General features: G+C 39.5%; 1 protein-coding gene across 1 annotated transcript; it reads right to left on the reverse strand.

The window, feature by feature from the left end:
* Positions 1–203: 203 nt before the first annotated feature.
* LOC121191012 lies at positions 204–28,740 on the reverse strand. The gene is made up of 7 exons (XM_041052056.1): positions 28,690–28,740; positions 27,794–27,830; positions 24,049–25,046; positions 23,682–23,840; positions 23,247–23,339; positions 22,976–23,102; positions 204–292 (listed from the first exon to the last, which is right to left on the reverse strand). The coding sequence occupies exons 3-7, from the start codon at positions 25,030–25,032 to the stop codon at positions 204–206; spliced, it is 1,452 nt and encodes a 483-aa protein (XP_040907990.1). The 5' UTR covers positions 25,033–25,046; positions 27,794–27,830; positions 28,690–28,740.
* Positions 28,741–63,025: the final 34,285 nt, after the last annotated feature.

Genomic DNA, 63,025 nt, shown 5'->3' on the forward strand with positions numbered 1-63,025 from the left:
GAATACTAATGTTAAATCACGTAAAGACAAACAAAAACACATTTAATGGTGGAAATAGCAGAAACAGACAGTTATATTGACAGTAGGATGAAATTTTCTCAGTGGAGCTATTGACAGCTGCTGCAACACTAATGAGTCATCACTGGAAAGCCTGATGTAAACAAGTCAACAATAATCTAAACGATAAACACGTTAAACACTCCTCAGTCTGGATTCTCCCTGGGGTGAATCTGACCCAGACTTGGCACAGACTTCTCATTGTCTTTAAGATCCAACAAAAGCTCATTGGATTCTTGAAGAAGAAAGAGAGGGAGAAATAGAATGAATAATTTATTGTAATAAACGAAAATAAATCTTTGCTTTATTTTATTGCTGAACCTTTTGTAGAAAAAGACACTTCATTAAGTTACTGTTTAATAGGCACATCCATCTAAATCATACATGTGCCTTAATGGCAGAGTACTGTTATTTATATTTGATAAGGAGCGTTTAAATCCCCAGAGTCACTGACCAGTGCTGAATGTGGCAATGTGGCATTTAAATCAAATGCTCACCGCTCTACCTGCTGTTTAGGTGAGATTATTAAAATTTAAGCATCGGTGCTGCCAAGAATTCCTTTTCATCTGACAGGAAAAAAAGAAATGATTGTGAGATATAAGAAGATTTCTTACCAGTGATCATGAGGCATGTGTGTGGGTGGGGGATACAAGTGTTTCAAGTTTGACAGCTTTTCAGTACATTATTGCCAAATACTTCTCCTCATATCTCTTTTAATAGAATTATGTCATAGACATTATGTTAGAAATTTGCTTCCATAGTTTCTTTCACTTCAGAAGTTAACTTTGGCAAGAGCCACGTAAAGCAAAAAAACAATAGCTGACTTATTGAAAGTCAGTGCTATTTCTAGCAGTGTACTTGAACAGAATTGGTCTTATTTTATTCAGAAATCTGATAAACAGAATAGAACAAGCCAAAGTAAACAAGAGAAATTAAGACTTTTATTTTGGTAGATTATAGACCTTTAATTCATTTTGCCAGATGAGTTTCAAATGAAATGTTGGTACTGCCTGGAAAAAATTTAATGTAGGAAGTGTAAATTCTTTGTGACACACACAACTTGTAGGGAGATGTTTGGGGCGCAGACAGATTTGTATCTTGGTTTCCAAGTGCGGTTAATTTTAAGCAACAAAAGCACTTTAGTTAAGGTTAGGGAAAGATTGTGTGTATGTGGTTAAATTGAAATAAAGTTAACTTTTTCTGTATTGGGCTTCAACTCGGTTTGGACTTTCTCGATGTTTAATAACCAGAACCACAGTCTTTCCCTAACCTAACAAACCAAATGAAATAGCTTGTCACAGAACAATTTGCAGATATGTTCTGTATTTTGTGATTGGTGACTGTACTTGGACACAGTGTTGCTTTGACCTGAATCCTGACATTAGCATGCCAACAAGCTCACACAGACAGTGGTCTTTGAGGTATTTAATTCTGGACCAGTGTAGGGGCCTGACAGACCTACATTGCACATTCCTAGAGCCATGACACTTGCATGGCTAAAACCATAATTCTGTTAACAGAAACAGAAACACCATAGAGTGGAACCCCTGACTATTATTTTAAACCAGGTCAACTAGACCTCTCTATGTCTTTAATTTTCTCTTTCTCTCGTGATGATTTATTTTCCTCATTATTCAAATAAACCGACTTTAGTGACGTCTGGCATTGTCATCTCACTCTTTCTTCCCTGAGAGCACAGTTTTTTGTTTTAGTTTAAATTCTTCTGATTTAGAATTATTTTTTAGGTTGATTACTTGATTGCATTGTTAATGCGTGGTACAATGATTGCAATTAGAGCTCCAACTTGAATATAAGAGGGCCTGTGATTGAGGGGTTTTAAGTGCCATCATCTGCCCACTATTATCAAAACTATGACTACATTAATATATTATCTCAAGATACTAAACTATATTCTAGGTAATTTTTTTCTGTCCCAATTTTTTTGTTTTTCTGTTTGTTAGAAATACATGAATACAGCATTGTCACACTTCTCACTTGTCATGCCCCATATCGGGTTGTCAGTTTTATATCAATTGTGCGTGCTACCTAGAAATAGATCACACCTTTTACCACACTGCTGTTGTCTTCATTAGAGACCATGTAGCAAAATGTAGACTGACCTAAGTCACAGAGAGATCATGTCTCATCATGCCAGTTTCTAATTTAGTCATGCAATGATTTAATTACGTCATGATCCTGAGAATCCCTTTTTTGGTAATCATTATGAGATAATTAAACAGTTATCAGGAAAAAAAATCTAATATATCCTGAAACTAAGATAATCAATTTGTGATTATGAGATAACAGGGATAAAAAAATAATATACTAATCATGGCCACTCTTTCTGCAGTAAAAATGTGTGACAGCAAATGTTTCAGAGTGATGTTCCTCATATCAACTGCCTTGCCAGTGTTTTAATTTTAGTGTAGTCTGCTATTAGAATTTGATAGAGGCAGAGCTTTTATACTCCAGTTATTCTCAATAGTTAAAAACTGAAAGTCCAGAGGATGTAGCAGGTCCACATATTTACTATCCCTGACAATCAATAGCAGACTGAGCTTAGAGTAATTGTAATGGAGAGTCTGCCTGATACTGTATTTAATGTTCCCCTTCCAGAGAAAATTACCAGTGAAATGTTACTTCACAGCCATCTCATTGATTAATTAATTTTAAATTAATTTACATCATATGATTGAGTTTATAAGTTGAACAAATAAACTATAAAACTTCAAATTCAGGTCTGGAGGCAGGGACAGTTTCCATTTCTCACCATAACAGGATCACTGCAGTGTAACATTGAATGATTTCTCCTACATTTCCCCCAAATTATTTCCTGTCTGTCCACGATTTATTGCAACACACCAGAAAGATCACATTCCAGCTCGATCTTCATCAGACCTGACCTGACATCGATTCAGTTTGGATCCAATATTTGTCAGTATTTTTCTCCAAGTATATACTGGGAATGGCACGTACACAAATAGTGCAGTATAATGATTCATGCTAAGCCCAGTTCTGACAGTTCCGACACTGGATGAATCATGTATGTTTCTGTCTTTACATATCCACTTGCAGATTTTTTCCTTTCCAGAACCAAAAATGCAAAAGCAAAGAATGGATTTAGCTGTGGATTTGTCTTTCTCTAATGTAAACTACTAACATTGTCTTTGCCAAACACATCAGTGTGTTTCTCCTTCTCAAAGACTTTTCTCATGTAGAAGTTAAATATATTGTTTGATGTGACTTACAAGCTAGCGTAAATCTAAAGTAAACTTTTGCCTTGCTTGTCCAAGTATTGTATGATGTGGTTTCACGGGAAATATCTCATCTGTTATTCGTATGTATGTTTCCTTACCATACTATGTTGTATGGTGTCAGGGATGACTAGCTTTACCCTGCAATATGAAAACTGACGCTCCTGTTTTTCCAGGTCTTCTACATGGATCATTAGAATGGTAATGATTCACTGTAAGTTTTAGCCTTTAGTTGTTTTTGTATCATCACATGGCTGTGAGTTAGCATAATATCATGTTTGCTGCCATCAGATGAATATTTAAGACCACTAGGGACATTGGTGGGGCCCTGTGGGGTTTTCTTGTAAAAACACAAACAATGTGTTTACATTAAGTGTTAATTGCCCTAACATTGATTAGCAATAGTTACTGCTGATAACACCCACTAACAACTGTCATTTTGTCATTTCACCCGGCAACTTATCGTTCACTGGCTCGTATGAGAGGTGGCTTTTTCTCTGCTTGAAATCAAATTATTATTGTTTGATTATTATTACTATTACTGGTAAATCACTGTTGTGTTATGTGCAAATTGTTTTGTTAATTCGTCTTTAACTATCTCCACCCTCTCTCCTCCATCATTTCTCTCTCTCTTTTGTCACTTACTGATTACCACCGCAGGTGCTATAAATGATCCCGATGCTCTTTAAAATGAAAAGAGTGAAATCTGTCAGATTGGTTTCTTAATTTACCTTCAGGCTGTTGCAGACTAAATACATTATGATACAACTCTGACCCTGATAGCAGCTACTTAGAAATGTGAACGTTTTGTACATAAATGCAGCTCATAATAAACAGCTTTTCAATGAGGGTCGACAGTATTCATACATACCTGTCCTTACTGCATAAAAACATCCTCAATGTCACCAAGCCAGTTTTTATGTAAGTGTAAGACTTTTTTCAGTCTGCTCAGTTGAATTTAAAAAAATGGCAAAATATATATCTTGCACTGCTTGTAGATAGACTAAAAGAATGCACATAATATACAATTAAATATGATAATCATATTTATCTGAAGTCTGACTTTGATCACATTTGTCTAATTAACTCATGAACGTACTTTAACCAGCAGCGGTTAACTGCAGTATTCAAATGTGATGCAAGGGTTAAATTAAACTGCAGTGAATTTACATTATATTTACAGAAAACAGTTGGGGCTTGTTTAAGTGATTAATTTTAAAAAATGCCACAGAGAAAGAGGCATTATCGTTGCATTCATGTGGAGCCCGCGCTTCATTATTGTCTTCTTAATATTCTGAATAGTTCAACAAGTCCACGTACCTGAAAGGATGCCGTGCTCAGAGGCAAATTAACACTTTGGAAATTTTTACACATTCTGAATAACAAACTTCTGTTCAAACTGTTAATTATTCCAACATGTACCTGCTAAATGTATTCCCAGTCTGGCGAAGGCAAAGCCAGGTTTTTGCAGGAATTGATCTGTGCAGGTTTTGCAGAATGCTTGTCCATCAGCATGCTGTAATTCAGAAAATGGGAGATATTTAAATTGTGCAGAATACTCATTATGGTGTTTTCTGAGGTGTCTGAAATGCATTGTTGATTAGTATTCTCAAAAAAAAAGGTGCTGATAAAGTGTTTATAGAGCATTGGCTCTCCATAACACAGTACCTGATAACAAGATTTCATAGAATACAGTAAGTAGAGAAACAGTCTCCAAAATTTGCAAAGGTTTTTAAAATAAAAGATTTCTGTTAAATCTGTTTTTGCATCTATTCTGCAAGTCCATAATTGTTTGCTGCAATAATTATATATTATTTTACAAGATCACAGGCTGTCTAGCAGCAGGTTAATTTCATAACAGTGACCATGTACAAATGCACAGCAAATTATGTTTGGCCTCTGGGCTGATTGGAGGGTTACTGCAGCAGGAGAAAAAAGGCTCAAAGGAATTGTGGAATTCACCCAAAAACAAATGTTAGATAACAATTTACAGTTTAGACACTTTATCTTTTGTGTAGCTGAAATATGTGCACAGTGCAGTGTTACAAGAAAGTGTAATAACATTTTTTTGAGATGGGCACATAAGACACCTTTTCCCATATCACTTTTTTCTGTGAGTCAGATTATGAAAACAGTTTCTTAAAACAGTTTCTTCTGGCCTCTTGGAATAAGCTACTGTACACTGACACATTATCACCATACAAAGTTCTGATGGCAAATATGTTAGCAAATCATCGCCAATGTACACACAATTTGGTGCTGTGCAGGTAGCATACAGTGGGATTAATAGAACTTTATCACTGAAAACAGCTGGAAAAAAGGGTTGACAGGACTGGTGAGACTGAATCAGAACAGTAAAGTTGCAGGCCAACTAAATTCTATGACAACAGAATCTGTATTACATGACATTAGCGTGATTTGTGTATTTTTATCTCTTCATTTCAGAGATAGATTTTTTTCTATATCTTTATATTTTTCTCTCTCTATCTTTATATATAATATATTTTCTATATATTATGTTATATGCATAGAGCCTGGTAGATGAAGCACCTTAATACTTACTAATTACTTAATACTTGTGGATTTTCATGAAGACTCTCTTGCCTTTGCTGAAACACAGGTGCATGAAATGAAGCTTGTAGGTGATAATTTAGTGACTTTGGTTCTTGTGGTGAGATGACTATTTTTTTTAAAGTGTTTTATAAACTGTCTGAGCTCCCATGAAGAAGAGTTCTCCCTTTAGTATTTCTCTTCCAGTTCTGTGGAGAAGGCATTTTTAGTCTGGAACAACTGTAACGTGTCTGTAAGTCTGAAAGTGTCTGTGAAGTGTCTGAACATCTTTTGCTCTTGAAATGATAAAAGATGTGCAACTGGCCATATAATCATACTAATTCATGAATATAATATTATGATGGGGTGCAGTGGGCAGTAGGTGTATACAAGGGATAAAAATGTGAATTCATAGTGGTCTAATCTGTGTTTCAGATCCCATTTTATGTACCACGCTCTCTTTTAGGAAAGTTTTAGTTTTTTCTTTTAGGAAGTTATGGCCCAACACCCTAAAATATTATTCCACATCATGACCTGAAAAGGGAAGGGAACAGCATTGAAATACGCAACAGAAAGCCAAAGGTCAGAGGTAGCAGTTTTGTGTTCCCATAGATTCTATGTGCTGTATTGAGCCTGTCTGCTTAACTTGCTTCGTCTTTCTTTTCACACATCTTCTTCACACTCTCTGGTGCACAACAGGCACTATCTTTCAACCTTAAACCATCAAGGTCATCGCAAGCGGCTATAAACGAGGAAAGCCAGTTTTATCAGGATTGCAACAAACAGGTTTTCATTCCCAAACATAATTCAGAAGCTAAAAGCTGCAGCACTGTGCTCAGTAATTCACGTTCTGTTTATGACGTTGAGTTTGCTGCCCTTAAGGTATGTTATATCAACTTGCCTGACAGAAATAACTTGAGTTTATCAAACTGAGGTGACTTGTTCATGTCCCAGCTTGCACATAAAAGAGTCATGGGGTGTTACAGTAGGCGATAACTGTCTCTGTTTTTCTCTCTGCATTTCACTCTCTCTCGCTCTGTCTCTGTGAGTGGGCACTCTTATTTGATGGAAACACGCACTTTTGGCTCAGCAGTGCACACAGAGAGATTCCCCGGTTTTCACAGGTACAGCTGGGCCCTGGGGGAATCAGCCCAGCCTTTAGACGAGCTGAATGCAACTCTCAGCTACTTCTCCTTTTCTCTCAGCTGGATATCTATAGCTGATTCACCTTGTTGAGAGCGTAGGGCACAGAAAGAGATGGAAGAGGAGTAAGATGGATATAGAGGATACTTTGTCAACCAGTCAACCTGTATGAGGTACACAAAGAGCCAAAAGAAAGAGGTGGTTGAAAAACACAGAAGGGCAGACAGAGAAAGGATGAAGGGAATAAAAAGGAGGAATGAATTAATCTGAGAGATGAACCTGCTCTATTAATAGGACAGGTGACCATGCTGGTCACTGCCAATCAGTGCCTGTAAATCCTAGCCCTTACTATTCAACTTGAGGTGTGCCGTCTCTACCTGCCTCCTCCTTTGTAGACAGATGGTCAGCAAAACCAATTAACCTTTCTTCTCCTCTCAGTCTCACACATGCACCAGCATCCACTGCTCCATTCAGACCTGCCCCTGGGGGAAGAGGCTGGCACAACCTGAGCTTTTCATCGAGAAAAGACCGGCACCAAAGTGAATGGTGAGCATGAATTACAGAGAGGTGAGTTAAGTTGCACCATGTCCTCCAGAGTTACTGGCATCCTTGAGAAAGATGAAGCCAAACAACCATGAACAAGAGCCAACACATATAATAAGCAGCACTTTCTGTTGTGTTGTGTATAATAACACTGAGTTGAGAACTGGATTAAAGATTGTCTATCGTGTCCTCAAGAGTTGTTTTGAGGCAAGCAGTAGAGAAATAGATTTGGAGTACAGTATAAGAAAACAGTTCCCTCAAACTTAAATGACCATGATAGAACAGAAATACTCTAATATTCTCCTCTAATGAGAATTGTTTCATACACTGTGCAAGGAAGCTGTGAAACTGTAAACAAGTCTACAGTAAGAAAATATCTGGCAGGCTCGTTGTGGATTAGTCAAATAAACCATGAAGGATAAACAACACAAGTAATGAGCAGGTGATTTTTTCCACCCGAGAATATTTGTTTATGGAATTGCACACAAAAAATAAGGTCTCTCTAAAGTGATACATTTTAATCCCGGAGAGAGATATGTGAAATAATTATTTGGGTAGCTGCACTCTGAATTTAGTTCCCCCTATTTATTTTTAGCCCAATTTCACTTGCGTTCAACATGACGGCTCATAAGTTGTATCTTGGTGGAGACTGAGATTCGATATGATGTTCTCAGTCATGTCGTTAGATTCTCATGCTGTGATTAACTGTTAATATTCCTTTAGAAACCTTGTGCTTACTGCTCCAGTCATGGTGAAAAAAATCTGTGCACCTTAAAGCCAGTTCAAATTAAACTTTCATGAGGAGCAGCCTTGAAACTGGTGAATGCTGTGTAGTGGAAGACACTTTAAGTGAGGCTATTTCTGCTTCCCGCTACTGCTGTGCTGGAGGTATAGTAATTTTGTGAGACATCAAAAGAAGATATAAGTTACAATTAAAGACACAGGGTTTTTTGTGCTGCGCTTATTGGAATTATAACAACAAATCAAAGACACAAATGAGCTCAAAGGGTGAGAATTTGGAGGTGATCATGGATGTTAAAATGAAGAGGTCAGGGTCTGTGTGTACATAAACTGGAGATGCACCATCTTCCTTCTCATTCTTGTATATATTTCTGGAGCAATAACTGAAGAAAAAACTTCCAATCCAGTCTTTTCTGCCAGAGGCATCTGATGGGGCAATTCACACTGCTGCAACAGTTTACTGCTCATTGTAAATCATTGATCTGATCTTTTTTTTTTTTTGTTGTCACACTAGTGTTGTCTGTCTGTCTGTCTGCTTGCCTATTTGTCTGTCCAGCAGACAGCCCTTTCCCAAACAGCTGCTGGCTGGATTGCTGGCTGGATCACCATGAAATTTGATTCAGATATCCCAGTGACTTTGGTCTGACTTTCCTTCTAGCTCCACAAGCACATCGAACTTTTCAGTTGTCCAGTCAAATATCTGAGCATCTACTACCTAACGTCTAGTGCCACTGTGCACTTTGTGTTTTATGCTAATTACCAAATATTACATGCCAACAGGCTGAACTAAGATGCTGAACATGGTAAACATAATACCTGCCAATCATCAGCTTGCTAACATTGTCACTGTGAGAATGTTAGCATGTTGATTTTTTCCAAGGTAGAGATTTGATCTTGCATGTACTAAGGTCATGTATAAACAGAATTGATATTATTTTTTCTACCTTCTTTATTTCATTATTTAGGTCTTATTTTCCTAGTATCTCTGTATTACATGGAATCTGTGATCAAGGCCACCAAGGCTCAGACTACTGAGCTTCTTTCTGCTGCCAGACAAATGTAAATGTAAATGCATGTTGGTGCACTTGTTTTATGAAAACTGCTGCTTTTCAGGGATCACTTGAGACATTTTTTCAACAAAAAATGAATGAGGGATGAGTGTCAGAACTCTTTTGTCTCCGGTGCATTGGGGAGAACAAGGACTTTGTCCTGGTTAATTGATGCTGACACGTTATGAGACAGCTACACAAGACGGGATTGACACAATAAATGTAGGACAAATCCTAACAGTTGCAGACAGGCGCAGTAGTGTTGACATTTGAGAATTGAAAGTTAAGTTGAAAAATTTCCCTAATGAAATGTCATGGCATGTTTGAGCCCTATCTGTGTGTACAATATGTTGTAGGGCACATAGAGCTCTCTCTCTGTCTCTCTCTTTCCCCGCTCTCTCTTTTATTGTTCCTCTCTTCCCGTGTCTCTCTGTGTACTGAAATGAAGGGACAGACATGAGAGATGGTGACTGGCACAGGTGAGTATTGTTTGTTGGCAGATGGAGAAAGTTGAAAAGGGAGATAACAGCGTAAGCTTAATGTATTTTTCTGTCGCTGACTTTATCAGGCATGCACACACACACTTTTGAGGCCGTCACTATACGCACTCACACTCTTGCCAACACTGTGACACTGACACCCACATCTCCCAAGTTTTTTTTTTTTTTGACGCCAACACCAATACACAAACACACACACAGAGGCACAGGAATGAGAGTGTGAATGAGACTGAGATGAGAGGATACTATAGTGTAGCACCTGTCAGCAGCTGATAAAAGGTCTCTATGGGTTACCAAATGTCAGCAACAAAGGTAAGCCAGCAGTTAGATGATGAGCAAAACTGAAAGGAACATACGTAGAATCCCTGTATTATGTGTTTAATATGAGCTTGAGCCTAGTTCAGATGACTGACATGTTTCCATGGTATAACATATAAACCCCCATTTAATTTATGAGACCTGTAGTTTCCAAGAAGATGACGTTAACAGCAGATGGTATGTGTCACCATCCATACACTGAGGCATCATCAAAACCCTTTACTAACAACATATAATTAAACAAGAAAAAAAAAATGGAGAAGTACAGAAATTACTTTTTAAATGATATAATAATTAAATGTGTTTTAGATAAACACATTTTTTAATGGCTTGATAAAAGTATAATAGCATTTATAATATTAAAAAAATAAACACAAAGTAAAATGTACAGTGAAAAACTGTAGTGGACATAAAAGAGCTGACACTCAGGCTTCTCTAAATTGTGTTTTTCACTGGTTCTTTTCGATCTTTGCTTTAAGATCATTATTTAACCCTTAAATGCTGTGTATATCAGTTAGCTTCCCTTATGTTGGACACTGGCCCAAGGCACACTAGACTGATATGTGATACTAACTTCCCAGATAAAAATATTGTTTTTCCATTACAAAGATGAGCTGAAACCAGACAGATACAGTTAGAAAGGAAGTGCACGATGTTAAGGAAAGTAGACCATGGTAAGGATGTTTACAGTGACTGATCGTAAACTACTGAAGATGCAATGTTGATTGATAATTTGATATCACGGTTCAAGAGTGTGCCTCACTCTGTGCTTGCTCCTCCATGACTAAGACAGATGGTAGAAAGGATTGATGGAATATAAAATGAAATTAATAAACAAATAATTAAATTAAATGAAGCTAATGAATATCTCTTAGAAAGCCCCAGTTATGCCAGTCAGCCCTGTAATTCTACACTGTCACCTAGAAATTACATTTATATACAACAAATTTGCGAGAGCATACACGTTTTGAAGGAAAAGTATTACAGATTGTATACCCCTGGAGAGACAGCCCCACTTTTGTGCACAAGCCTGAAAATAATGTACACAAAGTAAAAAGGTTACTGTTCTACAACTCCTTTGATTACAGTCATAACCCAGATCTCCGACGGACAAAAAATTATTGAATGGAATCTGCAAAATCAGCTTTATGTTGATGATACTGTAATGTACTTATCTAATCACCTGCTCTATCATTTGGTCTTACTTAAGTAGTTAAATGTTACTTTTTCATTATAAGCATTATGGCAGCTCTTACTTGCATATTTAAATGCATTTACATATGTCTGGAACTGAAGAAGTGCTCTTAGTCATCCAGGAAGAGCTCCTTTTTTCCCCTGCCCAACCAGCCTGACTGCCCTTGGGAAAAACACTTACCTTCAGAAATCTGTAAATGCTCATGGTAGCTGTCTGACGAATGTCTCCACCAGGACACTGCTAAAAATGCTTCTCTTCATCTCCTCTTCATCAAACCTTTCCACCTAATAACCTAACCTAATAAATACACGAATAAAATCCCACTTACAATACTCCTCAACTCCCAGTGATGTTCAGTAAGCTCTTTCATTGATCACATGCAACTCTGTTTCCCTTTTTCATTCACAAAGTGCTACTGAAATGAATATTTGGACATAAACCTATTCAGACAGATTATTTGTGATGATTGAGAAAGTAATTTTGTGTGAAATGTAGCAATATATGGTCCATTTCACTCTCTCCGACAGATGAATGCTTATTTTTTGCCTCTAAAAGAGGTGTGAGTGCAGGTGTGAGAAGATGGATGCTGCGTGCGCATTCTTATGCTGTGTTCTTATGCTGTGTCACACACTGGTTGACAAACACAACTCTTAGTCTGATACACATACACACACACAGGTGCACACAGACACACGCGTCTGCCATTATCAGACACTGTGTCACAGTTGCTGTGCAGGGAGAGACAGAGGAATCATTTGATAGAGTTTCAGACAATGTGCAGTGTCTGCTTCTCCATTCTTTTTCAATATGCTCGCTCAACCTTGGCAGCAGCCAACAGCTTTTCTTTGGCAAACCCGCATCCGAGAGCAGGACTGCCTATCTCCACTCTCTGCCCTGGCTTCCTGGAATAGCTTGATTGATATGGCTCTGTGTGTGTGTGTGTGTGTGTGTGTGTCTATATGCATGTGTGCATCAGAGACGGAAAGAACGAAAGTATTGTTTGGTGCATCTGCCAAAAAGATTTTGTTTTTAGACCTGTTTGCTTGTTTGTCTGTTAGTTTGCAGGATATCTCAAAAATTACATAACATAGTTTAGTCTCAGATCCTCAGTAACCTTTAGTAAATAATTGAACCATGTGCCAAAGAAAAGTTTTTGTTGTGGACCGTGCCACCGTGATGTGTATGCTCAAAACTTGCAAAATTGATTTTTCCCTGGATTCCTCTGTTCATCCTGTGCCTTTCAGTGTAGGCCAAGCCAATTTCTGCCAAAATAGATATTTACTGATTGGTTGTGGTCCAAAAGCCACAGCCAGGTGGGTGTGGTTATCACGTGTGCAGCAAGTAAACAAAATATTGCATGTGCCAAGAGCATGGTAAACAATACAGTAAATACACATACATATCTAATATGTGTGTGTGTGTGTGTGTGTGTGTGTGTGTGTGTGTGTGTGTGTGTGTGTGTGTGTGTGTGTGTGTGTGTGTATGTATAATGGAGAGAGAGAACGATAAAGCAATGACACAGAAATATATCTGTGCTGTTCTTGTGCTGCTGTGAGGATTTTTGCCTCTGTGTGAACTCTATTGTGACTGAGTGAGAGAAAGTGCCTATATATAAAATTTGTGTATATATGTTAGAGAAAAGAATGAGCATCCACATTTGCTCATCATGAACGTGTCTTGCTGAGTTGTGTGTATTTAATCGCTGTGTGTTTGTGTGCAGCTAAGTGTGTGAAAGAGGGAGTGATAGTGATAGTGAGAGAGATGGAGACACTCAACATTTTTCCTTTTTTCACCCAAAGAAAGGCGTGTAGCGCCTGGAAACATCCATTAGTGTGCTATCTCAACATTTCCACCATTAAATCCCTGCGGGCAGGAGAAGAGGTGTTTCCAGAGTGGAATGGCCAGAGCAAACCAATATATCCAGCCTGGAAAATCTATAGTTGGTGTATGAACAAATCCAACTAGCCAGAAATTTTACCTGAAATCAGGCCTCTCTGGCAGCAGGTGAAGTTTTACCTTGCTTTCAGACACGAGAGTTCAGATATCGTTTGTGTATCAAAACACACAACAAGAAGCTCTTTTTCCTTTCCAAAATAAGATCAGAATCAGAATCAGAATAACTTTATTAATCCCCGCAGGGAAATTTTTACTGTTACTTAACTCCCAGTTGAAAATGAAGAAAAGAGGAAAATTGCACATAGTGTGTGGTAAGAGAAAAAAAAAAACAATTCTAGAATAAATAAGTGAAGTGAAAACAAAATAAAAGTGTAGTATAATGAAAATCAAATAAAAATATTACAATAACTCCAATATCAAACAGAACAATATATACAAATAATATAAAAATAGAAAAAAAAGATACCTGCTATACAAATACCTGCTGTCTGAAAAATGGTGACATCTTCACTGTCACAAAACAAGTTAAACCTTTTATAAAATAGTAGCTTTTTACTTGAAATTATGATCTGTGTTTCTGGTACCAGTTTCTGGTAATCTTTCTGGATCAATAAGCCAAATGGGGAATTTAAAGTCTCATCATGGCAGTAAATCCTCAGGAAATTGGAAAAACAATCTACAAAATATCAACAAAAACACAATCAATCCATCCTCCATTTAGAGAATGTCAAGTTATTAGGAAAGATTAACTTAATTTGCTTACAATATTCAGTCCCACTGAAGATACAATTTCAATTAAAACCTAAAGATGCAATCCACAACAAAACATCAACGTGAATTTAAAGTTATATCACCAGTGACTCTGTCAGAGTTTTGCAGCTTTGACATCAGTGTGTCTATTTCATGACACTTGCCAGAGTTTGTGTAAAATGTTATGTAATGAAAATTTGGTTACATTTAAGTATTCATCACTTCAACAGACTTTACTTGCGCCAGTTTCCTCTATGACTGAACAGCTGCAGGTGTAAAGCATGTATAAACTACACACTTCATCTTTATGTGAATTCTCACTTTTGTTGTGAAAATGAATGCTAAATACACAGAGGGACTTTTCCTCATAAATAATCATATCACATCTAAATGAACATTTATGGATACCTTCTCGGTTATTTTATTTAGGACAATTTTGCTTTTTGAGATGATTTAGAAAAACATTGTCTGATTAAGTCAGCTATTTGAACCTGTTGTCCTGTAAATGGTTTCTGTCCTGGACATGTTTTTGGTGTTCCCTTCTGGAACAAAGCTAGAGACAGGCGCAGCTCCAATAATGGCAGCAATGTGTTAATTGCTTTGGGAGATTCCAGCAGCAGCCTTGATGTTCCTTTGGTGTGCTTGCTTTTTAGTTCACAGTTTTACATCAAATTGCTCTCTTTTAGCTTTTACACATGGTTCTCTGGGAAGATTTAATGGCGCTCACCTGCTCTGGGATCTCCTTCCATATGTCATGTTTTAGTGAGGGCACAGTTCCACTGTTGAGTAGAAGACATCTTGTCTAGCTTAACTGAATTTGAATAGGGTGTTTACTACTACTACTACAACTACTTCTTCTTCTACTATTACTGCTACTACTACTACTACTACTAATAATAATAATAATAATAATAATAATAATAATAATCGATTCCCATCCCTAAACACCACTCACAAATTCTTCAGAGGACACAGTGCACATACTGACCTTTTCCTTTCATTCCCACCTTTCTCCTCCCTCTCTTACTCCCCCTCACATGTTCACTCTGTCTGGCTTGCTCATTAATTCTCCAGCTGTATCCTGCTGTCTCAATCTCTCACTTTCCCTCTCACACACACTCGGACTTGTCTCATTTTTGTTCACTTGCTTTCTCTGTCTCCTGTGTTCGTTTCTACCTCTTCCCTCAAACACACACACACACACATAGACTTTATTCTCTCTACCCTCTCATACCCCTTCCTTTTTTTTTTTTTAAAACCCCATTTCAATCCCTCACTGTTGCCCCAGCACTCAGTGAGGGGCTGGTGTGACTGACACTCAGCTATGGTGGTCATCTTAACAACTGTTTGTCTCCAGTGACCTCTGAATGGGGTGAAGCTGTCCATCCAATCTCTCCCTCTTTTTCTTTCTCTATGGGGCCAATTTAGCTCCTTACCACTAGACTCACCAAAACTGTGTGGCAGGCGGCTGGAGACGAGAGCGTGAGCGTATGAGATGATCATTATCACCCAAGCTGCTAAACCAGACCTGACCAGGTATTTTACCTGTTGTTTCAGACCTAACTGTGGGGGAATATGTGTTTATGCATGTTCTAACCTGAGCAAAAAAAATTATCACTTTTCCCAGGGCTTTATAAATCTACATAAACACAGAGAGATGTATGGAAAAAAAAAGGAGTGTAATTGTTAGATCTAAGATTCAAATTTCTGTGTTAAAACTTTAATGCCATACCCTTTAATATGACTGGGATTGTTTCATTTATTTCAAATATGTGATTTTTATAACTGAAAGGTTTTGACATCCTCAAGTTTAATAATGATACATCATCAACTTCATTGAACCAAAACAATCTACTGTTCAGTCTGTGTGACTTCTGTTTTATTTGTTGTAAAGCAGCATCATATCTTATTAATCTGAAGGGAAATGCAGCAATGATTTTATTTTTTCTGGCTTGATTTGAAACATACTAACCTATATGGTTGTAACCTGTATAATTTAAGAACTTGCCAAATGTTTATTGTGTTTAGGTCTCCCTACAGTCAGTGTTGCTGGCTGTTAGTACTCCACTGTAGTCAAAGTATGTTCAAAGCAGTAGCTTGAAGATATTGATCTGCTCAGCTGGATCTTATAAAGTTAAGTTCAGGCAACTTACACCAACAAATATCAAGCATCAATCACTGAGCCAAACAGCAAATCCACACATTGCTAATTGCGCAGTCTGCTTCTGCCAGTCTTGATTTGATAGACTGTCACTTACTCAGCCACACACAGATACGTGCTCCTGTCCATGCATATACCCTGTACAGAATGTGTTTATCTAGACATGCATAATCAAACGTATGCAGGCAGGATTACAACATCTGTTCATAATACATTTATGTGTGTGTAGGAGAGAAAACCTTGTTCACCTACATATGTGGCAGCTCTGCATTGTCGCTGTGCCTTGTTTGTGTGTTTGTGCGAAAGTGCAGAGAGAGTGAGAGAGAGAGAGTGACAGACACAAAGACAGACTGAGAGACTGAGGGAAAGAAGGATAAAAAGAAAAGTGGAGAAATGTAAGAAGCGAAAGTGGTTTGTGCACAGGGTTAAGGTTGATAATGATCATGTTCTTATCTCTGCCCCACCGTGTCGTGAGCCCCAAGCCTCAAAAAGAGCAGCAGCACGAGGCAACAAGCTTCTCCGGCCTCCCTGTGATGGAGGGAAATATACAACCACCGTCACTGGGATTGTGTTTCTACAGGTCACAGCACTCTGTGACCTTCAGCCCATGGATTGTCAACACAAAGCTTCATTGGCCTGACATGCACAGCCACTCACACACACACACACACGCACACACACGCACACACGCACACGCACGCACACACGCACACACACACACACACACATCCTCCCTTGCATGCCCCTTGCACTTTTTGGCGATACGGCGATATCAGCCATCACCAACTCCTGCCGTCTCTATGGTTTTAGAAAAAAATAACTTGGTTCTAAAAACCTATTGGTAGGAACACATCAGGCAGAGAGAAAGGAAGCAGACAAACACCGAAATGATCAAATGATATGATCCTGGTCAAAATGTTATTCCATACAAGGCAGAGTGAATTGTTGTATTTGAAGATTAACTCAATTCTCATTGAGATTTAACTTCACCATATAGTGTAAAAATACTGAAAACCAGTTCCATAACAAGAAGCTCACTCAAAAATCATTAATCTTCAAATGAAATTAAAAGTAGCCAACCCAAATCAGCCAACAATCAAATAAATGCAGGAAATTAATATTACAATTAATCATCTGGCTTATCCGAGATATTAAGCCTTGATGGCCAAATTAATCAAAAGTACACCAATGGATTTCTGCAGGTGAACTGGCTGACAGTGCTGCAGGAGTACAACCACACACAAGCACATACTGTAAAAGCACAGGTGGAGAGTAGTTGCATGCTTTACTCAAAACATCTGAATTTTAGGCAAAGCACAGACACGTTTATGTAAGCTGATATTTTGCTTTATATTTCATTTTAAGGGATGGCGGACTTGTGACACTTGTGTTTTAATACTTAACTCTCTTACATGGTTTACAACTAAAATTATTAATTAGCTTGAGAAAATGCTTTTGGATTCATAAGCCAGTCAACATATCTGTTTCCCTGTCACCTGGAAATAATGATAAAAAGCGAACTCCGTTCACTTCATCTTGTTTGTTACTTGTTTTGCTAAATGCATCTCAAGCATTTATTAGTATCTTCTCCTTGCACAGTACTGTTATGAAGGTGCTGTGCAGTCTGCAGTCAATCATATACCGGTGAACTTGTGTGGGGAAATTTCCCATGTGGAGCAGGTCTTGGACGAGCTCCGTGCCGCTGGTCATTCACACACAAAAACTCAGAGTGAAGAAAAGCTGCAATTATCCACAACAAACCTGTCGAGAAGATTTATGGCACACTGCTCGATGTTGGGAGTTAAGATTTAAAGTTTTGGCTTAAGACTTGTGTGCACCTTAAACACACAAACACCCCGGAAATAGTAAAGTACAGTAACACATACACAGTGCTATACATTCACATGTACCCACACTCAAACACGTGTCAGTTCTACCAAGTCTGAATCAGCCATTTTAACAAACGAGGACTGGCCAAATTGTTCTTGCTTTTCAAATCTGTCCTCGTTGTCAAGGTCCAAAGCTCAAATTGGTTCTCACAAAGATGTTACAAAGTACATGTGCACACAGACAGTTGTGTCACTAGGCATGTGAGTATATAACATTAGGTAACATTGTTTGGAGGTTTACCCCATCCTTAACCATTATCTCATGTCAACTGGACAGCACAATATACAACATATAAAACAGGATATGAGGGATCATTTGGAAGCGAATCTGCTCTGGATTCAGGAGTCTTTTTGTGACATTTCACTTGATTCCTCACCTGAAGAATAAATGTCACCAGCTATGGCTCACCAAGAAAACCAGCTTGTAGAGGTCCAGATATTTTTAAACCTTAGCAATGGGTTTTTCTTCCTCATCCATTGTGACAGGTACAAGACCACAGGAGAAAACATACCTGACAGGAGAAGAAGTCAAGGTACAGTAGCCAGGATGGGCCTAGCAGGGGACGGAAAAAAAATCTTTTTGTGAAGGGTTGACTGCTGTTGATGGTGGAATAGAGTCCTGTTGTTAGGTTTTACATACAAAATTAATGGAGTGACTGTTTTAATGTGCATTACCATACATTACCAGTCTGTTTTGCACCCCAAATGCAAAATCATCTGAAAACCATTTTAACATAAATACTAAAAATTAAAAAAAATGTCGATGATGAGAGCTGAGTCCCCACAATGTGACAAGGTCAGCTGATTTTTGTCTGTTCAGTACAATGTGATGAATAAATAACACAAACACAAGCCATCATCATTTCTGTCCTTGTCTAAGCACTGAAATTACATTATAGAGAGGTTTACAAAACAGGGTTATAGGGGTTATTAATTTTTTTTTGTTGCATTTGTCTCTTTCTCTATTTTTTCCTCAAAGCTTCGTTTCTAATCTTTTCTTCTTTGTACATTGTATAGACCTAACTTTAACCCAAAGTCTGCTGGACCCACCTGTGGTCCAGGTGGGTCTCACAAAACATAGTTCAAACCCTCAAAACTCTATTTAGATATGTAGTTATGATTACAAAGTTTTTCAAAGATACCAGCTGGGTCTGGAAAAGGCAACACCTGCCTCATGCAACATGTACTTTAAAAATGAATTGTAACTGTAACCACACTGGCTATTAGGATTGGTGGGGGAAGACTTTATTAGCCTGATTCCAGACCTTTGAATCACTGCCCACATCTCAGAGTTGAGAGTTGACGGACACAATGATATGTCACTCACTCACTCGGCTAACATGAACACGTCTAGCTGAATGAATGAAGTGAACCAAAATGGTAGTTTATACTGTCTAGTGTTAAATGTCTGAGGTCAGATTTTAATAAATCAAACCTAAACCTTCTTCTGAATCCTGATGTTTAACTATACAGGCTCTGAAGAACCCGCACCCAACTTTCCTGTTCCTGAGAGATTCAGGTTTTGTGATAGATGAATCTGATTCAAACTCTCCTTTCTCTCGTTTCTTTTCTTTTCTGTTCTTTTCTCCCTCCCTGTCTGTTGCTGATGAAAGAGCACCTTCAGACTGCCCACAAAAGATCCTATTTGTTGTCCCTGTTTCGCAGTGTGAGCCGTCTTTGTTTGAAAGTGGTCTTTCCATCAGGACAGTACAAAAGACTCTTTTACAATGTGGTAAAGGAAGAAGACGGAGGTTTAAGGGGAAAGAGAAGAAAAAGTGCCAAAGAGAAACCGACAGAGGTGAAGAAAGAAAAAGTGAGAGAAAGGAAGGGATAAAAATGCTAGAGGCAAGACTGGGGCCCCGTGGCACTCCCAGCACAAAACGCTTTCTATTATCTTTGGTGCTGGTCTGAACAAAGGGGTAGGGAGAACAGGCTGGCTCCAGACCCCAGGGTAATTTAATACGGAGTTTGAATCAGAGCCTGCAGATCAATGACCACACAGGGGAATAGGAGACTGGGACACTTTTTTCCTTCTTTTTTTTTACTACATGAGGGAATAGTTTCTCTCCTTTTCTATGTTTTCCAAGGCTGCAACCAAGCAGGTCTGTGATGGATCTACCAGGACCATGGTGGGTCTTGTGAGAAGTCCTCTGCCTCTAGCTGAACAAAATCTGCTTCCGAGAAGGGAGTAAAGTGAGTTTTGGGACTATTTTATAGATCTTGACAAAAATATAACAGAGCTTGAAAACCATCTTGAATTTAGTTGATCGGTCTGTGATTCAGCGTAGGGCACAGACAGACAATTTTCTTTTGAGTGTGAAAGTGTCAACAGCTTCATTCATCCATATTCTAAGGACACTCTGGGTGTTTTGAAATCATCCACTGAACTCAGTTTTGCCTTATGGAAATGAGTCAATGGAGTTATGAAATTAAGGGACCTAATAATCAGGAGTTACAAGGTTTTTTTTAGGCATAAAAAAAGTCCAGGTGGAATTTTTTGTAATTTTTTTCCCCTCATTATTATTGTTATTTGAGCATCAACACTGAGCAACATCCTTCCAGCTGTGAAGTACCAGTGGGTGTTTTCAGCCCTCTGGCCACAGGGGACAGAAATGTGCCCATCATGACTTGAAACACCATAGTGAGAAAAAAAAAGATGTGCCACTAGAAACGTCCTTGGGGTTAGGTCTAACTGTCCTCAGGTCACACTTGGATCACTTTCTATGAAATTTTATTTATACACATAAAATGTGAGTTGAAGACTGAAGTTGAAGCTTGATCAAATGAAACAAAACTGTTCTATATTATCTTTTAATTCCAGTAACAACTTCATTCATTCTTTCTGTCCTTGAAAAAATATCAATTACTTAACGTGAATGCTGTTTATTTCTCTAGTGAAACTAATCTGACCGTACACAGAGTGGACTGTAAGCCTGTTTGATGAATCCACCCCCTGTAAAGTTACCTTTATTTATCAGCCATTAAGATAATTATATCTCCAATCAAGTAAACAAATAGGTTAAAGTTCCCCCTCGACTCATCAACGTAGGGCATCTTTCAAATTTTCTCTAATGAGTTTGCCTTTCTTGGCTTTGAACCTGCCTGTCTAATCAATGATGGGAGTCTTAATACACTACAATAGTCTATGGATTAGTGAAGGTATTTAAACATTGGTTTTAATTAGAGCTGTGACTTTAAAGCCTCAAGTGTTGGTGTGTAACTGCAGCTGTCCAGTCCAGAGACATCGTGGAGGGCATGACGGCAGGAGAAGCAAAGTGAGGAGAAAAGGGGAAAGAGTGAAAGCAAGTCCTGTGGTGATGAATCAAAGTCACCTTGTGGAGGTCTGACCACTCATTAGGCTGAAAGAATAGGACATGCAGACCTATGCCCTCTCATCTCTGTGATACATTTGACCTGTTGCCCCAGAACTTAATGAACCAGGTTGTTCAAACCCATCTTTTGAATTCTTTCAGTTCTAATTGTGTGAAGGGTAACGAAATGTACAATTATGGAACGAGACTGTCCTCGTTTGAAAAACTACAGCACTGGCTGTTTTTCCTGACAAGTAACCTCTTGTGGTCGTGCAAGTAATGACGTTCCTCTCTAAGAAGCAAAAGCAGAAGTAGTGTGATGTTGTTATCATACTGCACAACCTCTTAGTGTGGTAGTCAGGGTTGTTGTTTGGTGTCCTTCGCATCCAGTCTTCTACACTGTAAAATATAATAAGTTGACTTTACTTAAAAAAAATATGCAAAGTCGTTGCCTCAAAAAAAGTAATTTATGTTGATTTAGACAAATTAAATTGGGTTAACTTATTTATTTTGAGTTTGCATTACTCAAATTAACTTATATTAATTTGATTACATGACCTTATTTATTTTAAGTTTACAGTGCTCAAATCAATGGATTTCAGAAAAGTACATTTAATTTAATATTCATGAATTGTGAAAGCTTAATTCTCTAGTTTTACTCATCCTTCATATTGAGGCCAATTTAATTTTTTTAAATATTTTTTTTAGTGAAAGACAATAGGACACATGCTAATTTAATTTAAAAAAAAAAACAAAAACACACACACACACAATACAAGGTAATGAGCCCCCAAAACAAAATGAATGGTGAACACATTGGATTTACTTTGCAATTAACATTTATTTTAAATGCTATGTGAACAACACATTTAAGGCTCTGGAAACATGTTCCACGTTTGTGGAAAGAATATATATGTATATATATGTCCCAACAATAAATACATGTATCTGTCTCTTTACCTTCCTCCCTACCTTCCTGCACCTTCCTACACCTACTTTGCTCCCTCTCTCCGTCTGGACCTACCTACCTCTTTACCTTCATACCAACCTTCCTGCTTACCTTCCTACATCTACTTCGCTCCCTCTCTCCCTCTGCACCTACCTACCTCTTTACCTTCATACCAACCTTCCTCCCTCCATCCCACTACACCTACCTACCTCTTCACCTTCCTTCCTACCTACCTACCTACCTACCCACACACCTCCCTCCTTTCTAACTGGCCCTTTCTATCAAACTGGAACTACAATAAACATGTTATTATCTGCTAAAGTGCACAGCAGTGATAAATAACAAAATGCATCACTGTCTTTCTGCCAATTAACAAATCTGTATCACTTTGTTACAAACACCATCAAAGTGTTACATTTGAACATTATTAAACCTGGAACAGTAAACAAGTTACCTTGTTTTTTCTCTCTTTGGCCTACCCCAGTAGTGTATTCTGCAGTGTGACCAGCTTTGGAGGGAGGGTTTTGTTGCCCAGTCCAAGCATGACTACTTGAATGAATCTGAACGTGTTTTCCATGCATTTTGGATAATTCAAGTGAAGGGCATAAATGAGGCCGAAAAGAAGGCAGACTGCCTGGGGAAAGTCTCTGACACTGTCCATCACAGTACCTCCCTCAAGTATGATGGCAGTGGAGATGGGTTGGAGGTGCACTGCTGGACCCTGCTGTTGAGCATCTTCAGTCACTGTCAGCACTCCAACTGTGACTGAGGCAAATGCTTCTTCCTTTGCTGTATCCTGCAAAAAAGCACACAGAACCAGCTATTGAATCTGGGCAATTTCAATCAAAAATTGAATATTAAATATTTTACAATGCTGTGAAATAATTAAATATGATTTGCAATAAAATGGATAATGGAGATCAATGTTTGTTTTACTCACGGAGCAAGTCGTGTAGACTTGACTGGAGTCTTCACTGAGTAGAACTGGAAGACCTTTGAGGACAACAGTACGAAGTGCCGTCACATCAGGTGACTAAGAATGGAGAGAGAACGGATAAGTTCAGACCTATGTAGCATTTTGAGAGTTTGGGGGAATATATGTTGATATACTGTTCTGTATTTCCTCTGATAGTGCAGGCCTCTAATAGGAAACAATCAGGTGGATTCATCAAATTCCTGCAACTCTAATCTTGTCTGAGCAGAATCAAGAAAGAAATATAGAAAGAAATCTTATTTTTATTGTCTGTTACTCACAGGATCAATATTATATAGTCAATCAGCATAAAAATGTGTAGAGGGCCAAAAAAGGCGAAGAATGAGAATGCATAAAACTAATTATTAGAAATATAGTACAAAAACACAATAGAATCCTTACCACCCAGTTGATGTGCTGCATTAAGTCTTTCAGTTTTTGTCCCACAGTTCCTTTTTTGGACTTGAAAAGATCCATGAAGCGTGGTGTGTGCTGGTCCAGAGCTTCATAGAAGTTGCCCTCAAGATTCTTGCTGGCTATGCGATTAAACTCAGCAAAGACCTGGAAGATAGAGAGGGGAAATAGCAAGAGGGATAGCAACACTAAGCTGCCCATCATTCAATTAATACTATAGCAAATGAAAGAACTTCACATGTGAAACTAGGATGACTTGGAGCTGCTCGATTATGGTAAAAATAATGATCACGATTATTTTGGTCTGCTGGAATCTATATGGGGGAAGGCAGGTCAAAACTAACAAATATCTTACCTGTCTCTCCGTAAACAATGCTGGCCATCGTTCTATCACGCTCTGCACAGCAGGTTCCTGTGTCACTATCTCCCTTCTGCGCAGTGAGAATGTTTCTTCCATCATTCTTGAAACTAGACTGGCATTGGGTTGTTTTTTCTTCATTTCCTCTATGATAACCTTCCTGGCATTTTCAAGGCTGCTTTCATCATGTCTGTCAGGAAAATTTGGCAAATAGTTGACTTCACCTCTTTTTGGCCGCTTGATATTCTTGCTAGATGATGGTCCTTCTGGGTTGCGTTTGCTTCGCTTACCCCCATTGATCAGTACATCATCACATCCTGCTTTTCGTAGTTTTGTACGATAGTTGGCCATCTTGAATTTAAGGCTGTTCTTCCAGCCATACCATCCAGGCTGGGGACCAGGTTCAGTGAGGCTGGGGTGCTTGCTAATCAGTGCTTTTGCAACCCTGCTGAAGTCATCATCGTCAGGGTAAGCTTTGAAACTGTACATTGTTTCAGCAAGTTTCTCAAGTATGTCATGTTTCATATCTCGTGATGGAGTCCATGGGACACGATCTTTCATAAATAAGAGATCTGCCTGTCTCAGTCGGTAAGCTACATCCACGGAGAAATTGGGTATGTCAAAGAACTCCGGCCACTGTCTTCTTAGTGGAGGTGTTGAACCAGTGGAGGACAAGATCTCAGTGTCTGCTGTGCTGCAGTCTGTATCTTCAGTGGATGAAGACAGGGATGTCAACTCAAGAGTTACAAGAGGGATGATTTTCAGAGTAGGTCTTTCAGGCAAATCCTCTACTTGAGTCAAATTGCAGAGTGCATTACTGAAGTCTGGGTCTTCATATTGGAGTTTGAAGTCATACTGCAGTGACAGCTTATCACTCAGCTGGGTTTTTAGTTCCTGAATGGAATCCGGTTTCTTATTCAAGATTAGTTTCCTTATATCATCATCGTCAATGATAACTCGCAGCATCATTCTTTGCTCCATTTTGATATCCTCTCCTGTAAAAAAAAAAAAAAAAAAAAAAAGAGAGAGAGAGAAATTCATCTGAGACTGGCAAGTATTAAATCCTCACAGCACAGTGTTAAAACCAGTCAGCACAATATATACCGTTTGAGAGTAACAAGCTGTTTGCCATGAACTCTGTAAAGTGATAGAGGAAAAACATCGTTCAGTTCAGACAACTGGGTGACTGAGAAGATGGGCAAATGGCTGCTACAGAGTTCGTATGCTCGAAGATGCTCATCATACCATGAGGTCATCAGTCTGCAGACAAATGCTACATCTGTGTTGATAATGACAATGTTTGTGATTTGTCTGAAATCTGGGAGCCCTGAGCAGGATCCAACAGAAATGACCATACCAGCACTGTACCTAATGCCATCAATGCAGACAAAGGAAGCTACAAGTACTGTGTTCAGCTTGTTGCTTCTTTGATTGAGCCAGTTCTGCACATTTTCTGGAAATGATGAAACCATCACAGAATTCAATTTGTGAATTTCAATGGAAGGCTTAAAAAAAGATGAGGCAGCTAGATGGAAAGCCATCATTTTCTGATGTCTGTTTGCTAAAGTAAGGGGAATATTTTTGAAGTTCTGAGAGTGACGCACAGCTTTTTTAAAGAACTTGTGTTTCCCTTCGAAGCGCATTGTCCAGACATCAGACAGAGGACCAAATGTTCGAATTAGCTCAGGGTAGTGCTCAACATAGTGGTGCTTTGGTCGTAGCTTTTCACCTGGGAAAACCTTCTGAAACAAACCTCTATGTTCAGAGATTTTGCTGTCAAGAAAGCACAGGGATTCCTCTGTAAAGCTTGTGGACACAGACAATTCTACCACATCTTTTAAGGTCATTAAAACTTCCCAGGTTTCATCGCCTTTCGGAATGTGTTGACCAATCAATAATGGCAGAAGTCGGAGCAGAGTCCAATTTTCATGACCATTTCCTCCAATTGTTAACTTTGAGGAGAACGTCTTTGGAATGAGCTGGGGTTGGTTTGTTTTGTCTGAAAATGTGTAGGGGAACTGTTTAATAGCATCATTCAGAGCCACAAAGGAGATGATTCCCTTTGATATGAGTGCCTTGAGGCACAAGGCCAGTTCTAATGGAACAATCCCCTCCAGGAGGTCGTGCAGAAGGTCTGGAGGGAACCCCTCAACAACATGAAAATGTTGCAAGCTTTCAGTTAATGGACAGCTTCGTTTCACACCATATTCTTGAGCCTTGGTTGAATCCTGAGAAACCTCTTGCACTTGTTTGTCATGGTTTTCTCTTGTTCTTTTTTGAAAAAATCCTGTCCGTACTTCCTTGTCCTGTATTTCCCCCCGCTTGGCCATACAGAACCGACACACTTGGGTAACTGTGAAGCTTTCAAAGAATCCTCCCAAAGAGTGGGCAGCCAGATTGTCTGCTGCCACAAATAACACTGTGCCTTTAACAGTGGCTCCCAACTGTTCTACATATATTCCTTGTTGCTCAAGAAAAACAAGGTCCTGGATAAGAGGGCGGAGAATTTCACCATAACCATGGTCTTGGATGCTGTTGGCCTTGACAAGCAGAGCAAGTTGAATGGCATGAAGACAGGAGCGATATTTAGGGTGCAAGTTGCCAAGTACCCAGTAGACAGCAGTTAGTTTGTGCTTTTTTCTGGAGGTTCCTAAGGGGTTGGCCACCTCAAAATCATCAATATACAGGTAAAGAGCGATTCTGAACTCTTCCTCATTCAAAAAAGCATTGTCTTTGAAGCAGGAACCATCTCTGTAAGACTTGTATTCCTCTGACAAAGTTGCCTCATGTGACATGGTCTTTTCCAAAATGTCTCTATTGCTCAGCAAAGTTTGCAGCATTTTCAATATGGGGATATACACAACTGTCTGCTTGTCATTTCCTTGGACAAACTCAACAGGCATAATCAAAGAAAATTCCTTTGAAATGTAAGTTGTTCGCTTTTGAGCAGTTGACAATGATCCTCCATCAGAAGTGAATTTGAGGAATACATTATTTTCAGTGACCACTCGAGCTATCTCATTCACTAAATCATCATCAACATTTGCACCATGCGTGTGCAGAATTCTTCGAATTGAAGAATGTAGCAATGGCTGTGATAACAAATATATTTGATTGACCTGCTCTATAACCTCTTGCTGGGCAGTTTCAGAGATGTTGAGAATTGATGACATTTTCAGGAAAAGAGCTGCTACATTGTGTTCCAACTGAGTCGTCAAGTCCTCCACATCTTTTAGCTCAGTAACTTCACAGTCAATATCATCATTTTCAGGGTCACTCTCTTCCAACTGAAAACTTGCATTAGTTGGAAGTTCTTCAACTACATTTGCTGAAACAATTTCAGGTTTGAATGCCATCTTCTTGTGCATCGGATGCTCTTTGCTTCTATGGGCATTGAAGGTAGAATAAACGTTACTTTGAAAGTAACAGTCTTTATATGGGCAAGCAACCATTTGTCTCAGCTTAAGATGTCGTCTCAAATGAGTAAAAAAGTCTGCTTCTGTGCAAAGCTCCACAAAGTTGCACAACTGACAATGAAATGCAGTTTCCCTGATTTTGCCTGAATCCTTTTTATTATGCCATGTTGACAGGTGTACTTGGAGGGCATTAAAAGATTTAAATGTGCACAGGCAGTCCATATGCAGGCATGGGAGTCGAGATGTGCGAGTATGGCATCCATGTTTTAAACGGTAATGTTTAAGCAAAGCACCCCTCTTTTCAGCAAGAAATGTGCAGTACTTACACGTCCACTGCATTGGAAAAAAACTGCTCGGCTTGACCTAAAATAATAAAAAAGAGAAGAGAATTTCAGCATTGACCACTAGTTAAAAAAAGTTTTGATTACCTGGTCAAGATTGAGTTTAATTGACACAGCGCGACCTCCCACCCCAACCCCTCTCGCAAATCTCATATGATGGGGAAGGTGGAGGGGGGCACAAAGCGCAGCGCACATAGACAACAGACTGACACCCAAATAAAGTTTTCTTCCCTCCTACACACGTTTAAGAAGAGCCACATGTGACCACAGTTTAATGTGGTCGCTTTACACGCGGAGTCTCTCTATTTAGAAAAGTAACCGAAAATTTTAATTTGTAGCCGCATCCAACTTTCCGCTGGCACTCGAGCTGCGCTGGGCAAAATGTGTGCGTTTGTGTGCGCCGTCCAGCAAAAATATAATGCTTGCGTATTTTATCCAGCTGCCGGATAGACTGTAATGTAACGTTCAGCCGGACATGGTCAGGAATGGACGAGGAGGCGTCAATAAACCGTTGTGTATTTCTTTATTATTCTGGACGGTTACTGTCGGCGTAACCACGTAACTACAACAACACAGCGAGCAGCTCGAGCGGCAACAACACACTTCACCCTCGGCTCTGTTTCTCTCACCACCCACTCCCCACGCGTGTGCACACAAACATTCACGTTAACAGAGCACAGGCTCCCCGAACAACAGTACAACACACATTTCACGGGACCATTACTGCTCCCTACCCATGAACTAGCTAGCAAATCATGAAGGAAATACAAGTGAAATTAACGAGTTTGGCGACTGCGACGCACCCAGCCAGTAAAACACCATAACATTATACCACAACAAAATAACTCCACGGTTGACAAAAGAGAAAAAATTTAACTTACCAAATGGATGCTTTTCGCTGACCTCCGGTTCACCCTGGTGCATGTAAAATGAAAAGACCGCGCGTAGATGGGACTGGTCTGCGCATGTCTGAAATAACGCCCAAAGGACTCTGGGACAATAAATTAATCTTTCTAATTTAACTGAAGTGGACTTCACTAAGTTAAGCGTGTTCTCCAACCTGAAAGTAGCAGTTCCTTATTTAAGATTAGTGTTGACAACAGGTTGATGATTTCTAAGTTTGACTCACTAATCATTTCTAATTAATTTGAATATTGGCATTTACAGTGTACCAACATTCAGCGTTGGTCTCTTTTAACCATCCCTCTTTAATACATGATGATCTCTTCTTGAACTTTAACCACTGGGTTAAGTACATATGGAGCTTTATGATGAGGATAATTCAAGGCCTTAATCTATTTCAACATAAGAGGCACTAGCTCCATGTGAATTGATTTCATTTTAAACAACTATAAGGTTGCTCGGGTTTGTTAAGTGAGATAGAGCAACACTAACAGTGTAGTTGTATTTAATGGGAAGGCACAGAGATGCGCAAACTGAAGAATGAATACTGGAGAAACAGCTTTGTATTGATTGAAACAGTCGTGGTGAAAGGTGGAAAAAGGTTCTGCTATTGGAATATAATGAACACCATTTATGACCATTTATCTTACTTGGTCTTGCTCTGTTTAACATGCTGCCATAATGTAATCGGCATTGTCCTAGAAGTTCTGTTTATATGTCCTTGGCTAAGCTGTTCTGGTATAACTGTAGATGTTGATTTAAAATCTGCATTTTCTGTTGTGCCATTTCTGTTCTGATATGCTACTGAAAACATAAAGTACATCTTCAGCACATATCTTTGGATTTGGACACGAATAGCACACGAATAATAAATCGTTTTGATTCTGAGATGTAACAAATTTCTCGTTGGTTTAGTTTCAGAGCAACATACTTTATACTACCCAGATTGATGTGAATTTTATTGTGAACATTCATTGTCCCCAAAGGGTTGATCCCGGTGTTTCTAGTTACCACCTGACCTTTCATCTGGCGCCATTCTCCACAGTAATTATCTATCTTTCCATTTTGAAGCCTTTCCAACTGAGCAGCACGGTCATTACAAAGTTTTGACTTTGTACGGGAATTCCACTGGGAGAAAATGACTCTTTACTGAACTCTTATTTTCTGTTTTACTTTGTAATTACTTACTGGGTGTGTCTGTTGTTTGATTTACTTCCTGCCTTCCTGTTCTGTTTCCCGCCTTTCTGATTTCCCCACCCCACCCCAATTAGTTTCACCGGCTCCCAATTACTCATGCTTGCCTTGTGGATTTAGACTCTGTGTTCCCCTCACTCTTTGTCAGTTAATATGTTTTGTTCCTGCTTGTGTTTGTTTTCCTTGTGTGTATTTTCCTGTTGCGGGTGTTCCTGGATTCCGTTCTGCCATCTTGTCCAACTGTAAGCCCGTTTCATTTATCAGAATATACATCGCTGGATCAGCCTGTCTCTGCGTGTCTGCGTTGGGGTCTATTCCCTTGTGCTCCTGGCTGCATCGTTACACTTATCTTAAAAGAACTGCCTCGTGTGTTCACTCACCCTGACTTAGAGGCGTTCCTGAAGCATGGCAGTGAACTGTTTCCTTCAAAGTACCTCAGGACCACAGGCAGGTACTCCCCAATGGCAGTGTATTGATCTCATCATCAGCCCAGACCTTCCCCTGCTGGCCTGTCTGCCTTCATTTAAATGACCTCTATAAAGCATCTACATCTAATCTTAATTAGATATTGAAGTCCGTTAATTAAAACATTATCTCTGGCAAAACACAGCTGGACGGTCTGACGAGTTAATCAATGAGGATGAGAGGGTGCTGTCTGCTGAAAGACGTGAGAGGAAGAAACCAAAACGTGCACTCCAGGCTTAAGTGTGTCAAATTAAATTGTTAAGAGGATTTAAGTTGCATGTCCTGCATTTTTTATTTTTTGGTTCAGCACAATATCAGAAGACTTTAAAGCCTCCTTTTATTTCTCTCTTGTTGAATGCCATCAGACAAGCAACATGCTAATTCTGAAATTACACAGACAATTGTTCCAGATCCAGTATCATAAATGATAACATGTCACTTTGTAATCCCTATATTGGATTATAAATATCCAGTTTTCTTGGTTCATTTCACCTTTTCATCTTGCTCTTTACAGTTGGTAAGAATGTGTATCACTTACATGCTTGTGTGCAGGCATGTTCTAGTAGAGCACAAGATACATCATCAAAACATTGCTCCATAGTTTCACTAGTGGACAGGACCTCCACAGGTTAGTTTTGCAGAAGCAACAAAGTACTATTTAGTGAATCAACAACCATTCAATAAAATCTGGATTTATCTTGTGTTTTACTGGCTTTAATTTATTTATTTCTTATCTTAATTCTCATCTGCTTATTTTCCCTCGAGCTGTAATAACTTGTCATGAAGCTGGTCTGTCCATCGGTATATAGACAGTCATCTCTACAAAGATAATATACTGTTTATAGTTTTTTCCCCAGGACTATTATTTGGTCAGTACCGTGATCTGCAGACCATTTCCACCTATCGTGAGGACCAATAAAATAAAAGTTCCACATCACTGATTTTCAGAATACCTTGAAAACAGGGAAACACATAAGAATGCATTTAACATGGTAAAAACTTTAACATTTTCTCTAACATTTACAGTGACTCCTGTTTGAAAAACACTGTGGTAAATAATGCGGTCCAATCACTGAAATATTGCTGAAGCGTGTCTTTTCCCAGGCACTAATTTGATTGGATCTTCTAGCTGATTTGCCATGAGTTTCCACAGTGCAGTTGCAATCTCTTTCTTTTGATGACCGCAAAGACAACAGGCAGAGAGGCCTATCACTGGAAATACACCCTCCACATAAGCAACCAATCAACTCAAATTAAACCGCAGTTTCAATCTGGGTTGTATTCTTTGAGGCAATCAATGTCAAACCCAGACAAATTCAACAGGTGAACTCGCAGGGAAACTAATTTAATCACATTGTCCTTTCATCTTCCACTCCCTGCAATCATCAGTCATTATATTGAACATTTCAGACCAGGAAACTTTGGTGGGTGCTGTCAGACAGCATCAACCTGAATCATAAAATAATATGCCCATTGCCCGCTTTCGCATCATTTTCAGCATTTTTCTTTAGGTTTCGTGTGAACTCTTGATGCTGATTGGTGATTAATACTCATATCAGGGAAATAAAGCGTCTTTGATCTCAGACTATCATGCACAAGCACCCTGTCCTTCCTGGGCTGGATGCATGGAACCTTTCAATCATTGTGATAAAATCTCTATTGCCCCGAACCTGGCCAGAGAAATCATCTAGCAGTCTGGTTATAGCTACGTTTTTTGTTTGTTTCAGGGCTGGCTGGAAAAAAGCAACATGTCTTCTAACCTAAATGACCATAGGACCATAGGTTGCTTGTCCTTCCTTGGACACAGCCCACAGGAGAGTTACAGCGACAGACGTATTGGGCCTTCGTTGCCATGATATGCAGTTAATTTTGTGGAACGATCATGGTTTGGTTGGAAGTAGTTGGAAACTACTTGGTTAGATTAAAATAAGTATGTCATGAGTAGGTCAAAGGACCTTAATTGTCATGGTTACAGAAATAAACACATGATTACGGTTGTGGAACGGTCATGGATAAAAGAAATAGTGTTGGTTTCACACAGGAAGCAAACAGCTGTCTCCCATGTGAGTCCTGTGTTTTGTTGACCCATCCATCCACTCCAATGCAAACAGACTTTGATTTTCTATATACTGTCACCTAACTTCCTTATTGCTTGCACAGACCATCTATGAGGTCATTTTTTTACAGACCAGAGTCCTCCGTCATTAACTACCATATTCTCAAAGCATTTTTGGAAAAGATACTCACCCCCTGCTCATTAGCCATCAGTAGCCTACAGAGGAGGACTGTGTTAATACACAAAAACTCCAGTGCATGCCTCAACTGTAAAATGTAACTGTATACAAAGACAGGCATGTTGTCAGACAAATTATCCTTGGATGATAAAATGCAGTGACATTTCTGATATGTCAGAATTATAATAAATAGACAGTTTTATGCATTCTTTGATCTCCGCTTCAAATGTTTTGAATGAAAGCCTCCGTGTCCTTTTTGTCTGGAAGTAGGCGGTGCATCTTGTGACTCATCTTGATGAGCTGTCAGCCTTGAAATGAGGTAAACAGCATCTGTAAAGCCAGCACAGGTGTTGAAGAAGCTGACAACATTGATTGCCGCTCACAGTTCTCAGTGTTTTTTTTTTTTTTTTTTTTTAATGTTTGTGTGGCTCGACACTTCACATTTAGCTTTGCTGTTTTATTCCTTACCTCTTTCCAAAATGTTTCTTGTTAATGTGATTTTACTGCAACATTAAACCTCTGGCACAATGCAAAATGTACACAACCCCCAAATGTTAGGAACATCCTTGACTGCTAGAAATCAGAGGAATTAGGCATTTGGGCATTAGTGGAAGGTAATTAAGTACATTCACTCAAGTACTGTATAAAGCACTGGTATATTTAAGTTAAAATTTAAGTTAAGTATTTAAGTTAAAATTTCATTGCATGACTTTGACTTGGAACAGTACTTCTAGGCTGTGGTATTTCTACTTCTATCTAAGTAGAAGATGTGAGTACTTATTCCATCACTGCATGTAGGCATATACAAGCACAGGCAGAGACAGACACGCTCATAATGTGATGTAATATTGCTGCAATTTAAGCTCTTCTGATTCCATTCTAAGTTCACTTTTTGGCTTCTGTATCTCTTTCTTGTAACCACCTGGTAATAAGAGAGCAGATTGTTTTGCCCCGTCTTCTGTCTATCCATATGGCCAGATGGGAATGGGAAATCTTCCTAAAAGCACTCATCTTTGAAGTGATAGTCCCCCCTGTGTCTCCAGGGTGCTGCTCAGGTGCTGCTCTTCTTCTTTCATTTCCCTGATATGTTCCGGATTTCAGGAAAATTACTGCCCGTCGTGCTGACGGCAATTTGTGTGGCATGACTCCACGACAAGCACTCGTGTTCTGCTTCCTGATGTTGCCTGTGTTTCGGAATGAAATCTGTGGTTAGAGGACAGCAGTGAGGATGCCTTTTTGATGGGATAGCATGCTATTCATTTCTAATTGCTGGCTTGATAATGAGCTGCGCCATTGATCTCCCATCCGCTGCAAAATAATGGTGGTAATTTAAATGAAACTCTACTGGCTTTCAAACATGTTTGCAGTATTATAGATACATTCTGGGTTTTGACATCATTAGTTTGATAAATGCATATATTCAAAGGTGTATATATACAGAGCATGCACACACACAATATTCTGTACTTCAGAGATACAAGGATGAGAAATTCGTTCAGAAGAGCAGTTCTGAAAGCTTCAAAAAGTATCTTTGAAGGCAAGAAAAGACAAATAAATGAACTAAAATACACCTCAAAAAGAAGAAAAAAGCTTAACACTCGCTGCAGCCTGTCTTGGCGTGGTGTGTACTATGATCCTCACTTTGCTGCCAGGTGGTTGAATGCCCATTAGTCTCCCTGTCTGCTCTGCTCTGCCAGCTTCAGGCTCAACAGGCACTACAGAGAGAATAAATTATGATCCACCCACAGGCTATCTGCCTTCTCCGGCCCTGACTCACCTATTTACACTAGCCTTGCACTCTGGGCAAATTGCATTTCCCCTTCAAATATTTGCCTTTATTAATGTTGCGCAGCATGGTAATTAATCTCCTCAACAAAGGTACCATCTGCCTGACCTAAAAAATGGAATTATGCTTTCCCATTCTGTGATTAAGATGAATATCACACGTGGAGTGGAAAACAGCTTTAAAAGAGGAAAAACAATGAAAATGCTTGTTGAGAGATGAGCCAGCGCCCCTCATCTGTCCTCCCACTTCTCCACCTCCTCTCTCACTCTTATCCGCCCCCCCCCCCCCCCCCCCCCCCTGCCAATCTGCTACCTGAACACACCTCTGCACTGTGGCATTAGATCATGTAGGCACTTATAAACCTACAGTAATGAAAATGAATGTTCCCACTTGGAGCCTGATAAAGTTCCATTATGAGGTTTTTGTCAGGGGCAGGACGCCAGACTCCGGGACGAGTTTTACTGGGCTCTCTACAGGCCTGCTGCGGTGAAAACTCCAGCGCCGTCTAATCTAGCAGAGCAGCTCTGCCCCGACTGGGTCTCATTGACAAAAACTGAAATGACTCTCTTGCTTTCTGTCACTTTCTTTCTGTTTTGTTGCTCTGTCTCTCTCTGCTTGTCTGTTTCTGTAGAATCCCTTAACAAATTGAGAAGTCTGTTGCCATTGCTGTGTCTCTTTCCTTTGTGTTTGTCTTTGTCTATTCTGTCTTGATGTTTCTCGCTCTGTCACTGTCTGTAGCTGCCTTCACACATGCGTCTCTGTTTTTTCCAACTCCAGTCCATCATCAGATCAGGGGAGAGAGGAGGATGGTTCAGTTTGCAGAGCTTCATTCATCTGTCCTCATAATTTATCTCAGAGTGTGCAGATAAATTTTTTTTTTATAAAATTTGGGGAACTATGCATCTCAACACTGTGTTAAGGGGTTGTAAAGTACTGTGCAGTGATTACTCCAAAGGGACCACTTCATCTGTTTATGAGACACGGTTTTGTCTCCAGAGTGAACTGGATCATTTCTTGTAGTTGTTGTGTCACTGTCTAATTTCCTTTTCTATAATCTAATTTTAAAGGTGAATGTTTTTTGGCAGATTCTAGAATAGAAGATGTAACAGTTTCTAAGATTTTGTTGCCTGAAGGGAAAAGGGTTTAAATTTTAAAGTTCAAAATTTTAAGTTCAAAACATGTTGACAGAATGAAGTTCTATAGAGAAATTAAAAAGTATTAGTTTTGCCAGTGGGATTAAATAGAGAAAATTAGAGCAGACAAAACGGCTGTTGATTGTGTTGATCATTGTTCAAATCATTTTACAAAATCTATGGCTCATCATGTTTGACATATAAAAAAAATGCAGCCTATTTCAGAATAAACCTGCTTAACAAATTAAACAAAAGGACATATTTGCTGGCGTTTTCATAGTTGTTATCATACCTGTAACCGAGGACTTAATTTTTTATTTTCTCACTTTTCCAGTGTGGAAACACTGCATACTTAAAACCTGCTTAAAATTAGCTTGTAGTACATAATAGGGGACGTCACAATGGAAATCTTTTTTCTTCATCTTGTGTTGTTTATTGTTTGATCAGATCTGGTTTAATGCTGCTGTTATTTTATCTGTTTACCTTTCATCTTTTCATCTTTTTTTAAAGCTATTGCATTTACAAACTGCTCTGAATAGTCCTCATGCACGATTCACTTCTCGCAGGCAGTTTTCATACTGGGCCGTCACTTTGTTGCACATGCACTCGACCGTGAAAGCGTGGAGGTCAAGGTCGAGGGTGAAGGAAAGTAGTGGGATGCAGTGTTTGTTGATTTCCTCTACCCCTGCCGCCTTCAACATTTCCCCCTTCTCTCTCCTCTCTTTCTAGCACTCTCCTAATTTCACTCTTGCCTTTCCACGTTTGCCATCTCTCCCCTCAGTTATTGTGCATTTGGCAACTAAAAATTATATCTTTCCACTGCTCTCACTTTTCTTTTTCTTCTTCATCTTCCTTTCATCTTCCTCTCTCTGTTTCTCAGCCCCCTTTCCTTTCACCATTCGAACCTCTTTAAACAGCTGAGGGGAATCAGAGGGAGCTCTTGTTACAGCTGTTGATCTAATAAAGACCCTTCAGAATGGTAGTGGAAACATCAAAGTTCACAAATATAATAAAAGCCCCCGAAGGTATTGAACAGAGACACCTGTTTTATTTATGAATAGAATTCATACTTTACAGATATATGGGGCACGGAGTTTAAACCCACAGGTAATGATGTAAACCAATTAGACAACTTTATGTAGAACAGTTGAGGCACAGCACGGTTATAATGATCTTCATGCAAGCACACACATCTTGATGCTAATTATATGCAAAGAACTTCTTTAATTAATCACATTTAGTAGAGTGATACAATCCCTTCGCCTTGAGCTATATTCTAGACCCTGAAGTAGTTGTTTTACAGACACACAGACACACACACACACACTTTCATCACATCCTATAACCAGCTGTGATCTCGTCATGCATCAGCTAGTGGAAACATTTGTGCGTTTACTGGTATTACACATGCAAAAGTAACTGTCTGGTTGCTGGAAACCATCCAACCCACCACTCGAACGTCCAACCGAGTGGCTCCGAGCGCCTCATCAGATCGCTGAAGCCTTGTCAATAATTGAGTACTCACAAATTATTCAAGGCAGTTGCTCACGTGAAACACACCACCAGTCATACTGCACTGCTTTGAGGTTAGACTCTGTTCTTGCGCTCTTCTGTAGATGTTTTTATTTTTTATTTTTTGTTCTTTTTTTTCATCTTGTCACTTAATAAGACATCATGCTTGACAGAGCAGGATGTAGTGATCAGCGCTGGAGTCAGCAGCTAACCCAGGTTTGAACCCAGCTGGGAAAGTAGGGGCAAGCTAGTGTGTCTTGCTTGTGCACGCACACAAACATGCAAAATAAACATGTGCATAAGCATTACTAGATATTATTAGACTCATACAGGGCATTTTCTATATCGAGTGCATATGTTTGTGTGTGTGTGCGTGTGTGTGTGTGTGAGACAGAGTACAGTAGGAGAGAAAGAGAATGTCTGCTCAGAGTAAGGCTGGTCTCACACTTGGATGCATCCAGCTGTGATGGTAATAGGAATGGGCAGAAATATAAGGCAGACACCACTAATGGTTCTCTCAAACTGGGAGGGATGGTGACCCCAGTACCTCTCTCTCTCTCTCTCTCTCTTACACTCTTACACATGGATCTGCTCTCATTTTACTCTCTGCGTCAGACTTTCACACTCCTCTTTCTCCATCTTCACAGTACCTTTAATCCCTGCTGTCATTCCTCTTTTGGTTTCTCAAGTTCTTTATCAGTCTCTATCTCTCTTTCCATCTTTCTCTTCTCCTCCTTCTTCACTATGCTTCTTCTCCCGCTGATCAGCATCTTCACTTCCTTTATGTTGTGTCTCCTTCACCTTTATAACCTTGCTCTGTTTTGTCTTCTCAGCTATCAGTGTTCCTTTCAACCAGTTTCTCCTTGACACCTTCTTGTGTGGTTTCTCGCTCTTTGTTTTTCTATCCATTCTTACTTTTGCTCATTAATCCTGACACAATCCACCAGTATCTCTCTTCTCAGACACTTAATCCATCCCTCTAATTGTTTTCATGATGTTACGGTCAACAGGTGAACCCAAAAGCAGGATGCTGGCACAGAGCTAGACCTGAGTGAGAGGGAAGCTGATGACTGGTGATGCAGAGCTGGGCTGGGTTGAAGGTGATGTTGCGTGCGTGACAGAGTAGCAGGCAGGCAGAGAGATGGGCAGGTTGCTGCAGGCATACAGTGATCCTGGAGCACAAGCAGACAAAGGTTAGGTCTGAGACTACTCGAGAGCTTAAGTCAGAATACCCTGTTCTAAGGAGCCTGAAGGTGTGATACTGAGCTGAAACAATGATCTGGCCAAGAGTAGATGAAGAAATGGGGTAGATGTACTGCTGGGATGATGAGTAAGTGGATCGCAGGTGATCAGTCCACAGCCGCAACAATGCACATTCAGCAACTGTCAAACAGTGAAGGCCAGGTGATCTGAGCTGGGTGGGTGGAGGGATATTGACTGGAGGCCACAAACTTAGCTGACAGACAGGCTTCAGCTGTGAGACATGAAAAATAAGATGGATTCATGGAACTTGGAAGCTTTAACTTAACAACAGAGGCACTGAGTGGTTATACTTTCAACTGGAAGCAGGCTGATGTAACGTGGAGAGAGTTGGAGGAAAGCCAAACTTTCTGACCTGGTTAGTTGTTGGGTGCAGGGGCCTGGTGTCGGGCAGCAATGTGCTAGTTGTGATTAGTAGAGCGGAGAAGAGCAGAGCGTGTGTCTTTCCAGATCTTACAGCTTATGGTCTTGGACAGATCTCAGCAATCTCATCCTCCCGAGCAGGAATCAAAGGGGGCTGATAATCTAACAACATTAAAAAAGGGACATAACAGTGGCACTGCTGGTCAGGGAGTTGTGGGCTTCAGGAGCAGGGATTATTGGCGGTGATGCAGTGGAGAGTAGCCTCCAGGTCCTTATGTTACATAATGTGACCTGTGTTACATAAGGACCTGGAGCATTGTTGGAGACTCAACAATGCGCCAAGGGCCTGGTAGAAGGTGAACTGGGTGCCCCGATGAGAGACGATGTCTGAAGGGATTCCACGAAGGTGAAAAACGTGATGGATCAGGAAGTCACCTGTCTCATGGGCTGTAGGGAGTTTGTTAGTGTGGGAGAGCCACAAAGGTCACCGCCTTGTAAAACCGATTCGCTATGGCTCAATCAGCTGGTATCAATCAGCCAGATTTACTTAACAACTTTAACAATATTCTAAGTGTCCTAGGAAAGACTGTAGGAAATAGAGAGGACTCTAGACAACAGGATTTGTCATCCTGTGTGCTGAAGATTGTGGCTTCAGTTGGCGGCATCGTAAATGAAAACACTTCAGATTGTATGTCTGCTTTACTGCTTTACTCTGGTGTAGCCTGACTGAGAGCCATTTTTGGAAAGATTGTCCATGTCAGGAAAAACTCTCGTCTCCCACCTCAGTGTAACTTGAGTTCATGATGCTACTTTGGGAGACATTTCAAGTAAAGCAAATAAATTAATAACTGCGGGTTACATAAGGACCATTAGCGTCAAACTTACTGTCCCTTCTCAGGTCATAAAAGACACTCACCATATAGCAGTAAAAGGAGCAAACAAGCTTTGATATTATCATCCTTATTTTTAAATGCCAGCAGTTATGTAGCTCATAAAGTGGTTGAAACTTAAGGGAAAAAAGTGATTATATAACTTGGCAGATATGACCAGATGGCAGTCTCCCTCTGTTGAATTTAAATGATGCACCTGAATCAACGTTTGAGAAATGCATAAAAATGGATTTGTTTGTCCCAATCAATGCAGTTTGAGAATCTGCCAAAGCAGAGCAGGACTGAGGCGAATCAATCTGCTGAGCTGCGTGGAATACTAGAGCAAGCTGTGTGGTCACGCTGACAGATAAATGCCACCACCTCCAGCAGGAATTTAACTCACTCTAACTCAAATAAGACTCGACAACAACTGCAGTGTCCACTGTGCAACTGCCGCTCCATCTTGAACGGCACACTGATGCATAGAAAAACACTTTGGGATTGTAAACAGATGCATCCACTGACATAAACAGACATAATGAACACATCTCAGCATAACTGGGATGTAACCAAATTGCAAAGGAGAGCATACTGTATTATTGGTTTGTGAAAATTAAATGTGCAGTAGACAGGAGAGAGGAGGCGCAGGTGAGCTAGACAAGAGCTTCTCATTTCTTTTCCATGTGCATTATTCCAGAATACTGTTTGCAGACATGGTGATGTTGACTTTTTCTCACCAGTTTTAATTAAATAAGGAAGTTGTGCTTGTGCAAGTGTTTACTGCTTAAGCATATATGAACTAGGGTAACTGCCTGCTTTCATCTCAAGCTCATGGTCAACAAAGAAAGAGGCTAATTTCATTTTCATATCCTCCTTTTTTTATTGTCTTGTTTATGCGGAGGCGAGCCCTAGGCAGCAGGATGAATTATTATCCCTCTCTGTCCATATTAAGCCCACCACACATAAACATTTCATTAATTTCATCTTATAAATGCACTTTTTCTTATCTTAGTCCCTGATGTTTTTTTTTTCCTGCAGTTGTTCGTTTGTCAGCTGCCTGAGTTTAATTTATTCATTATCTCTTTCCCCTGTCCTCTTTGTTCTGAGGTTGCTGATTGTGGGTTTTTGCATGAACCCTTTGCAGTGGCTACAATGATGTACACATTTTCTCTTAGGACAGAACTTTGAATGCCTTAAATTTGTAAGCACTGTGATATTTTCTTTGAGCATGCAGTGATAAATCAACAGGCAATAGAGGATTGTGCTTTCAAAACCACAGTGCAGGCAAGGGACTAGATAGATTATTTCAGTTATTTAATTACATGTTAGGCAAATAGCTGAAGCCACTATAAAAATAGATAGAAATATTTATAATAAATGCAGTAGAATGGCTCATGATCATATGCAGGGCTGTTGTCCAGAATGTATTTCTGTAAGCAGAAAAAGTTATTTTATTTTAATGGCTAAGTTAGACATTGTGGATGAAGATGCAAACAAAGGTGATATTGGGAAGAGATGGGTTTTTGACCTTTAAATAGAGGATATGATTGGAAAGATCTAACCTTGCTTCCTTTTACTACCTTATCATTTTCATTATATATCAATGTTGACTAGTTTTTTTTTTGTTTTTGTTTTTTTTGTTATTAATTGATTGACCAATCAGTCTATAGAGTTCCAAATAGTAAAAACGTCCAGCACAATCTCTGAGAGCCCATGAGATTTTGTCTTATGGGACCTTTGTCATCATGGTGTCAGAAATAACCACACAGTTAATGTTCAGGAACATCATGGTTATGCTTAAAACAAACCAACATAAGCTGTTAGTTAGAACAACTGTCTCATATCAGAGTTTGATGTTTTGTTGACCCATCCACCGTGACGTTCCTCCTACCTACCTGGACTTTGTCACTTCAGTGTGAAAAGTGCTGTTTTGGTAACGGTTGCTGAAACAACTTATGCTGTATTCCTTCTTGGGAGGACATTCCCATTCTGTCTGTTCAAAAAGGCCCCAGACAAAAACAGTATATTTAAGCCCCTCTCCATTTTATAAAAAAAAAAATATTTTATTTTAAAGGAGAAAGACCTTATCTCACCCAACAAATAATTTAATATTTTGAGAACAGCAAAAAGTTTCTTTCCAAAAACTGCACTCCTGGCAAAGTTAAAAAAAAAAAACTCCTCTTCCTCAGTCCATCTGTCCCTCGCCCCTCTCTTCCTTCTCTGAAAAACTCCTTCTAAATTATCAAACGATGCCCTTTCTTTCACATGGCTAGTTCTGGATTACTTACCTGGCTCTCCCTGCAGGCCTATTAAACACCTCTGGAGTCATGGTCGCTGCCTCACTAGCTCTGCATTCATAATGGTCATTAACTCAGGGACTGAAAATGAATGGTGGAACAATCCAATTCAGAAAGATCTGAAAATGCCTTTAACCAAGGGGCCTTATATTGATAGCAGGCAATTTCACATCTCATTCGCCAAAAGTGGGCTTATTGAATATGAGAGGACTGGGAGGAGAGAATTGCAATGTGGTTCCTTTACATTTCACCCTCATAGAGAAAGGCCGTGATAGCTTTCAAGTCCGTGCAATCCTCCTCATGTATCACACATCGCCCTGGGTGGATCCATTATTCGGGATAATATGTTTTTAAAAGCTTTCCTTTTCACTTGGCCTGACAACAGGATTCTCCATTCAGCACAAGTCCTTTAGCTTCCCGCCAACGAGACAATCGCATTATTTCATTTTTCAGAAAGACCCGTGGCAGCTTTCTGCCACTCATTTCTCCCCTCCAATGAGAAGGAATGGGTGTCTTCTTTTAGTCACTTTTCTCTATTCTATTTCCATCAATAAAAACAGGGTTGGATTACGACATATGATCCTTTCAATCCTTTCCCGATCTTATCTCAAGGATCTATTCAAATGTGAGCCTTTACACCAGGGGTGTTTTCAAACAGTCTCTTCTGAACGTAAGAACCAGAGGAAGGGCTAAAGATGAAACTTTTTAGGCTGTCACAAAAATGAGTAATTGACAAGTTTTCTATAAGGATTTGAATGAATAAAGAAATGTGGCCAGAGGATATAAAACGTCTTCAAACCCAAGAGATGCCTCACTCCAAGGTTGAAACCTTTACAGTTTTTTCATCTCAGATTTTGATTTCAGGACACAATGAACCTCAAGTTTCTTTCAAGGGTGACATTGAGAATCCTTCAAGGATCTTTCAAGGCCCCCTAGTTCATACAGAAAAGTGCTAAATGATTAAATGTTATCAAGATTTTGGTGTTTTACTTCCAGGATTACATTGCATTTTGTTGTTTAAGTGGCCTCTCGTGGCAGGACTAATTATGACAGGAGCAAAGGAGGAAGTTAGGTGATCTAATATGCAGAGAGTAAAATGTAAAATCCACATTAGGAAGAGGTTTGGGATGGGTGGGTTGACAAAATGTCTCTGCTTTGAACATTCCACAACCTTAACTGCGTGTTTATTATTGTTACTGTGGTACCGGAGGTCTGGTCCGCCCGCCACTGGTATGCTAATGTGGGTTGTATCGGAGCCTAGGGACGGACAACTTATTTTCTCATTTAGGTTGGAGGACTTGTTGGAGACCAGTGAGAGTTTATGAAAACAGTAATGTTGTGCCCCGGACACCAAAAGAATTAGCAGAAATTCAGTATAATAAGTTTTGTAAAGCCAAGTCGAACTGCAGATTTGGGTGATAATTCTCTGCTGCACATTGTCACATTGTTTTCACATTGTCATTTCATTTCACTGCTCTTATAAAAAAGTAATTACAATTGATGTTGTGTTGATTCAAAATGCCACACATGACAACTTTAAGATGGATAATCCTCCAATCACTGCACTGAATATAGGGCTGCCTATGGCACAAAGCATCTGCTGTCTGCTACTGCATTGACCCATACGTCCTTGCTTACTTCCATTCCTCCCCGCCTGTCTCTGCCACCTCTCTAAGACATAATTTCTGCACAGTGCTAGCTCAGATGTGCCGCAGGCTAGTCTGGTCAATGTTCCCTCTGATACGGCACTCATCAGTGTACTGGTGTGTTTCTGCAGCAAACCACCTCAGCCTGGCAATTCACTGACCTTTCTATCCTGTCTGTCCCCCCATCAGGCAAAATGGGGTCTCATTAATAGTTCATGGCTCCTTCCTTCACCCTGTTTGTTACATTGATTCACCTCCCTTTTCCTTTTCTTTTCCTGTTCTTCTCGTTTTCGGGTAGCTGCCCCTGCGGTGTGCACTCATTTACACTGGAGCCTTTCTATTAACCTGGGGAGGTGTCTCTCACCCACCCACCATCCCTTTCTCTCTTTCTGTCTCTCATTCTTCTGCCTTGTCTTTTTTGCTCTTTTTGTCTCTTTCTCCTGAACCTACTATGTCTTTAATGCCGCCTTCTCCTTACTTGCCACTTTTAGGCTATTTCTCCATTTCATCCTTTCTTTATTTTTTTCTTTCTGGTAATATCTGAGTAGTCGGAAAGCAGGCAATGGGCTAGTGGTAAAATAGAAATAGAGCCTTTGGTCAAGAGATTTGTGAGGCCTAAAAAAACGACGGCAGAAATGGGTTATTGTTTCAGTGATTCAGTAATGCAACTGGTCTTGGGAGCGAGATGGAAGAAGGACAGTAAATCAATTATTTTCACCTTTAAGCGTGAGTACTAAATGAAAACAACCTGTGCTCATCGCTGACAAGAAAATCAAAACTTTATTGTTTGGACAGTCTCCCCTTACTGATATTAACATTTTAATATCTGCCTCTATCTCCACAGACAAAAAACAGGTAGAGCATTTTGATTTAGAGTGAAATTGACTTGCAACAAGGAATAATAGGGCAGCAGAGGAAAAGCATTATTGGGCTTCTCTTTTAGAACAGCGATAAAAGGACAATGTGCACAGATCCTGTGATGCTGAAATCTTAGTTTTCCTGACAGGCTGTTAACGTTCACCAATATTTTGACTCAGGAATGGCAGGGACATTATTAGACCGTTTGAATCTCTATGAAAAGAAGTCTGTCAGAGTACACTGAGACTTACAGTAATGGACGTAAGCAGCAGAACAGTGAACTAAATTGTCTTTTTTGCTCTTATCATTTTGACATGTTTTCACAAAGAGGAAATTAAAGACGGGTAATTATAACCATCATGTCTGTTCCTGTGCTTCACCTTGTCATGTGACATAATCATTCGCAAAAACACTAATTTAGATCACACTCCCAGTGCTAAGCCCTGACTGTACTGATGCCAAGTAATCCATATGTTTAATCTTAGGAAGTTCAAACCCTGAATCATTTCTGTTTCTCACCTCCTAAAGGGAACAGGATTGGATCTTGAGGATGTTGGGCACTAGCCCAGTTCAGCTGTTTGGCTGCCCTCTGCACTATTTCTTTAACCTTAATTTATCTCCAAGAGGGTTTTGCTGATCATGCATGCCTTTTTCAGCTCCATCCAGTATTACATTCATTTCTTCCCACCTGGGACATTAAGTTGACCAAACTCTTGTAGTGTTGGCAAAAGAGCAGCTGTACTGGAATTATTCAGTATTGAATGCCTTGCTCAAGGGCATCCCAATGGCAAGTAAGGGTTGCAGAACGATCTACTAAGAGGAACAGTAGACAGTATTAGTAGTGTTTTGCTTGTTTTGTGCAACAAAACTCTAGTCCAGCATGCTCAGTAGGGCCTACTATCGGACAGTCAAAAATTTTGATTACTATTTATTTTAGTTTTATACTTGCTGCATACTTGTTTGAGTTCCAGGTTTAACGGTTTGCAATTGCAGGCTGGGTGGATAAACAACTAACTCTATTCATATAAATGTGTATGTTTATTTTGTACATTTACACTCGTTGCTACATTTAAAAGCCTGAAATGCCATGTGGGGAAGTTAATGTTTGGGTTTTTTATGACTATTATGGTAGAAAAGGTGGATCTGTGGTTACATCTGTGGAGTATGAAATTACAGTAATAACTTTTGCAATGAGGAGTTGGTGCACCAACAGCAACTACCATTGTTTTCTGTCTTCTCATATAATCTCTTTTACCAGACCAAACTGCTTCCAAACCATGGTTGCATGTCTGGGCCCTGCAACAATGGGACCGTTATAGTGCTTCCCACTGAAAATACAGAGACAGAGCTGTGACACTGTCAGCTACTGTGAATTCAGCCCAGTGCGTTATGTAAAATTTACATATCAAACTTATATACAGTCATTTACCAGCAGCAGTGCTTATGCGCTCTCACATATATGAATTAAGCTCCCAGTGTATTACAATCAAAAATGATGTGTCAGCCAGGACAGTTTTGTTATTTTACCCTCAATCCATCATCTCCTGCAACTTGTTTGCAATGTCACATGAACAGTTCTCAGAGTTTTCACGTTTGGCCCGGGGCACATTATGTCCACATTTGGTTGGTTTAATTATTATCACACCAAGATGAATCAATTTATTCCAGTTTTATTTCTCAACAGCTTGTACCTTGAGCCTGGCCATGCATGCCAGTGAACACAGTTAGCACTGACTGTGTCCATGCTGATTGTTACTGTTTTTTCACTCCATGCATAAACCACAGAGTGCACTAAAATGCAGCATTCAGAAGTATTTCTCATTCCATGAAATTACTGACACCAAGTTAATTATTTTGCCACTGTTAATTGCTTTTTCATTATGATAGATTGCAACTTGAATATGATGGATAGATGGGAGAGGCAGTTTTAATTAAACTGGTCACTCATTTCGGAAGATCAGACTGGCTGGCACACTTCGTCCCTTCATCCATACTTCTTGTTTTCTTGAAAAGAGTAATCACTCCAACCTGCCTCCTCATTTGATTTAGGTAGCTAACATTAAATCTCCTTTTGTTACACAATGCAAAACTCTCATACAAAATACAGAAAAACCCTTCCAGGACCTCACATTGTGGTTTAACATGTTTCTGTAGCTCTTATTTTTTCTCTCATAATACTGTTTTACCTTTCATATTCTCATACAGATGGAAAATATCTTTTTTGCCCTGTGGTTGGAGTACCAGGTTCATCCAACTAATGAGACACAGACGGGTATTAAAAGGGAGGTATTATGGAGTACAGGTATTGTCTGGTCTGATTTGAGAATCATAATCAGAATTAGATTCAGCAAAACTTTATTGAGCTCCCCAGGGAAATTATTTTGTTACAAATGCTCAACATGCAGTAAGGAAAGAGGAAGTAAATAGGTACAAAAATCAGCTAGAAATTGATGTGACAATCAACTGATATAACATATCAAGGCAAGGTGTATGTCTGACGGGGTGTAGTGCCTTTTCATTTTTCTGTAGAATGAATGTGTCGTACCAACATTTAGGGTGCATTCACATTTTATTTCACCTGCAAATAAAGTGGTTTAGATAATCTGCCTCAACTGTTTGTTGGCATTTTTTTTTTGCCACATCAGAACTTGTTATAGCGATGCTGCCATGTTCTTTGAGCTCAGCAATTACAAGTTGTGATTAACTGGAGCTTTCCTTTGAGAATCTAGCTCAAAAGATGTCTGTGTGCTGCTGCTGGTCAGGCCGTTCAAAGATTGCCTCAGTTTAGACCACAAAGAGACTAAAAAAGTATAATGTAGAAGTGTAAAAGTGTAACTCACTGATATTTTTCTTCCAGACATCTTTGGGAAAAGGTGTGAAGATTACAGAGGCACATTAGATATGTTGTGATATTCTATACAAAAGCTAACTGTCTGGCTTCTCAGCGGGCATCCCTATCAGGCAGAGATGAGTGGAGTGTAGCTACTGAGGGTATGAGCTGATACGGACACAATATGATCACACATATTAAAGGCTGCAGCTGCACAATGAGCTGTGATAATGGAAAAAAATTGACCTGGAAACAAATGCACCTGCCATGCATTGTAACCATGGACTTACAGTATGAGTACTCGGTCCTGAACACACATAGAGACACGCGAAAAACACACAATGATAAACAAAGACATTGACAGGCACCCACTGAGCTGCTCAAGCTCCCCAGTCCCCCCCCCCCCCCTCACCCGCACCCCCCGACCCCCTAGGACCACCAAGAAGGACCTAAATTCACCCTATCCCTCAATTGCCACCTCCGTTATCACCAAATCAATAAACTCCGGCCCTCGTTCAATTTGACAAGCATCTACATGGGGAGAAAGGCAATCGCTTAGCACCGGCAGGTATATGATATTGACCGGAGGGGAGATAAGGCTTAGCCTATTCAATCATGCAGGGGAGATTGGGCCAGTGAGGTTTAGGACTGGAGCCAATCCTGAGTGTCTGCACAGCCACTCAAGCAAAAGGCTGCAATAATGAAGAGTGCAGAAGAGCTGAGGAGCAAACAAACAGACAAATTTATCCTTTCTATTATGAGGAACGTGTGATGGAGAGCAAGAACAAGTGCCTGGGTGTACTTGTGTGTGTGTGTGTGTGTGTGTGTGTGTATGTATGTGTGTGACAGACAGAGAGACAGAGTCAGAGATGGGTTATTGTTTTTTATGTTACCTGTTTTTAAAATGCTTTGTTTCTGCAGTTTTTATTCATTAACTGTGGTTAAGGTTAGCAAAAGGTGGTGATCACTGCCATGGTTACATTCATTGCTGGTTTTAGAGAGATTCAGACGCCATTCTTCTGCCTGAAAGTCACGTGTGCTAAACAGCCACTCCCACTTCCACACCTTTAGCAGGGATTCAGGGATTCGGCTAAAGACGGTCTGAATGAGGCCTCAATATGTCCACGTCCACATCCACGGTTACACACAGACACACTCACACTTGCTTGTAGAGATGACATTCCTCTAGCTAATAAGGTTCTAAACTGTTATTATCTTTCTTACTGTAATGGTGATATTATCCAGTATATACAGTGAGTGTCCACACACACACACTGCTGATGTATGCATGTGATGCTTCCTTCTCTCTTTGTCTTTTCCTCTCTCTGTCTCATTTGCTGAATCACTTTCATTTCCTTTCACTCTTTCTATGTGTCTCTTTCTCTTTCTCTCTTTCTTTCTCTCTGTCTCTGTCTCGCTATCTCTCTCTTATCTTGCTGATTTCTGACAGCAGAACATGGCCCACAGTCGTCCCAGCAGGGCCCAATCGATACTAAGTTAATGAGTCACTTTGGAGGTGAACAGGGATTTGGTGTGTGTGTGCGTGTGTGGTGAACATTCAGGCTGCTTTCACAACGCGGTGTACGGTTGTACATTGCATGAGCCGATACATATTAGGAGGACATTGGGGAAAAGTGTTCAGATGTTGTGGGGTTTATTTACTGTCCTTAAATTGTCATTGTAGTCAAAAGGTCAGTGAGGTAAGGGGGGTTTAAGATACAGTTGTTTCAATGTTATTGATTTTACTTCTAAGCCCTATTTGTCAAAGCATTGTCTTCACACTACACATAATGGGCCTTATGCAAGAAGCAGCCTTAAAAACAGATTCCTTTTTAAGTGGTATGAATGAATGATTCAAAGAACTTGTTGCATTCACCGGTTTTCTCATTCTCATAAATTTCTTTTGAGGCGTGGATGGGGTTTAGTCCTGTTGGGCTAATCATGTAAAGATTCTCCACAGAGAGAAGCAGCTTGACTTAAGAATTTCAGGTGCTTATTCTAAAGATATTTGGAGTTTAAAATGTCAAAATACAAAGAATGGCATAGAATGAAATGCCATTCTTCAGCATCATGGCTGACAATATGCTGAGGGATTTGAAAAAAAATTGTATTTTTATTGTTTTTTACACATTTTTATATTTTTTATATTTTTTTCATCAGCATTTTGGCACGACAACTTACACAGTGTACTCGTTGGGAGGAAAATTCCACAATACAACTGCTTCATGGTCTTTATGCAGGTCATTGTCCACGTAAACATGTTATGTTGTAGCACCTGTCAGTGTAGCATAACCTGTAATGGAGCGTATTCTGTTGCCTGCGACTGTCACATCAGCTTGACTGCCTCCTGTTTTAGTCATGGACTACTCTGTTTTAACAGGCCATTTTTTTGGCATCTAACATCATATCAAACCATTCCCTCTTCATTTCTGTCACTGTTCGACTCTGCTAAGACCCATCGCTGACAGACATAGAAATAGTTTCTTGTTTCTGTAGCGCCCTTATATGACTTCTGACACTGCTAAATTTACTGTGCTTCCCTCTGCTGACTTCTGTCAACAGGAATTCAAGCTTCACACTGTGAAGTTTTTCTTACTTTTGGGTGACATTTTGTGAATAAAACTTGCAATGGAGCAGAACAGGTAGCCTTATACGGCAATTTATATGTAGATTATGCTGATGGCATTCATCAGGTCGAAACAAGCGGTTTGTGACACAATTGTGCAGTTAAGAGAGTTTGGTGAATTTGATTTGGAATAATCTCACTGAAACTGAGAGAAGTTTAGGATAAGAATACAAATGTACAGTACAGAGACATGAGTAAATAACAGATAAAAGTATACAAAAGCGGGAGCTGTTTGCAGGGATTTAAGTGTGTTTGTTTTCTTTTTCTTAGTACTTATTTAGTATTTATTATTCCAATTTTTATTTCTTTTGTTTTGACCTTCACTCTCCCGATCCCAGGAAATGCTGTCTCATTTGGTTTGCACTGCAGTTGTATGTACAGCAAAGTGACAATAAAAGCCTGATTTGATTTGATTTGATTTGAACAGAAATATTCTAGTCAGCAGACTCTCACGTGACCACAGTGTGACCTAAACACTCAGTTGTGACCTCAACATCCCAAGACAATGACAACCCAACAGGCTGTTAAAGTGCCTGCACTCCTCGCCAGTCAGGATAAATAAAGAAGCCTCTTGGCATAAGCATGACTTTTAACCTGAGGTTTACAAAGTCTGCTGCAAATAAAAATCATCATAACAACAGATAGAAGAGGGAATTTATGTCATAGTATTCTGTAATGAAATCTTTCCAAAAAATCGCTTACCTCTCACTACCACTTGGGGCCACCACATAGGGAAGTTGGCTGTTTTGTCATGTGCGGTGTGTTTGTGTATGTGTGTGTGAGAGAGAGTGGGGGAGTATGAGTGTGTATCTGTGTCTCCATTCATCTGTTTCCCTTTTTTTTTTAATCACTGAGAAGCACTGTAACTCTGTTTTTATAAGAACATTTCCAAAACATTTACACAAACAGTACATTTGTCAGATGAGGAGTCATTTTTCAAATATTTTGTTTCTGAGTGTAATCACTTCATTTTCTGCTCTGTAGATTTTATAGTTGTAGCTTTTCACTGAAGTCTCGAGTTTTGAAAGCATATTTGTAGAACAGATGTGTAGCGGGACTGCGGCCATAAGCCGCTGAACTCTTTCTCTTCTCAGAGTTTGACTCCTGACAAGTGAACTGGAGCAAAGCCAGAGGTTCAGTAAGGGCCATTTGTTTAAATAAGACTGTGACACAGCTGAGTGGATAGTTAGATAATGATCTGGACTTCAGCCAAGCTCAGTTGCTGTAGAATTAACTGGATGCGTGTGATAAAACCAGGTGGGGCGTACTGACTTCCACAGGTAATTCATCTCTACCTGATGTCTGCACATTGGGCTTCCAAAATGAAAACATACACCATTATCAGAGTATGTGTACTGACGGCAAATCTGTCCTGACATCTTTATGTCTCATTAAGGAAAATTAATCAAATTTTGAGTCAGATAATTGACAAGAAAAAAAAAAACTGTTTCATAGCTGAAATACAACACTGGCCCCCGGAGACTTTTCTGAGCTCATTGTTGAGTTATCATGTACTCTTAAGTGACCACCACTGAAATGGCCATTAATCCTCATAGCAGAAATGAACCTTCATTTTTAAATATCAGTTTTTATTAGTCAACTTGTGTGTCTTCAGAGAGCTGGAGAGACTCTGTGTCCTTGTATGCATTATGAATGAGAAGGGGCCCTGTAATACTGTATGTCTGAGACAGAGGTCATACAGAAGTGGTCTTAAGTGCAGACTCAGGAAAACAAGTGTCTGCAAGACCTTTCAGTCACTATAAAAAGAAACCCCCGAGTTCATGATGAATGTCTTGCTTAATGGACCATCTGTAGCTTTCTTTCAATAGTGGTAGGTCTTCCTTTTTTCCTGTATCCCCCCCATTCTAAGTCACAAAATAAAACATAGGAAATGTGTCTCAAAAGTTATTTTGACTCAGTCAAGACAAAGCGAGATTCACTTCCCTCAACTTTAGGCAGTTTCTAAGTCCACATTTAACCCCCAAACTGGTCACCTTTGACAAATTTTAGAACCAGGATGCGTTTTACTGGATCGGTCATTTGATATGCATTTTGAGGGGAGTCACAAAGCCTGATTAACTGCCTGAATGATTTAGCTCTCAGCAATCAGTTGGTATGTTGGTTGGTGTGTATTGTATGCTTCTGTTATGTGAGAAATGTTGGTCACCTGTCTTGCAGTTTTAGCAGTTTCATGGTCCAATCTTCCACGTGGTTGCTGTCAGATTGTCGTGACGTTGTTTCAATATTGCTTGAGTAGTAATTTTACATCTTGTGGCTAAACTTTTAGTCTTGACTTAAACTGTCTGTCATACAAAACTGAATTGGTCAGGCAGGTCAAGTCAAGCAGTAAGAAAATCAAATGCAAAAAAACGTGATTTCTCACCTGCACAGCTGAAAGCAAGCTACACTTTGTTATAGTACTTGGTTGAGTTTGAACCACTGTTTCGGGCTGTAATGCTTTTATCCTGATTACAGGCAGTTAACGCACAAAAAACCAAGTAGCCTGAAGGAGGTGAGAGCTTTTGTCAAAATCAGACTCAGAGTGCGAGACTGTGGCTATTTCCTGGAAGTAGTGGATAACACTGCAGACACAGTCAATACCAAACTGGAAAATGTTATGAATAGGAAACATTTACAGCACTATTCTTCAGTAATTGGGAGAGGCAGCAAAATCTGATATTTTGAATTGTGTTATCTGTTTCTTAAAACATAGTCACCTTAAACAAGGAGTCTAAATGAGTTGCTATCAAAGGCTGCCAAGATCCTTTCCAAATTACTTAAATTACCATGGACAGATTGCTCTGGTCTCAGATAATTACTGTTATCAATAACTCATGTCTCATGCTATTTTGCCTCATTTCCTGTGACTCTGCACTGTTAAGCAGTCAACAATCTGTCAGTCACAGCATGGACTTAGAGAGAGACTTAATTACATTGCTAGAGGCTTTTGTCAGAGTAGTATGATTAGATTAGTTGAGTAGCATTGATTTGGAGGTGTCAAACATGAGACTTTCTCTGATGTCGACCACAAATCAGTAAGAATTTCTGCTGCTCATTGGCACTTTGATCTGGCTGATATGTTTGTTCTTCACAAGATGGGACTTAAGTGTTTCCGTTATGCAACGTCTTTTGCAGATTATGCTGCTGTGTCAGAGGTTAAGTGAGTCAGATGAAATACATATTCTCAAAGATTTCTAACCTGTAATTCCGATTCCACCTACAAGTTGTTACATATGTGTTTAGTTTTACTTTTTTGTTGCCTGTCCATGTTCTACAGTGGCAAACAAGGGCAAACGCACTGCAGCAGCCCAAGACCATGGATGCCAGTTCAAAAACGCAAAGGAAAATACAAAACAAATACAACAATGGAAGTGTGCTGCAAATGAAAAACATTATGCAGGAAGTTGAAATAAATACATTAACAGCAAAGACGCTGCAAATACAGAAACGATGCAAAACCAAAACTTCTGCATATTCGGTCAACACCATGGACGTTCTCCAGGCCTCTAGGGGGAACGCTAAATGGAGCAGCTTGAGCTTCAATGCGAAATTTCCTAATGGAAATGTTCTGGGCTATTGCAGCACATTTGCCCTTGTCAGCCACCATAATATTCTCACATACATGCAAATGAGAACAACCGTTCTGTGAATTCTCTTGCCTTTCTCTAACTCAGGGGATGAAGTGAGATTGTAATCTTAATCTCTTTGATATATCACACCTCCACAGACTCCTGCTCATGCCTTGTTCCATCCGGCTCAGCCTAGCCCCCGAGACTGTTTGATAGATAATAGAAAGAACAGACGGAAGGGATTTGACCTCTACAGACTCAGTCCAGGAATTCTTGTTTGCATTAATGTGCATCACTCCCCATGTCAGGAATTTGACTTGATATTGTTTGAGCACAAAGGCTTCACAGTGAGACATACGGGTGGGTCACTCCTGAGGGTTTCATCACCATGTGCTCAGAGATGATATCATATGTATCCTTGTTGGCCTGTTCGGTTCTGCATTTCTGATATGATCAGACAAATGAGCGATAAAGAGACCAGAGTTTGACAAAAGATCTTAACTCAATGTCCGCGTTCTAGTTTCACCAAACCTTTCAACAGCATCTAATGATCTTCATCATATTCATCAAAGGCCAGAGTTTTGGACAGATCCTTTAAAATTAGCATTAGCATAATCTTTTTGGGGAAACAAATTGCACCAGATTTCCTTCAGTTTTCAGCTGGTTATTATTATATTACCAATACTAAACCAATACCAAAACTAAACCTTAGCTAAGTCGGGAGTCGAGAGACAATTAGCTTAGCTTAGCATAAAGACTGGAGACACGGGGGAAACAGCTTGCCTGGCTCTGTCTAATGGTATAAAAAATCCACCTTCCATCACCTCTAAAGCCCACTACATGTCACATCTTCTTTGTTTAAGGCTGAAGTGTAAAATAAAATTGTCAAGGTTCTACATGGGCTTATTATGTTTCTCCCAGAAGAGAAATATGTGTAATGAATGTAATGTGTAGATCATGTAGCAGATTGAAAGCTGGTAAGTGATTAATTCATTTAGGTGGTGCACATGCTAAAAAGTAATTTGTCTAATTAAAAGGTCTCCTGTGAAATAATCATTCATAGTTTGGAAGTTTTGGCAGTAATATTGCTGCAAAATCTATTTTCAGGGATAAAAGAGGACATGGCCACTGTGTGCAAATTTTGGGAGCACATCAATGCACAAACACACACAAACGTGAGCCAAGACACAAAACAGGCACACATAAGCACCGTCTGTCACACAGTGTATGTACTGTACAGCCTGACTCTACAGTAGCTACATGATTCATGAAGTGTTTTATTCCACTTGGACTAAGATTAAGCTGTGACCCACTTTTTTTTTTGTCATGGTGACCCTCTGTTTAGTTCTCCGAAAAAAAATGTCCACATTTTCTTTCCATAAAACTTTAAAGTGTTACCAACAATCAGCAGGGACATAGAAGAAGAGAGGAGGAGGAGACACTTGAGTAAATTTTCTCAATAATAACTAGTTTCTGCTGCATTGAAAAAGACAAGGAGGATAAATATGCTGACTACAATTTTCTTTTTCTTTCATTTTTCTTCCTTTCTTTATCTCTCCCTTTATTTTTTCTTTTTGAAGCTTATCTTTTGCTTAACCCCCCTGCTCATAGTAGGCAGCTATACTTTGGATTTAAGTGTCAAAAAACGATTATACCTTGGTTGCGCTGTAATCAAGTAAACAAGTAGTAGGCCTCTGGCTGCTGAAGGAAACTTCAAATATAAAGGTCAAGGTATAGATGAAAAATTGAAAATAAAATATTAAGAAGGTGTGGGGGCTGTTTGTGAGGGTTACTCATTGACCATGAAATTGTGTGTGTGTGTGGGTGGGTGGGTGTGTATGAGTGGGGGGGCAGCTCATGTCCAGAGCTCAAAAGGAAATAAAATCCATTTTTCACAGGTAGAAAGTGTAAACTTACATCTTTGCCGCAGGCTCATGTCAAATAAAGTTTGTTGAGACCAAATATCATATGCAGGTTAAAAGAAATTGAAACTTTAAATTTAAATATTTATCAATCTAATCAGTCTTTACTAAGTATCTCTTCTATAGTTGTTTGGGCTTTATTGACACCTTCCCTGCAGAACAATACAACTTAAGAGATTTTACCAAATTCATAGGACATATTCATAGGAAAATGTATTTATTTTCACAATAACCAATGAATTTCCAGCTACGATGGGCTGACTGCACAGAAGACACACTTTCCACTGACCTGAATCAGAATGTGTCATAACTTACGCTTGAGAGTGTGAATGGATATCTAAAAGTGCTGGATGGCCGGATGAAACATCCACCCTCTGCCACACAAAGTGGTAATCGTAATAAAAAACAAGCCCATAGGTCGTTTGTGCAAGCAGCTTATTACGACCCATAGTTGCACTCCATTGTTAAGCGACCTCTGGCAGTCATGTGAGACAGCATCAGTCATTTCGGCAAGTGCCTCAAAATGACATGTTTACTTTCAAGTGACAAAACCTTCTAGTGACTGTAGTAAACATGGCAAAGGAGAAAGTCAGGCAACGCTGTTATAGAGCTACAAAGTCCACAGAGGGAGGAGGTTGGGGTGGATGGATGGCTTGACAAAACACTGGTCTTAAACACAGGAGACCATTGTTCCGTTTCAAACAAATAATCTATGTTGTTTCTTTTAATTAAGACCGCGCTTGTTCTACAGCCGTAACAATATGTTTCTTATTTTAACCACTACGACAAACATCTTGTGTATCTGTGGCATATCTGACTGTATAATGTTATCTTAGGAATTCATGTTCTGAAATCAAATTCTGTGCTAGCGAGGACGTACTGAGCAGTCACTGAATGTGCTGTCCTTCATGAATTTCTGGACAAAATACTGATCCAATACGTGGCTGAAGGTCCTGTCTGTCTGCTTGCTTTGTCTCCATCAGTCTGTCTGAGCTGGGGCAGAAACACTTATAATCTGGGATATTACAGGCCAACCAGCAGTTCCTGACAAGTGCTCCACTGTGTGCTTGCCATGCAGCTTTTCCACCGAGAAAGAGAGACAAAATGTTCCCGGTGCATCATCTTTTTTCTCCCTTTCTTCTTTTTGTTTTTTTTTTTTTGCTTCCCACTGTAGGACAATAGCAGAGGGAGTTCTGAGAGTAAACATTTTTGCTGTGTGTTATGAGAAATGGAAATGAAAGACAATGTGTGTGCGGTAAGCAGAGGGAACAAAAGGAAGCATCACAGATGAGTGCATTATAAATGATAGATTGTGTGCAGATTGTTGACATGTTGGCAGAAAATAGGCAGGTTAGATTTTACTGCATTTCACTTAGATGTTCACATTTATATTAGCTGTTGTTAACAGCTAATTAAAATATTTCCTTTTGTACATTTATTGATAATGAAAATTATATTTATTCAAAACCCTGGTCATGCTACATTTAGGCTGCGTGGTGATACCCCTGTGTCAGAACTGTGCTGGTCAGTATGGTGAAAGAGAGATATCTCTAATTTTATAATGGAGGACAAAGACATCAGTGATTTCTGAAAGATTTTTATTTTGTGTCATGTCCATTCTGTCCCTCAGAGATGCAGCCACTGCATGCTTTAATAAATCATGCCTCATAGTCTTTACACTGTTTTTGTCCCGCACACCATGCATAATAAATAATAATCATTTATACATAATTAATTAATAAGTAAATACATTTTCTGTTTTATGGCAATCCTGCTCAAGCTGGCAACCTCTAAATTCTGAAATAAATTTTGACACAGGATAATTATTATGTATTGTACAAGGTAATATTAATGAGCTTTTGTGTCAGCAATTAATTCATTAACTCAGTGGTTTGAGCCTGAATTCATCAGGTTGTCCTGCAGTGAAACAGGTTTTAAGGTCACAAAGCACTGAGAACTAATCAGTAAACAGATTTACATGCACTGTAGTAGCCTGGATTCTGTATATACATGTTATCTGTGCATACATGGAGTAGGTTAGTAATCAGATTTTTCCTTTATGCCTGACCCTATTTTAGAAGCACAGCTCACTGATTTTAACTGACTGTAGTCAAGCCCTCAATCACCACAGGGACCTTGGGTTCACGTCCCAGAAATGGAAATGGAATTTTGTATTCCTTCCCAATATTTCTCATGACCATCATCAAATGCCTCCAAAAGCTAAAAGAAAACCAATTTACTCCTTTCAGTGTTCAGCATCAAAACAACTCCAAAGTGCATTGAATGTTCACCGACCAGACACAGCCAACAAAACACCTGTGTGCTCGGCTTGTTAATGTGCACCAGAGTTTTTGGCCATTCTGTATCCTCTGTGCCTCATGCACAGCTGATCACTCACAGGTAAAACAGGGTCTGTTTAAATCACAGCATCACTGATGCACATGTTGAATATAAACCAGCGTGTTACTACTCTGGATTGATACGTCTGGTGCTTATCAGTGTACCTAAAAGTCTGGAGGATCTGAGTTTCAGACAGTCAGTTGTATTTTGAAAACTCACTAAACCGTTTAGCTGTAAACCAACCAGGTTATTGTTGTGTTGTGAGGGGAGCAGAAAGATAGAGTGGACCTTTTCCACACAACACGAAAATCTCTGTATTTTAAAAATAGTCAAATGTTGCAGCAGTGGAAACCAATTTATCTAGACTTCTAGAAGCTACTTTGTGTTAGTTTCTGTGTCAGTTGGATTTTGATTGGAGTTATTTTAAATACAAGGATGAATCACTGTGTAATGATGTGTCCTTTCATCCAGCTGCTCTGCTATTACTTTCTCTGTTTGCAGTCATTTGTCCCGCTCATGCATACTTGTAAAAAGGCCATTAGAAACCTGAATTCTTTAAAACATGGCAGGAATCAGCATTTCTCAAGGGGAAAATCAACCTGTGGAAATCAGGTTTCCCTAATCCCCTACCTCAGTGGGGATGCTGGTTCAGGTGCTATCACATGTGGGCTTTCAGTTAAGAAGCAGCCATGTATGGAGGGTGAGATTGCAACTAGATGTGATCAGAGGTGTTCAATACTTGTATGAATACAGTGTTATCTTTAAACTGAACTGACTATTGAATCACCATTGTCACTGACTGAATCAGTAGGTTTTAGCAGTGAAGCTCCACATAGTGGAGCCATCGTCAGCTCAGGCATAATTCACAAGTGAATTAATCTTGTGTACAGTGCTTTTATAGGCTAGTTTTGTACTGAACTGAACACAACACCTTGGACTGAAGACAGTCAGACTCAGATTAACCAAAATAAGTTGAGTTTTCTTGCAAATGTAATTCATATAAACCTGACCTCTCGACCTAAATTTCTATTCACAAAGGGTAATTCCAGTTGCTGTAGCAGGGATTCTCTGTTGAATGAATGAAAACTGATATGACCCCAGTTCTGCATAACAGACGGATGAGAGACTGTTGAGCAGTCTGAGAGCCTGGCACTGCTAAATCTTTACTTGGCATCACTGAGGAAGAGGGACATGCACCACTTGACTCGCTTTCTCGCTCATTCTTGCATCATTCTGCTTCACTGTCTTTTTTCCCCCTCTTTTCTGTTCCCATTCTCTTATTCCCTTGCTTGTTTTTTTCCTTCTCTTGCCTATTCTTTCTTTCTCTTAAGTCACTTGTTCTATTCATCTCTCTACCTGCCATCAGGCCTCATGCTGGGCTTTGCTGAGGAGGTACAGTGTTGGGTCCCATCTGGGCTAGATTTAGCTAACATCTGCAGACTGACTCTCCTCCTTCTCCATCCCGCTGTCACCATAGCTGGCCATTATATCACATAACAGACATGCAGTGCCATCAGACACCTGCTGTTACACTCTTTTAACAAGAACTTCCCCCACATGCTCTCAGTCTCCTTATTTGCTTTTAGTGTTTTCCTTATTCTTTTACTGTAATTTCCTTCTCCCTATTCTCTCTACTCTTCTTGTTTCCTTCCACGTTCTTCCTCCAGCATTATTATAATACAGACCCAGTGTTGCAGCTTGTTGTCTCCCCAGCTTGCCGCCGCAGTTTTTTTTTTTTCTCTTTTAACTGTAATTGCGTGCATCACTCACACGCACAGCTCATGACCTTGATGGTACAGAAACAATTACTGAGTCAGCGTCATGCTAATTATCTGTTTACAACATTCCCTGGTGATAATGTAACTCTCACAGCTTCACCTCCATATCCTCTAAAGGAGAGATGGTGACTACATCCATGTCCACTATTATGTGTAAAATTATTAAATTTGTTTTTATTTTATCTGTACCACGTATACTGTATTTTATGAAATGCAGTAGATACACAGAGTCTCCAGCCTAAATGACAATAATACCATGGGTTGTTGTGTCTTCCAAAACAATGTTAATGTCTTCTCACAGGAATGTTTTCTGATTCAGTGTCCTTCAACTACTTGGTTAAGGTTAGGTATTGAATGTGGTCATGGTTAAAAGAAACCAGCGTTGACAGCTGGTAGGAGACAGGATGTTTCCTGTCAAAGTCAAACACTTTGCTGAGCGAGTCATCCACCCTTCCCTCCTGCTTAAAACCTTTACAGCTATAAAAAAAAAAAAAAAAGAACATTGCTTCAAACTTTGCACCTGACAGACAGCAGTTATTATTCTGATGGCCACAAGAGGTCATTGTCAGGTTAAGCATAAATACAGGTCATGTAATAGAGGTCAACCCTGTCTCCTAGAAATAAATTTATACATCAATAAATTATTTTCGCAGTTACGTTGTGGTGACAGACTGGATTATGTTCAGCCAGCGATTACAGTCAGTAATGAGGAAATGTTCATAAATATGTTGATTATGAACATATTAGCAAAATGTTCACTGACAGTGTATTTGTATTTCTGCCAAAATAGCCAGTGTCCACTTGAAGTGAAGCTATTATTCAGTTTTCTTATGGTTATGTTTAAGCCCTCACAGTGCTTGGTGAAGGTTAGGGGAAAATGCTGGTCTGGTTTAATACAGAAAACATTCACAGTAGCTTGAAACACAATACATTTATTTACATTTAATAAAAAATGTAACCATTACTGATGCTAAATTATTATTATTATTATTATTATTATTATTATTGTTATTATTATTATTTTGTCATTGTTGTTAATACATTTGCAAAAATGCCTTGGGTGGAAATACGCACTGATTTACATTTTAACTGTATTGGAAACTGGCTCCGAACTTGTGTTATAATTATTGGAAACCTAACTACAGACTTGTCTCTTGAACAATAAAGGTCTCTAGCCAGTGACCGGCTGCTCTGATTTCTGGGTTTTGAAGTCAATAATATTTGAAACAGCTAACTTCTCAAATATTTGGGTTTGGCAATATCTAAAGTTACTTGGGCCAGTTTGTGTGCTTAGTAGTCTGCTTCACCTTTAGTCTGCTAACTTGATAGCTTGCTTTATTTCACACATAAAAAAACCTCCTGTCTACTCCCCAGTCCAGCGTGTTGTGCATGCTTCACGTGTGACGTTCCACACAAAAACTGTCCTTTTCCTTCAAAACAACAAGGAACAGACTGGAGCATTAATCAGACACCTGCTGCAGATAAATGCTCCTCCCGTTCCAGCCTCTTTTCTCTGGAAATGTGATTAGAGAGCAGAGCCCAAGGCTGAGGATAGAGAAACAGGTCTGTTTACATGTCAACGTTCCAGCGGTCACAGCTTGCATTTCTATACAGATATACCACACTAGATATAGCATATCCAATCTATAAAAAGGATTAGATTGGGCTCTCTATGTATGCACAGCAGGAACCATAACAATGCTGTTAGAGCAAGGAAAGATGAAAAACCAGCATGGCATTGCATGTTGGGTGAAATGATTTGTGTGTCTCTCTCTGTGTTTGTTTGATGGTGAGGGTGTCCTGACAAGGACCTGAGTTGTATAAAGCTTGTAATATGTGAAAGAGAAGTACTGTATGCAGTTTTTAAAGTTATTTAAGTGCTTAAAGTAATTAAATTTACCCACTATCAAGTATGTGCTTAATATATATTGGATTTTAATATATACAGTACAGTTTAATACCCCTTAAGGGGTTAAAAAAAAAAAAAAGCATCCTTAATATTGACCAAATAACATTAAAGTCATCAGCTAAAAAGGCCTTTATATTTAAATCAAAGGAAAAAATGAGATATGGGTTTCCTGCTCTTTCTTGCTGGGGGTTTTACCCCTTCATTAAAACATTTAATTTAGTCCATGATGTTTACGGATTAGAATAAATTAATTAATCCCAAATTTGTGGTGGACCCCTGAATCTGCACCTTAATTGAAAAATTCTTTCTAAGTTAATCTTAAGGTGTACCTGTGTCTGAATTAATTTGCACCTGAAATGTTTCATACTCCATAATTAGACCTAAATTCCAACTTTATTAACATCTTAAATTGATAATTAATAGATCTGTCAAATGTGAAATTTATTGTAATGTGTAAATTAAGGGGACTTTCCTGTACACTGTAGCAAACACACGTGGTTTAAGAAGTAAGTTGGGGTTTCATTAAGGATAATTTAAGGGATTTTCGTTAGACAGAGAGGTGCAGTTTGGGATGTGTGTTTTAACACACTCACACACGCTTTTGGGACTATTTGACCACCATGGTTGCAGGGAAGCAGGTCCCCCCCTCCACTGGGAGCATTCTTGCTGCTGTATTATTTCCCTGGCTGGTTACCTCTCAGAAAGGCTAAAAAATCGGTATGCTGCTATTCAATTTGCAATATTTTATCGGTGGGGGTTTCCATTATGCAGTGAGCAGCTCGTCCCTGTGAAGACCCCGCGTAGTAGCGCGGTATGTTTGTGAACAATTAGGTCCAGATGTAAGGATTTTGCGGCGGGGTTTCAGGCGCAGATGTGAGGCTTTCTGCCCCAAACACACATGTGCTGGATAGTATCGAGCAGTCGCAGCAGGCAGGAGTCGCAGTTTGCGTTTCATCTGTGCGAGGTTCTGTGGTGTGCGTCTCACTTTTCGTTGCAAATGCATTCAAGGGAGGATCGCGCAAATAATAGGAGGAGACATGTTGACAGAGGATGATTAGGCAATGCATTCCGCTGGATTTACTAATGTCACGCTGACTGTCAATTCTCCGCCTCCGAAAATGAGGCTTAAACACAGCGCAGATGGGATAAGCAGGAGCCAAAAGTACGGTTTCAGTGGCAGGAATAACAAATTTGCATTATATATATATATAAAAAAACTGAAACCTGATTATCATAAACAATAATGAAATCATTGGCTAATTATTTAATGTGTGATCATTGTAATAAAAAAAAAAAAAGATCTTAACCATCAAGGATGTAATATCATTGCAGACTGTTCAAGTGTTTTGTTAAAATATTCAAATGAGAGTTTGGCTGGATTTACCTCAGTATTAGCATCCATATCAGCACCATCTCCACCTGCTCCGCTGTGCTGGACCTGCTCCATCCATCTCTCTCTTTCTCTCTCTCTCTCTCTCTCTTTCGCTCTCTCTCTTTCCTCTTGTTAGGCTGTTGTGTGTATTGTGTGTATATTTTGTGCATCTTTCATTTGTTTTATGCTTTTTTGGTTTATGTTTTAATCTCCTTTTTGTTTACCATGTTGATTGCCTCCTGGTATGTTACAAATTAGATATGAATTAGATATAATTTTATGAGTCATATTTTGAGTAGTAGTAGCAGTTTTCAGTTATCAGGTGAAGTAGAACCATGGCCAGAGTAAATA

The sequence above is a fragment of the Toxotes jaculatrix genome, chromosome 12 (genome assembly GCF_017976425.1).
Source record: "Toxotes jaculatrix isolate fToxJac2 chromosome 12, fToxJac2.pri, whole genome shotgun sequence".
NCBI lineage: Eukaryota > Metazoa > Chordata > Actinopteri > Toxotidae > Toxotes > Toxotes jaculatrix.

Coding starts and splice junctions, on each gene's coding strand:
- LOC121191012 (XM_041052056.1), bottom strand. CDS start 25,032: ATGGAGCAAAGAATGATGCTGCGAGTTATCATTGACGATGATGATATA. Junction 23,841..24,048: donor CATTGTTTACGGAGAGACAG/GTAAGATATTTG, acceptor TCTATCTTCCAG/GTCTTTGCTGAGTTTAATCG. Junction 23,103..23,246: donor AAGTCTACACGACTTGCTCC/GTGAGTAAAACA, acceptor GCTTTTTTGCAG/GATACAGCAAAGGAAGAAGC.